This window comes from Dipodomys merriami, unplaced genomic scaffold, assembly GCF_024711535.1.
Source record: "Dipodomys merriami isolate MVZ:Mamm:240054 unplaced genomic scaffold, mDipMer1.0.p SCAF_73, whole genome shotgun sequence".
NCBI lineage: Eukaryota > Metazoa > Chordata > Mammalia > Rodentia > Heteromyidae > Dipodomys > Dipodomys merriami.
In genome coordinates this window covers 2,029,186-2,095,682 of record NW_027206324.1, presented here as the reverse complement: position 1 = coordinate 2,095,682, position 66,497 = coordinate 2,029,186, and positions in this window count along the sequence as shown.

Here is a 66,497-nt window from a genome sequence, read left to right as displayed (position 1 = left end):
GTTAGGTTGAAAGTTAGGGTTAGGGTTAGGGTGAGGGTTTGGCTTAGGGTTAAGTTTAGGATGAGAGTTAGTTTGAAGGGTATGGTTATGGTTAAGCTGAGCGTTAGGGTTAGCGTTAGGGTTATGGTTAGGGTTAGGGTTAGGGTGAGGTTTAGGGTCAGTGTGAGGGTTGGGGTTAGTGTTAGCTTTATGGTGAGAGTAAGGGTTAGCGTGAGGTTCAGGGTGAGAGATAGGGTTAGAGTTAGCATTAGGCTTAGGGTGAGGTTTAGGGTGAGGGTGAGGTGAAGGTGAGGGTGATTGTTAGGTTTATGGTTAGGGTGAGAGATAGGTTTAGCGTGAGGGTTAGGGTTAGGGTTACAGTGAGTGTGAGCGTGAGGGTGACACTGAGGCTTAGGGTGTGGGTGAGGGTGAGTGTGAGGGTTAGGTTTAGGGTTAGGGTTAGTGTGAGCGTGAACTTGAGGGTTAGTTTTAGGCGTAGCGTTAGGTTTAAATTTAGGCTGCGGGTGGGCGTGAGGGTGAGGGTGACGGTTAGGGTTAGGGTACGGGCTAGGTTGAGGGTTAGGGTTAGTGTGAGGGTTATGATGAGGGTAAGGCTAAAGGTTAAGTTTAGGGTTACAGTGAGGGTTAGGGTTAGGGTTAGGGTTATTGTTAGTGGTAGGTTAGTGTTACATTTGCGGTGAGGGTGAGGCTGAGGGTGAAGTTTATGGTTAGGTTTAGGTTTAGGTTTATTGTTAGGGTTAAGGTTATGGTGAGGTTTAAGGTGAGGTTTAGGGTTAGGGTTAAGATTAGTGTTATGATGCAGGTGAGGGTGAGGGTTATGTTTAGGGTGAGTGTTGGTGTTAGGGTTAGAGTTAGCGTTAGGTTGATGGTTAGGATTAGGCTTACGGTTAGGGTATGGGCTAGGGTGAGGTTGAGGGTTAGGGTGAGGGTTAGGTTTAGGGTTAGTGTTAGGTTTAGGGTTGGTGTGAGGGATAGGCTTAGTGTTAAGCGGTGGGTGAGATTGAAGGTGAGGGTTAGGGTTAGGGTGCGGGTGAGGTTTAGGTTTAGTGTTAGCATTAGGGTGAGGGTTAGTGTAAGGGTTAGGGTTAATGTGAGTGTTACTGTTAGGGTTAGGGTGAGGGTGAGTGTAAGGGTAAGGGTTAGTCTTAGGCTTAAGCTTAGGTTTAAGCTGAGCCTAAGAGTGAGGGTGAAGGTTAAGGTTAGGGTGAGGGTTATGGACAAGGTGAGGGTTAGCGTTAAGGTTAGGGTTATTGGTAAGATTAGGTTTAGGTTTAAAGTTACTGTGACGGTGAGGGTTAGGGATATGGATAGTGTGAGGTTTAGGTTTAGGGATAGGGTTAGAGTTAGGGTTAGGGTAAGGGTGAGGTTTGGGGTTAGATTTAGGGTTAGTGTTAGGGTTAGGGTTAGGGTGAGTGTTAGTGTGAGTTTTAGGGTTAGGCTTAGGCTTAGGCTTAGGCCTAGCATGAGGGAGAGTTTTAGGGTTAGGGTTAGTGTGAGGGTTAGGGTTAGGGTGAAATTGAGTGTGAGGGTTAGGGTTAGTCTTAGGCTTAGGCTTAGGCCGAGCCTATGGGTGAGGGTGAGGGTTAGGGTTAGGGTCAGGGTTAGGGTTAGGGTGAGGTTTAGTGTGAGGGTTAGGTTTAAGGTTAGTGTTAGGGTTAAGGTTGGGGTTAGGGATAGTCTTAGTGTTAAGCAGAGGGTGAGGGTGAGGGTGATAGTTAGGGTTAGGGTTAGGGTTTGGGTGTTAGGATTTGGGTGAGGGTTAGGATGAGGTTCAGGGTTAGGATTAGGGTTCGGGTGAGGGCTAGTGTAAGAATGAGGATTAGGGTTAGCATTAGGGTGAAGTTAGGGTTAGGGTTACATTGAGGATGAGTTTTAGGGTTAGGGTGAGGGTTAGGGTTAGGGTTAGGGTGATGGTGAGGGTTAGAATTAGGGATATGGTTAGGTTTATTGTTAGTGTTATGGTTAGGGTTAAGCTTATGTTGAGGGTGAGGCTGAGGGTGAGCGTTAGGGTTAGGGTTAGGGTGACGTTTAGGGTTAGGGTTAGTGTTAGGGTTAGGAAGAGGGTTTGGTTTATGGTGAGGGTGAGGGTGAGGGTTAGGGTTAGGGTTAGTGTTATCGTTAGGGTTAGGGTTAGAATAACAGTGAGGGTGAGGATTAGGGTTAGGGTTAGGATGAAGTTAAGGGTTAGTGTTAGTGTTAAGGTTAGGGTTAGGGTTAGGGTGAGAGTTAGGAGGAGGGTTAGGGTTAGGATTAGGGATAGGGTGAGGGTGAGGGTGTGGTTTAGGGTTAGGATTGGGGTTAGGCTTAGGGTTAGGCTGAGGGTGAGGTTGAGGGTGACGGTTAGGGTTAGGGTGAGGCTGAGGGTGAGGGTTAGGGTTAGGCTTAGTGTTAGAGTTAGAGTTAGGGTGAGGGTGAGGGTTAAGATTAGGGTTAGGATTAGGGTTAGTGTGAGTTGAGGTTTAGGGTTAGTGTTAGGGTTAGGCTTAAGTTTAGGCTGAGGGTGAGGGTTAGGGTGAGGGTTAGGATTAGGTTTAGGGTTAAGGTATGGGCTAGGGTGAGGGTGAGGGTTAGGGTCAGGTTTAGGGTGAGGATAAGTGTGAGGCTTAGGTTTAGGGTTAGTGTTAGGGTTAGGGTTGGGATTAGGGATAGTCTTAGTGTTAGGCAGAGGGTGAGGTTGAGGGTGAGGGTTAGGGTTAGGGTGAGGTTTAGGGTTAATGTGAGGGTTCCTGTTAGGTTTAGCCTTAGAGATAGGGTGAGGGTAAGGGTTAGGTTGAGGGTTAGGTTAGGGTGAGGTTTAGGGTTAGTATGAGGGTTAGGGCTAGGTTGAGGGTAAGGGTGAGGGTTATGGTTATGGTGATGTTTAGGGTGAGGGTGAGGGTTAGGGTGATGGTGAGGGTGAGGGTTCAGTTCAGGGATTGGGTTAGGGTTAGGTTTAGCTTGAGACTTAGGGTTAGGTTTAGGGTGAGGTTGAGGTTTAGGGTTAGGGTTAGGGTGAGGGTTCAGTTGTGGGTTTGGGTTAGGGTTAGGGTGAGGTTGAGACTTAGCGTTAGGGTTAGGGTGAGGGTGAGGGTTAGGGTAAAGGTTAGGGTTAGTGTTATCGTTAGTTTTAGGTTTAGAATAACGGTGAATGTGAGGATTAGGGTTAGGGTTAGGGTGAGGTTCACGGTTAAGGTTAGTGATAGTGTTAGGGTTAGGTTTAGGGTGAGAGTTAGGAGAAGGGTTAGGGTTAGGGTTACGATTAGGGTTAGGGTGAGGGTGAGTGTGAGGTTTAGGGATAGGATTAGGATTAGGTTTAGGGTTAGGCTGAGGGTGACTGTGAGCTTGAGTGTTAGGGTTATGTTGAGCATTAAGTTTGGGGTTAGGGTGAGGGTAAGAGTTGGGGTGAGTGTTAGGGTTTGGGTGAGTATTAGCTTTAGGTTTAACGTTAAGTTTAGGTAGGAGGTTAGTGTTAGGGTGCTGGTTAGCGTTAGGGGTATGGTTAAGTTGAGGGTGAGGTTGAGGATTAGGGTTAGGATTAGGTTTAAGGTGAGCCTGAGGGTGAAGGTGAGGGTGAGGGTTAGGTTTAGGAGGTGGGTTAGGCTAAGGGTTAGGGTGAGTGTTAGGTATAGGGTGATGTTTAGGTTGAGGGTGAGGGTTAGGGTTAGGGTGAGGGTGAAGGTTCGGTTGAGGGTTTGGGTTAGGTTTAGGTTGAGGTTGAGGTTGCGTGAGAGGGTTAGGTTTAGGGTTAGGATTAGGTTTAGGGTGAGGGTGAGTGTGAGGGTTAGGGTTAGGTTTATTGTTAGGCTTAGGTTTAAGCTGAGGTTGAGGGTGAGTGTGAGGTTTAGGGTTATGTTGAGTGTGAGCATTAGGGTTAGTTTTAGGGTGAGGGTGTGGTTGAGGGTTAGGGTGAGGGTTAGGGTGAGGGTTATATGAGGGTGATAGTTAGGCTTAGGGTGAGTGTTAGGGTTAGGGTTAAGGTGAGGGTTAGGGAGAGTGTGAGGGTGAGGGTTTGGCTGAGGTTTAGGGTTACTGTGAGGGTTCATGTTATGTTTAGCCTTAGTGTTAGGGTGAGGGTAAGCGTTAGGTTGAGGATTAGGTTAGGGTGAGGTTTAGGGTTAGTATGAGGGTTAGAGCTAGGGTGAGGGTAAGGGTGAGGGTTAGGGTTAGGGTGATGTTTAGTGTGAGGGTGAGCATTAGGGTGACGGTGAGTGTGAGGGTTCAGTTGAGGGTTTGGGTTAGGGTTAGGGTGAGCTTGAGACTTAGGGATAGGTTTAGGGTGAGGGTGAGGTTTAGGGTTAGGGTGAGGGTTAGTGTTATCGTTAGGGTTAGAGTTAGAATCAGGGTGAGGGTGAGGATTAGGTTAGGGTTAGGGTGAGTTTTAGGATAATGTTAGTGATAGTATTAGGGTTAGAGTTAGGGTGAGAGTTAGGAGGAGGGTTAGGGTTAGGGTTAGGGTTACGATTAGGGTTAGGGTGAGGGTGAGTGTGAAGTTTAGGGATAGGGTTAGGATTAGGTTTAGGGTTAGGCTGAGGGTGACTGTGAGCTTGAGTGTTAGGGTTATGGTGAGCATTAAGTTTGGGGTTAGGGTGAGCGTAAGGGTTGGGGTGAGTGTTAGGGTTTGGGTGAGGGTTAGCGTTAGGTTTAGGGTTAGGTTTAGGTAGGAGGTTAGTGTTAGGGTGCTGGTTAGCGTTAGGGGTATGGTTAGTTTGAGGGTCAGGTTGAGGGTTAGGGTTAGGAGTAGGTTTAAGGTGAGCCTGAGTGTGAGGGTGAGGGTGAGGGTTAGGTTTAGTGGGTGGGTTAGGCTAAGGGTTAGGGTGAGTGTTAGGTATAGGGTGATGTTTAGGTTGAGGGTGAGGGTTAGGGTTAGGGTGAGGGTGAAGGTTCGGTTGAGGGTTTGGGTTAGGTTTAGGTTGAGGGTGAGGGTGCGTGAGAGGGTTAGGTTTAGGGTTAGGATTAGGTTTAGGGTGAGGGTGAGTGTGAGGGTTAGGGTTAGGTTTATTGTTAGGCTTAGGTTTAAGCTGAGGGTGAGGGTGAGTGTGAGGTTTAGGGTTATGTTGAGTGTGAGCATTAGGGTTAGGTTTAGGGTGAGGGTGTGGTTGAGGTTTAGGGTGAGGGTTAGGGTGAGGGTGAGAGTTAGGGTTAGGGTGAGTGTTAGGGTTAGGGTGAAGGTTAGGGAGAGTGTGAGGGTTAGGGTTAGGCTGAGGTTTAGGGTTACTGTGAGGATTCATGTTATGTTTAGCCCTAGTGTTATGGTGAGGGTAAGAGTTAGGTTGAGGATTAGGTTAGGGTGAGGTTTAGGGTTACTATGAGGGTTAGGGCTAGGGTGAGGGTAAGGGTGAGGGTTAGGGTTAGGGTGATGTTTAGTGGGAGGGTGAGCGTTAGGGTGACGGTGAGTGTGAGGGTTCAGTTGAGGGTTTGGGTTAGGGTTAGGGTGAGCTTGAGACTTAGGGATAGGTTTAGGGTGAGGGTGAGGTTTAGGGTTAGGATGAGTGTTAGTGTTATCGTTAGGGTTAGAGTTAGAATCAGGGTGAGGGTGAGGATTAGGTTAGGGTTAGGGTGAGTTTTAGGATAATGTTAGTGATAGTATTAGGGTTAGAGTTAGGGTGAGAGTTAGGAGGAGGGTTAGGGTTAGGGATAGGTTTATGATTAGGGTTAGGGTGAAGGTGAGTGTGAGGTTTAGGGATAGGGTTAGGCTTAGGTTTAGGGTTAGGCTGAGGGTGACTGTGAGCTTGAGGGTTAGGGTTATGTTGAGCATTAAGTTTGGGGTTAGGGTGAGCGTAAGGGTTGGGGTGAGTGTTAGGGTTTGGGTCAGGGTTAGGTTTCGGTTTAGGGTTAGGGTTAGTTTGGAGGTTAATGTTAGGGTGAGGGTTAGCGTTAGGGGTAGGGTTAAGTTGAGGGTGAGGGTGAGGGTTAGGGTTAGGATTAGGATTAAGTTGAGCCTGAGAGTGAGGGTGAGGGTGAGGGTTAGGTTTAGGGTGAGGGTTAAGCTAAGGGTTAGGGTGAGTGTTAGGTTTAGGGTGATGTTTAGGTTGAGGGTGAGGGTTAGGGTTAGTGTGAGGGTGAATTTTCGGTTCACGGTTTGGGTTAGGGTTAGGTTGAGGGTGAGGGTGAGTGAGAGTGTTAGGTTTAGGGTTACTATTAGGTTTAGGGTGAGGTTGAGTGTGAGGGTTAGGGTTAGGTTTATTGTTAGGCTTAGATTTAAGCTGAGGGTGGGGGTGAGTGAGAGGTTTAGGCTTATGTTGAGTGTGAGCATTAGGGTTAGGTTTAGGGTGAGGGTGTGGTTGACGGTTAGGGTGAGGGTTAGGGTTTGGTTTAGGGTGAGGGTTAGATGAGGGTTAGGGTTAGGATTAGGGTGAGGGTTAGGGTTAGGGTGAGGGTGAGGGTTAGCGTTAGGGTGAGGTTGAGGGTTATGGTGCAGATTAGGGTGAGTGTTAGGGTTACGGTGATGTTTATGGTGAGGGTAAGGGTTAGTTTGAGTGTTTGTGTTAGGTTTAGGGTGAGGTTGAGGGTGAGGGTGAGGCTTAGGGTTAGGGTGAGGGTGAGGGTGACTCTGAGGGTTAGGGTTAGGGTTAGGCTTTAGGCTGAGGTTTAGGCTGAGGGTGAGGGTGAGGGTTAGGGTTACGGTGAGTTTTAGGGTTAGGGTTAATGATAGGGTGATATTTAGGGTGAGGGTTGGTGTGAGAGGTATTGTTTGGGTTAGGCTTAGTGTTAGAGTGAGTGTAAGGGTTAGCTTGAGGGTTAGGGTTAGGGATAGTGTGAGGGTTGGGATGAGGTTTAGGGTGAGGGTAAGTTTTAGGATGAGGGTTATGGTGAGTGTGAGTGTTAGGGTTAGGGTTAGGTTTAGGGTGTGGGTGAGATTTAGGGTTATGGTAAGGGTTAGGTTTAGGGTAAGGATGAGGGTTTGGGAGAGGGTTAGGTTTGAGTGTTAGGGTTCGGGTTCGGGTTAGGGTTCGGGTTAGGTTTCGGATGAGGGTGGGGGTGAGGTTTAGAGTGAAGGTTAGGGTTATGATGAGGGTGAGAATTAGTTTAAGATTAGGGTTAGGGTTAGGTTTAGGCTGAGGATGAGTCTGAGGATTTGGGTGAGGATTAGGGTTAGGTTGAGTTTTATGGTTAGGGTTAGGGTGAGAGTTTTTGTTAGGGTTAACTTTAGGATGAGAGTTAGTTTGAGGGGTACGGTTATGGTTAAGATGAGCGTTAGGGTTAACGTTAGGGATAGGGATAGGATTAGGTTAGGGTGAGGTTTAGGATGAGGGTTAGGTTTAGGGTTAGGGTTAGGGTCAGGGTTCGGGTGAAGGTTATGTTTAGGGTTAGGGTTAGGGTGAGGTTTAGGGTCAGGGTGAGGGTTAGGGTTAGTGTTAGATTTATGGTGAGAGTAAGGTTTAACATGAGGCTTAAGATGAGTGTGAGGTTTACAGTTAGCATTAGGGTTAGGGTGAGGATTAGTGTGAGGGTTAGGGTTAGGTTTATGGTTAGGGTGAGGTGAGGGTGAGGGTGATTGTGAGGTTTATGGTTAGGGTGAGAGATAGGTTTGAGGTGAGGGTGAGGGTTAGGGTTAGGGTGAGGGTGAGCATGAGGATGACAGTGAGGCTTAGGGTGTGGGTGAGGGTGAGTGTGAGGGTTAGGGTTAGGGTTAGGTTTAGGGTTAGTGTGAGGGTGAAGTTGAGGGTTAGTGTTTGGAGTAGCGTTAGGTTTAAATTTAGACTGAGGGTGAGCATGAGGGTGAGGGTGACGGTTAGGGTTAGGGTTAGGTTGAGGGTTAGGGTTATTGTGAGGGTTATGGTGAGGGTAAGTCTAAAGGTTAAGTTTAGGGTTACAGTGAGGGTTAGGTTTAGGGTTAGGGTTATTGTTAGTGTTAGGTTAGTGTTAATTTTATGGTGAGGATGAGGCTTAGGGTGAGGTTTATGGTTAGGTTTAGGGTTAGGGTTAGGGTTAGGATTAGGCTTAGGGTTAAGTTATGGGCTATGGTGAAGGTGAGGGTTAGGGTGAGGGTTAGGTTTCGGGTTAGTGTTAAGTTTAGGGTTGGGGTTAGGGATAGGCTTAGTGTTAGGCGGAGGGTGAAGGTGAGGGTGAGGGTTAGGGTTAGGGACAGTGTTACTGTTAGGGTTAGGGTGAGGGTGAGTGTGAGGGTAAGGTTTAGTCTTAGGCTTAGGCTTAGGTTTAGGCTGAGCCTAAGGGTGAGGGTGAGGGTTAGGGTTAGGGTGAGGGTTATGGACAGGGTGAGGGTTAGCGTTAGTGTTAGGGTTATTGGTAGGATTAGGGTTAGGTTGAAAGTTACTGTGAGGGTGAGGGTTAGGGTTAGGGTTAGGGTGAAGTTTAGGTTTAGGGATAGGGTTAGAGTTAGGGTTAGGGTAAGGGTGAGGTTTAGGGTTAGAGTTAGGTTTAGTGTTAGGGTTAGGGTTAGGGTGAGGATGAGTGTGACGGTGACAGTGAGGCTTAGGGTGTGGGTGAGGGTGAGTGTGAGGGTTAGGCTTAGGGTTAGGGTTAGGGTTAGTGTGAGGGTGAAGTTGAAGGTTAGTGTTAGGAGTAGCGTTAGGTTTAAAGTTAGGCTGAGGGTGAGCGTGAGGGTGAGAGTTACGCATAGGGTTAGGGTTAGGTTGAGGGTTATGGTTATTGTGAGGGTTATGGTGAGGGTAAGACTAAAGGTTAAGATTAGGGTTACAGTGAGGGTTAGGGTTAGGGTTAAGGTTATTGTTAGTGTTAGGTTAGTGTTAAGTTTACAATGAGGGTGAGACTGAGGGTGAGGTTTATGGTTAGGTTTAGGGTTAGGTTTAGTGTTAGGGTTAGGGTTAGGGTTAGGATTAGGCTTAGGGTTAGGGTATGGGCTAGGGTGAGGTTGAGGTTTAGGATGAGGGTTAGGTTCCGGGTTAGTGTTAAGTTTAGGGTTGGGGTTAGGGATAGGATTAGTGTTAGGCGGAGGGTGAGGGTGAGGGTTAGGGTTAGGGTTAGTGTGCGGGTGAGGGTTATTGTTAGGGTGCGGGTGAGGTTTAGGGTTAGTGTTAGAATTAGGGTGAGGGTTAGTGTGAGGGTTAGGGTTAGGGTGAGTGTTACTCTTATGGTTAGGGTGAGGGTGAGTGTGAGGGTAAGGGTTAGTCTTAGGCTTAGGCTTAAGTTTAGGCTGAGCCTAAGTGTGAGGTTTAGGGTTAGGGTTAGGTTTAGGGTTATGGACAGGGTGAAGGTTAGCGTTAGGGTTAGGGTTAAGGATTAGGGTTAGGTTGAAAGTTACTGTGAGGGTGAGGGTTAGGGTTAGGGATAGGGTGAGGCTTAGCTTTAGGAATAGGGTTAGAGTTAGTATTAGGGTAATGGTGAGGTTTAGGGTTAGAGTTAGTGTTAGTGTTAGGGTTAGGGTGAGGGTTAGGGTGAGGGTTAGGGTTAGACTTAGTCTTAGGCTTAGGCTTAGGCCGAGCATGAGGGTGAGTTTTACAGTTAGGGTTAGTGTGAGGGATAGGGTTAGGGTTAGTGTTAGGGTTAGGGTTAGGCTGAAGGTGAGTGTGAGGGTTAGGGTTAGTCTTAGGCTTAGGCTTAGGCTTAGGCCGAGCTTAAGGGTGAGGGTGAGGGTTAGGGTAAGGGTGAGGGTTAGGGTGATAGGGTTTGGGTGAGGGTTAGGATGAGGTTTATGGTTAAGATTAGGGTTACGGTGAGGGCTAGAGTGAGGGTGAGGGTTAGGGTTAGCATTAGGGTGAAGTTAGGGTTAGGGTTAGGGTTACATTGAGGGTGAGGTTGAGGGTTAGGGTTAGGGTGATGGTGAGGGTTAGGATTAGGGATATGGTTAGGTTTATTGTTAGTGTTATGTTTAGCATTAATCTTATGTTGAGGGTGAGGCTGAGGGTGAGGGTTAGGCTTATTGTTAGGGTGACGTTTAGGGTTAAGGTTAGGTTTAGGGTTAGGAGGAGGGTTTGGGTTATGGTGAAGGTGAGGGTTAGGGTTAGTGTTAGGGTTAGTGTTATGGTTAGGGTTAGGGTTAGAATAATCGTGAGGGTGAGTATTAGTGTTAGGGTTAGGGTTAGGGTTAGGGTTAGAGTTAGGGTTAGGGTTAGTGCTAGGGTGAGAGTCAGCAGGAGGGTTAGGGTTAGGGTTAGGGTTAGGATTAGGGTTAGGGTGAGTGTGAGGGTGTGGTTTAGGGTTAGGGTTGAGGTTAGGCTTAGGGTTAGGCTGAGGGTGAGTTTGAGTGTGAGGGTTAGGGTTAGGGTGAAACTGAGGGTGAGGGTTAGGGTTAGTGTTATCATTAGGTTTAGGGTTAGAATAATGGTGAGGGTGAGGAGTATGGTTAGGTTTAGGATGAGGTTAAGGGTTAGTGTTCCTATTAGTGTTAGGGTTAGGGTTATGGTGAGACATAGGAGGAGTGTTAGGGCTAGGGTTAGGTTTAGGTTTAGGGTTAGGTTGAGGGTGAGGGCGTGGTTTAGGGTTAGGTTTGGATTTAGGCTTAGAGTTAGGCTGAGGGTGAGGTTGAGGGTGAGGGTTAGGGTTAGGGTGAGGCTGAGTGTGAGGGTTAGGGTTAGGCTTAGTGTTAGAGATAGGGTTAGGGTGAGGGTGAGTGTTAAGTTTAGGGTTAGGATTAGGGTTAGGGTGAGTGTGATGTTTAGGGTTAGGGTTAGGGTTAGGCTTAGGTTAAGGTTGAGGGTGAGGGTCAGGGTGAGGGTTAGGGTTAGGGTGAGGGTTGGGGTTAGGGTTAGAGAGGGTCAGGGTGAGGGTTAGGATTAGGCTTAGGGTTAAGTTATGGGCTAGGTTGAGGGTGAGGTTTAGGGTCATGGTTAGGGTGAGGGTTAGTGTGAGGGATAGGTTTAGGGTTAGTGTTAGGGTTAGGTTTGGGTTTAGGGATAATCTTAGTGTTAGGTGGAGGTTGAGGGTGAGGGTGAGGGTTAGGGTTAGGGTGAGGATGAGGTTTAGGGTTAGAGTTAGCATTAGGGCGAGGGTTAGTTTTAGGGTTAGGGTTACTGTTACAGTTAGGGTTAGGGTGAGGGTGAGTGTGAGGGTTAGGGTTATGTTTAGACTTAGGGTGAGGGTGAGGGTTAGGGTGAGGGTTAGGCTTAGACTTAAGGTTAGATTATAGACTAGGGTGAGGGTGAGGGTTAGTGTTAGGGTTAGGGTGAGGGTTAAGGTGAGTGTGAGGTTTACGGTTAGACTTAGTCTTAGGCTTACGCTTAGGCCGACCATGAGTGTGAGGGAGAGGGTTAGGGTTAGGATGAGGATTAGGGTTTTAGGTTTAGGGTGTAGGTTAGGATGAGGGTGAGTGTTAGGGTTAGCGTTAGTTTGAGGTTTAGGGTTAGGGTTAGGATTACTTTGAGGGTGAGGGTTACGATTAGTGTGAGGGTTAGTTTTAGGGTTAGGGTGAGGGTGAGGGTTAGGATTAGGTTTAGGGTTAGGTTTATTGTTAGTTTTATGGTTAGGGTTAAGTTTACAGTGAGGGTGAGGCTGAGGGTGAGGGTTAGGATTAGGGTTAGATTTAGGGTGTGGGTTAGGCTGAGGGTTAGAGTTAGGCTGAGGGTGAGTTTGGGGATGAGGATTAGCTTTTGAGTGATGGTTAGGGTTATGGTTAGGTTGAGGGTTAGGATGAGGGTTAGGGTTGGGATTAGGGTTAGGGTGAGGGCTAGGATGAGGGTGAGTGTTAGGGTTAGGGTGAGGGTTAGGGTTAGGGTAAGGGTGAGGGTTAGGGATAGTGTGAGGGTTAGGGTTAGGGTGAGGTTTAGGGTTACTGTGAGGTTTCATGTTAGGTTTAGGCTTAGTGTGATGGTGAGGGTAAGGGTTAGGTTGAGGGTTAGGTTAGGGTGAGGTTTAGGGTTAGTTTGAGGGTTAGGGCTAGTGTGAGTGTTAGGGTTAGGGTGATGTTTAGGGTGAGGTTGAGTGTTATGGTGAGTGTGAGGGTGAGGGTTCAGTTGAGGGTTTGCGTTAGGGTTAGGGTGAGGTTGAGTCTTAGTGTTAGGTTGAGGGTTAGGATGAGGGTTAGGGTTAGGATTAGGGTTAGGGTGAGGGCTAGGATGAGGATGATGTTTAGGGTTAAGGTTAGGCTTAAGCTTAGGGTTAGGCTGAGGCTGAAGGTGAGGGTGAGGGTTAGGGTTAGGGTGATGGTTAGGGTTACAGTTAGGGTGAGGGTAAGGGTGAGGGGGACAGTAAGGGTTAAGGTGAGGGTTAGGCTGAGGTTGAGTGTTATGGTAATGTTGAACGTTAGGGTTAGGGTGACGGTTAGGGTGAGGGTTAGGTTTAGGTTTAGGGTTAGGGTTAGGGTTAGCGTTAGGGTGCGGGTTAGTGTGAGGTTTAAGGTTAGAGTTAGTGTTAGTGTGAGGGTTAGTGTGAGAGTGAGTGTTAGGGTTAGGTTGTGGGTAAGGGTTAGCATTAGGTTGATGCTAAGGTTTATGGTCAGGGTGAGGGTTAGGATGAGGGTTAGGGATAGTGTGAGGATTAGGGTGAAGGTGACAGTAAGGGTAAAGGTGAGGGTTAGGCTGAGAGTGAGGATTACTGTAAGGGTGAGGGTTAGGGCTAGGGTGAGGGTTAGGTTTAGGGTTAGGGTTAGGGTGTGGTTTAGATTGAGGATTCGTTTTTGGGGTTAGTGTGAGATTTAGGGTGAGGATGATGGTTAGGGTTAGGGTTAGGTGTTAGGTTTTGGGTGATCGTTAGGGTTAAAGTGAGGGTTAGTGTTAGGGTTAGGGTTAGTGTTGGGTTGAGGATTATGGTTAGGGTTAGGGTTAAGTGTTAGGTTTAGGGTTATTTTTAGGGTTAGGGTTAGGGTTAAGGTTACGGTGAGGGTGAGGGTGAAGGTAAGGTTTAGGTTTAGGTTGAGGTTTAGGTATAGGGTTAGGGTTAGAGTTTGAGTTGGGGTGAGGGTGAGGTTTAGGCTTAGAGTTAGTGTTGGGGGAGGGTTAGGGTGAGGGTTAGGGTTAGGGTTAGTGTTAGGATTAGGGTTAGGGTGAGGTTGAGTGTGAGGGTTAGGGTTAGGGTTAGTCTGAGGGTGAGGGTAAGGGTTAGGTTTAGGATTAGGGTGAGGATTAGGATGAGGTTAAGGTTAGGATTAGGGTTAGGATGAGGGCAAGTGTGAGGGTGAGGGTTAGGGTTAGCATTATGGTGAGGTTTAGGATTAGGGTTAGGGTTATGGTTAGGGTGAGGGTTAGGGTTAGGGTTACAGTGAGGGTGAGGTTTAGGGTTAGGGTGAGGGTTAGTGTTAGGGTTAGGGTGAGGGTGAGGTTTAGGGTTAGAGTTAGGGTTAGTGTTAGGGTTAGGTTTAGGGTGAGTGTTAGGGTGAGGGTTAGGGTGAGGTTTAGAGTTCGGGTTAGGCTTAGGCTTAGGCTTAGGCCGAGCGTGGGAGTGATGGTTAGGGTTAGGGTTAGAGTGAGGGTTAGGGTTAGGTTTAGAGTGACTGTTAGGATGATGTTTGTTGTTATGGTTAGGGTTAGGTTTAGTTTTAGGGTTACGATTAGGGTTAGGTTTAGGGTTAGGTTTAGGGTTAGGGTTTGGTTTAGGGTTAGGGTTAAGTTTAGGATTAGGGTTAGGGTTAGGGTTATTGTTAGTGTTATGGTTAGTGTTAAGTTTGCGGTGAGGGTGAGGCTCAGGGTGAGGGTTATGGTTAGTGTTAGGGTTTGGGTTAGGGTTAGTATTATTGTTAGGGTTAGGGTTAGAGTTACGGTCATGGTGAGAGTGAGGGTGAGGGTTAGGGTGAGGTTTAGGGTGAGGTTTAGAGTTAGGGTTAAGGTTAGGTTTAGGGTGCTGGTGAGGTTTAGTGTTAGAGTTAGGGTGAGGGGGAGGGTTACGGTGAGGGTTAGGGTTAGGTTTAGTGTTACCATTAGGGTGAGGGTGAGGGTTAGTTTGAGGTTTAGGGATAGGGTTAGGGTTAGGATTAGGGTGAGGGTGAAGGTGAAGGTTAGGGTTAGGCTTAGGCTTAGGGTTAGGCTGAGGGTGGGGCTGGGGGTGAGTATTAGGGTTAAGGTGATGGTTAGGGTTAGGGTTAGTGTTATTGCTAGGGTTAGGGTTACAGTTAAGGTGAGGGTGAGGGTGCACGTAGGGTTAGGGTTAGGGTTAAGCTGAGGTTTAGGGTTAGGTTTAGAGATAGGGTTAGGGTGAGTGTGAGGTTTAGGGTTAAAGTTAGGGTTAATGTTAGGGTTAGGCTTAGGGTTAGAATGAGGCTGAGCTTGGGCGTGAGGATTAGGTTTAGGGTTAGGGTTAGAGTTAGGGTTAGGTTTAGGGTTAGGGTTAGGCTAAGGGTTAATGTTAGTGTTATGGTTAGTGTTAGGTTTAAGTTTGCAGTGAGGGTGAGGCTGAGGGTGAGATTTATGGTTAGGGTTAGGGTTATGGTTAGGGTTATTGTTAGGGTTAGGGTTAGAGTTACGGTGAGGGTGAGGGTGAGGGTGAGGGTAAGGCTTAGGTGAGATGGGTGAGGTTTAGGGTTAGGGTTAGGTTGAGGGTAAGGATTATGTTTAGAGTTAGGGTTAGTGGGAGGTTAGGGTGAGGGTTAGGGTTAGGTTGATTTTTAGGGATAGGGTTAGGGTTAGGATTAGGGTTAGGGTTAGGGTGAGGGTGAGGGTGAGGATTAGTGTTAGGTTTAGGATTAGGCTTAGGGTTAGGCTGAGGGTGAGGGTGGGAGTGAGCGTTTGTGTTACAGTGAGGGTGAGGATTAGAGTTAGGGTGAGGGTTAGAAGGGGGGTTAGGGTTACAGTGAGGGTGAGGGTTAGGGTTAGGGTGAGGGTAACGTTTAGGATTAGGGTTAGGGTGAAGGTGAGGGTTAGGGTTAGGGTTAGGTTTAGGGTTAGGGTTAGGGTTAGGTTTAGGGTTAGGGTTAGGGTTAGGGTTAGGGTTAGAGTTAGGTTTATTGTTAGTGTTATGGTTAAGGTTACTTTTGGAGTGAGGGTGAGGCTGAGTGTGAGGGTTAGGGTTAGGATTAGGGTTAGGGTTAGGATTAGGGTTAGGGTGAGGGTGAGATTGAGGATGAGGTTGAGGGTTAGGGTTAGGTTTAGGGTGAGATTTAGGTTTAGGATTAGGGTTAGAGTTACGTTAGGGTTAGGGTGAGGGTAAGTGTTAGGGTGAGGTTTAGGTTTAGGTTTAGGTTTACAGATAGGTTGAGGGTTAGGTTTCCTGCTAGTGTTCATTTTAATTTTAAGAATATTGTTACGTTGAGGGTGAGGGTGAGGGTGAAGGTTAGGGTTAGGGTTAGGGTGAGGTTTAAAGTTAGGATTATAGTTAGAGTTAGTGTTAGGTTTAGGTTGAGGTTTAGGGTTAGAGTTAGGCTTAGGGTGAGGGTTAGTGTGAGGTTTAGGGTTAGGGTTAGTGTTAGGTTAGGGTTAGGGTGAGGGTTAGTGTGAGGGTTAGGGTTAGGTTTAGGTTGAGGTTTAGGTATAGGGTTAGGGTTAGAGTTAGGGTTAAGTTGATCGTGAGGTTTAGGGTTAGAGTTAGAGTTAGTGTTAAGATTAGGTTTAGGGTGAGGGTTAGGGTCAGTGTTAGATTTCGGGTTAGGCTTAGGCGGATTGTGAGTGTGAGGGTTAGGGTTAGGGTGAGGGTTAGCGTTAGGTTTAGGGTGAGGGTTTGGTTGAGGTTTTTGGTTATGGTTAGGGTTAGTGTTACTTTTAGGGTTAGGGTTATGGTTACGTTTAGGTTTATGGTTAGGGTTAAGGTGAGGGTTAGGTTTAGGGTTACGCTTAGGTTTAAGGTTATGGTTATTGTTAGTGTTATGGTCAGTGTTAAGTTTGCAGTGAGGGTGAAGCTCAGGTTGAGGGTTATGGTTAGTGTGAGGGTTAGGGTTAGGGTTAAGGTTAGTGTTATTGTTAGGGTTAGGGTTAGAGTTATGTTCACGGTGAGAGTGAGGGAGAGGGTGAGGGTGAGGGTTAGGGTTAGGGTTAGTGTTACTGTTAGGGTTAGGATGAGGGTGAGTGTGAGGTTTAGGGTTAGTCTTAGACTGAGGCGGAGGCTTAGGCAGAGCGTGAGGGTGAGGGTGAGGGTTAGGGTTTTAGGGTTACGGTGAGTGTTAGGATGAAGTTTAGGTTTAGCATTAGAGTTAGGGTGAGGGCTAGAGTTAGAGTGAGGGTTAGGGTTAGCGTTAGGGTGAGATTTAGGGTTAGGGTTAGGGTAAGGGTTAAGTTGAGGCTGAGGGTTAGGATTAGGGTTAGAGATATGATGAGGGTCAGGGTTTGGGTTAGGTTTAGCGTTAGGGTGAGAGTTAGGGTTCAGGTTTAGTTTAGGGTTGGATGAGGTTTAGGTTTCAGGTTACAGTGAGGGTGAGGGTTAGGGTTAGGTTGAGGGTTAGGGTTTGGATTAGGGTTAGGGTGAGGTTTAGGGTTAGGGTTAGGGTGAGGTTTAGGATGAGGATTAGGGTTAGGATTAGGTTTAGGGTGAGGGCTAGGGTGAGGTTGAAGGTTAGGGTTATTGTTATGGTGAGGTTTAGGTTTAGGTTTAGGGTTAGAGTTAGGGTTAGGATGAGGGTTAGGGTTATGGTGAGGGTGAGGGTTAGGGTTAGGGTGAGGGTTAGGGTGAGGATGAGGGTTAGGGTGAGTGTGAGGGTTATGGTGAGGGTTAGGGTTAGGGTTAGAGTGAGGGTTAGGGTTAGGATTAGGGTTAGGGTGAAGGCTAGGGTGAGGGTGAGGGTTAGGGTTATTGTTAGGGTGAGGGTTAGGGCTACGGTGAGGTTAGGGTTAGGGTTAGAGTGAGGATTAGGGTTAGGTTTAGGGTTAGGGTGAGGGTGATTGTTAGGATAAGGGTTAGGTTTAGGAGTATTAGTGTTATGGTTCTGGAGACTTTTGCAGTGATGGTGAGGCTGAGGGTGATGGTTATGGATAGGATTAGGGTTAGGTTTAGGTTTCGAGTTAAGATTATTGTTATTGTTAAGGTTAGGGTTACAGTTACGGAGAGAGTGAGGGTGAGGGTAAGGGTGAGGGTTAGGGTTAGGGTTAGGGTGAGATTTAGTGTCAGTTTTAGGATTAGGGTTAGGGTGAGTGTGAGGTTTAGGGTTAGAGTTAGAGTTAGGGGGAGGGTTAGTGTGAAGGTTAGGGTTAGGGTTAGTGTTATGGTTAGGGTTTGGTTGAGGGTGTGTGAGGGTCAGGGTTAGTCTTAGGCTGAGGCGGAGGCTTAGGCGGAGCATGAGGGTGAGGGTGAGTGTTAGTGTTAGGGTTTTAGAGTTAGGGTGAGTGTTAGGATGATGTTTAGGGTTAGCATTAGGATTAGGGGGAGGGCTAGAGTTAGCGTGAGTGTTAGGGTTAGCGTTAGGGTGATGTTTAGGGTTAAGGTTAGGGTTATGGTGAGGGTGAGTGTTAGGGTTAGGGTGAGGGTTAGGGTTAAGGTGAGGCTGAGGGTTAGGATTAGGATTAGGGTGAGGGTTTGTGTTAGGGTTAAAGTTACGATGAGGTTCAGGGTTTGGGTTAGGTTTAGGATTAGTGTTATAGTTAAGGTTAGGGTTAGAGTTACAGTAAGGGTGAGGGAGAGGGTGAGGGTTAGGATCAGGGTTAGGGTGAGGTTTAGTTTTAGGATTATGTTTATGGTGAGGGTGAGGTTTAGGGTTAGAGTTAGGTTTAGGGGGAGGGTTAGGTTGAGTGTTAGGGTTACTGTTAGGGTTAGGGTGAGGGTTAGGTTGAGTTTTAATGTTAGGGTTAGGGTTAGGGTTAGGATTACGTTGACGGTAGGGTGAGTGTGAGGGTTAGGGTTAGGGTTTGGCTTAGGCTTACGGTTAGGCTGAGGGTTTGGGTGTGGATGAGGATTAGGTTTAGAATGATGGTTAGGGTTATGGTAGGTTAAGGGTTAGGATGAGGGTTAGGGATAGGATTAGGGTGAGGGTGAGGGTTAGGGTTAGGGTTAGGCTTAGGCTTAGGCTTAGGGTTAGGCTGAGGCTGAGGGTGAAGGTAAGGGTTAGGATTAGGGTGACTGTAAGTGTAAAGGTGAGGGTTAGGCTGAGGGTGAGGGTTATGGTAAGGTGAGGGTTAGGGTTAGGGTGAGGTTGAGGGTTAGATTCAGGATTAGTGTTATGGTTAGTGTGAGGTTAAGGGTGAGGATGAGGGTTATGGTTAGGTTGAGGGAAAGGTTGAGGGTGAGAGTTAGGGTTAGGGTGAGGTTTAGGGTTAGTGTGAGGGTTAGTGTAATGGTTAGGGTTATTGTTAGGGTGAGGATAAGTGTTAGAGTGAGGGTTAGGGTTAGGGTGAAGGCTATGGTTATGATGAGGGTTAGGGTTAGGTTTAACGTTATTGTTAGAGTTAGGGTTAGGGTTATGTTGAGGGTGAGGGTGAACGTTTGGATTAGGGTAGGTTTAGGTTTCAGGTTAGGGTTAGAGTTAGGGTTAGGGTGAGGGTGAGGTTTAGGGTTAGAGTTAGGGTTAGTTTTAGTGTTAGGGTTAGGTTATGTTTAGAATTAGGGTTAGGGTTAGGATTAGGGTTAGGGTTAGGGTGAGGGTTACGGTGAGGGTTAGGGTTACGTTTAGGGTTAAGGTGAGGGGGAGGGTTAGGGTTAGGGTTAGGTTGAGGGTGAGGGTTAGATTGAGGGTTAGGGTTATGTTGAGGTTTATGGTTAGGGTGAGGGTTAGGTTTAGTGTTAGGGTTATTGTTAGGGTTAGGGTTAGGTTTACGGTGAGGTTGAGGATGAGGGTTAGGTTTAGGGTTAGGGTGAGGATTAGTTTTAGTGTTAGGGTTAGAGTTAGGGTTAGGGTGATGGTGAGGTTTAGGTTTAGAGTTAGGGTTAGTGTTAGGGTTAGGTTAAGGTGATGGTTAGGGTGAGGTTTAGAGTTCGGGTTAGGCTTAAGATTAGGCTTAGGCTTAGGCCGAGAGTGAGGGTTAGGGTTAGGGTTAGGTTTAGGATGAGTCCTAGGATGAGGTTTATGGTTAGTGTTAAGGTTAGGTTTATGTTTAGTGTTAGTGTTAGGGTTAGGGATAGGGTGTGGGTTAGGGTTAGGGTTAGGTTTAGGGTGAGGGTTAGGGTTAGGGTTAGGCTTAGGCTTAGGGTGAGGGTTAGGGTTAGGGTTAGGCTTAGGCTTAGGCTTAGGCTTAGGCTTAATGTTATGTTTAGGGTTATTGTTAGTGTTATGTTTAGTGTTACGTTTGCAGTGAGGTGAGGCACAGGGTGAGGTTTATGGTTATTGTTAGGGTTAGGGTTAGGTTTACTGTTATTGTTAGGGTTAGGGTTAGAGTTACGGTCACTGTGAGAGTGAGGGTGAGGGTGAGGATTAGGTTGAGGTTTACGGTGAGGTTTAGGTTTAGGGTTAGTGTTTGGGTGAGAGTGAGGGTGAGGGTTAGTGTTAGGGTTAGGCTTAGGCTGAGGGTGAGGGTGGGGGTGAGGGTTAGGGTTAGGGAGATCCTTAGGTTTAGGGTTAGTGTTATTGTTAGGGTTAGGGTTAGAGTTACAGTGAGGCGGAGTGTGGGGGTGAGGGTTAGGATTAGGATCAGGGTGAGGTTTCGGGTTAGGTTTAGAGATAGGGTTAGGGTGAGGGTGAGGTTTAGGGTTAGAGTTAGGGTTAATGTTAGGGATAGGCTTAGGGTTAGGCTGAGGGTGAGGTTGGGGTTGAGGATTAGGGTTAGGGTTAGGGTTCGGGTTAGGGTTAGAGTTAGGGTTAGGGTAAGGGTTAGGGTTAGGATTAGGATTAAGGTTAAGTTGAGGGTGAGTGTGAGGGTTAGAGTTAGGGTTAGGGTTAGGATTAGGGTTAGGGTATGTGCTAGCATGAGTGTTATGGTTAGGTTTAAGGTTAGGGTGACGTTTAGCGTTAGTTTTAGTGTCAGAGTTAGGGTTAGGGTGAGGGTTTGGGTTTTGGTTAGAGTTACGGTGAGGGTGAGGTTTAGGGTTAGGTTTAGGGTTAGGGTTATTCTTAGGGTTAGGGTTAGGGTTAAGGTTAAGGTAAGGGTGAGGTTGAGGGTGATGTTGAGTGTTAGGGTTAGGGTTAGGATGAGATTTTCAGTTAGGGTTAGGGTTAGGGTTAGGGTCAGGGTGAGGTTTAGGGTTGAGGATTAGGGTTAGGGTTAGGGTTCGGGTTAGGGTTAGAGTTAGGGTTAGGGTAAGGGTTAGGGTTAGGATTAGGATTAAGGTTAAGTTGAGGGTGAGTGTGAGGGTTAGAGTTAGGGTTAGGGTTAGGATTAGGGTTAGGGTATGTGCTAGCATGAGTGTTATGGTTAGGTTTAAGGTTAGGGTGACGTTTAGCGTTAGTTTTAGTGTCAGAGTTAGGGTTAGGGTGAGGGTTTGGGTTTTGGTTAGAGTTACGGTGAGGGTGAGGTTTAGGGTTAGGTTTAGGGTTAGGGTTATTCTTAGGGTTAGGGTTAGGGTTAAGGTTAAGTTAAGGGTGAGGTTGAGGGTGATGTTGAGTGTTAGGGTTAGGGTTAGGATGAGATTTTCAGTTAGGGTTAGGGTTAGGGTTAGGGTCAGGGTGAGGTTTAGGGTTAGAGTTAGGGTTAGGGTTAGGGTTAGTGTGAGTGTTAGTGTTAGGGTTAGTGTTACAGTTAGGGTTATGGTGAGGGCTAGTGTTTGGGTGAGGGTTAAGGTTAGCATTAGGCTTTGGCTTTGGGTTAAGATGAGGGTGAGGGTGAGGGTGAGGGATAGGGTGAGGGTGAGGGTGAGATTTAGGGTTAGAGTTAGTGTTAGGGTGATAGTTAGAGTTAGGGTTAGGGTGAGGGTCATGGTTATGGTAAGGGTGAGGCTTAGGTTTAGGGTGAGGGTTAGGGTTAGGATGAAGGTTAGGGTGAGGGTGAGGGTTAGAATTAGGGTTAGAGTTAGGATTATTTTAAGTGTTATTGTTCTGGCTACCTTTGCAGAGACGGTGAGACTGAGGGTGAGGGTTAGGTATAGGATTAGGGTTAGGGTTTGGTTTAGGGTTAGGATTAGCGTTATTGTGAGGTTTAAGGTTAGAGTTACGGTGAGGGTGAGGGTGAGGGTAAGGGTTAGGGTTAGGATTAGGGTTAGGGTGAGGTTTAGGGTCAGGGTTAGGATTTGGGTTAGGGTGAGTGTGAGGTTTAGGGTTAGAGTTAGGGTTAGGGGGAGGGTTCGCGTGAGGGTTAGGGTTAGGGTTAGTTTTAGGGTTAGGGTTAGGGTGAGGGTTAGGGTTAGGATTAGGGTTAGGGTGAGGGTGAATGTGAGGGTTAGGGTTAGGGTTTGGGTTAGGCTTAGTGTTAGGCTGAGGGTGAGATTGAGGTGAGGGTTATGGTTAGGGTGAGGGTCGGGGTTAGGGTTAGGGTGAGGGTGAGGTTTTGGTTGAGGATTAGTGTTTGGGTTAGTGTGAGGTTTAGGGTGAGGATGAGTGTTAGGGTTAGGTTGAGGGCTAGGGTGAAGGTGAGGGTTAGCTTTAGGGATAGGCTGAGATTTAGGTTTAGGGTGATTGTTAGCGTTAGTGTGAGGGTTAGTGTTAAGGTTAGTGTTAATGTTAGGGTGAGGGTAAGTGTTAGGGTAAGGTTTAGGTTTAGGGTGAGGGTTAGGATTAGGGTTAGGGTTAGGGTTAGGGTGAGTGTGAGGGTTAGGATAAGGATTAGGGTTAGGGTTAGAGTTAGGGTGAGGTTGAGGGTGAGAGTTACGGTTAGGGTGAGTGATGGGGTTAGGGTTAGAGTGAGGGTTAGTGTGATGGTTAGGCTTATGCTTAGGGTTTGTGTATGGGCTAGGGTGAGTGTGAGGGTTAGGGTTAGGTTTAGGGTGAGGTGTAGGGTGAGGATTAGGTTTAGTGTTAGGGTTAGAGTTGGGGTTAGGGTTAGGCTTAATGTTAGGCAGAGGGTGAGGGTCAGGGTGAGATTTAGAGTTAGGGTGAGGGTGAGGTTTATGGTTATAGTTAGGGTGAGGGTTAGTGTGAGGGTTAGGGTTAGGGTTAGTGTTAGGGTTAGGGTTAGGGTGAGGGTGAGTGTGAGGGTCAGGGTTTGTCTTAGCCTGAGGCAGAGGCTTAGGCAGAGCATGAGGGTGAGGGTGAGTGTTAGTGTTAGTGTTTTAAGGTTAGGGTGAGTGTTAGGATGAGGTTTAGGGTTAGCATTAGGGTTAGGGGCAGGACTAGAGTTAGGGTGAGGGTTAGGTTTAGGTTTAGTGTGAGGTTTAGTGTTAAGGTTAAGGTGAGGCTGAGGGTTAGGATTATTATTAGGGTGAGGGTTTATGTTAAGTTTAGAGTTAGGGTGAGGTTCAGGGTTTGGGTTAGGTTTAGGGTTAGTGTTATAGTTAAGGTTAGGGTTAGAGTTACAGTAAGAGTGAGGGTGAGGGTGAGGGTTAGGATCAGGGTTTGGGTGAGGTTTAAGGTTAGGATTATGGTTAGGGTGAGGATGAGGTTTAGGGTTAAAGTTAAGGTGAGGGGGAGGGTTAGGTTGAGTGTTATTGTTAGGGTTAGTGATAGGGTTAGGGTGAGGGTTAGGTTGAGGTTTAATGTTAGGGTTAGGTTTAGGTTTAGGATTACGTTGAAGGTGAGGGTGAATGTGAGGGTTAGGGTTAGGGTTTGGCTTAGGCTTACGGTTAGGCTGAGGGTATGGGTGGGGATGAGGATTAGGTTTAGTATGATGGTTAGGGCTATGGTTAGTTTAAGGGTTAGGATGAGGGTTAGGTTTAGGGTCAGGGTGAGGTTTAGGGTTAGGTTTAGAGATAGGGTTAGGGTGAGGGTGAGGTTTAGGGTTAGAGTTAGGGTTAGTGATAGGGACAGGCTTAGGGTTAGGCTGAGGGTGAGGGTGGGGTTGAGGATTAGGTTTAGTGTTAGTGTTAGGGTTAGGGTTATAGTTAGGGTTACAGTTAGGTTTAGGGTTAGGATTAGTTTTAAGTTTAAGGTGAGGGTGAGTGTGAGGGTTAATGTTATTGTTAGGGTTAGGATTAGGGTTAGGGTGAGGGTGAGTTTTAGGGTTAGGGTTAGGTTTAGAGTGAGGTTTAGGGTGAGGGTTAGGGTTAGGGTTAGTTTTAGGGTTAGGTTTGGGGTTAGTGTTAGGTTTAAGGTTACTGTGACTGTGAGTGTGAGGCTTAGGGTTAGGGTTAGTGTTAGGCTGAGGCTGAGGGTGAAGTTGAGGGTTAGATTTAGGGTTAGGGTATGGTTTATGTTTAGAGTGAGGGTTAGAGTGAGGGTTAGGGTTAAGATTAGGGTTAGGGTATGTGCTAGGGTTAGGTATAGGGTTAGGGTTTGGGTTAGGGTGACTTTTAGTGTTAGGTTTAGTGTCAGAGTTTGGGTTGGTGTGAGGGTTTGGGTTAGGGATAGAGTTACCGTGAGGGTGAGGTTTAGGGTTAGGTTTAGGGTTAGGGTTATTCTTAGGGTTAGGGTTATATTTAAGGTTAAGGTAAGGGTAAGGGTGAGGGTGATGTTGAGGGTTAGGGTTAGGGTTAGGATGAGGTTTAGAGTTAGGGTTAGGGTTAGGGTCAGGGTGAGGTTTAGGGTTAGAGTTAGGGTTAGGGTTAGGGTTAGTGTGAGTGTTAGTGTTAGGGTTAGTGTTACAGTTAGGGTTATGGTGAGGGCTAGTGTGAGGGTGAGGGTTAGGATTAGTGTTAGGCTTTGGCTTTGGGTTCAGCTGAGGGTGAGGGTGAGGGTTAGGGTGAGGGTTACTGTTAGTGTTAGGGTTAGTGTTAGTGTTAGGGTTAGGGTGTGGGTTAGGATGAGGGTAAGGGTTAGGGTTAGGGTTAGGATTAGGATTAGGGTTAGTGTTAGTGTGAGTTCTTGTGTTAGGCTTAGGGTTAGGGTTAGGCTTAGCATTAAGCTGAGGGTGAGGGTGAGGGGTTAGGGTTAGGGTGACGTTTAGGTTTAGGTTTAGGGTTAGCGTAAGGGTGAGGTTGAGGTTTAAGGTTAGAGATAGGGTTAGGGTGAGGCTGAGGGTGAAGGTTAGGGTTAGTGTTAGTGTTAGATTTAGGTTTTCGGTGAGGGTTAGGGTGAGGGTGAGTGTTAGCCTTGGTGTTAGGAATAGGATTAGGGTAAGGGTTAGGGTGAGTGTAAGGGTTAGTGTCACGGTGAGCATGAGTGTTAGGGTTAGGTTGAGGGTTAGGTTTAGGCTTACGATTAGGGTGAGGTTGAGAGTGAGGATTAAGGTTAGGGTAAGGGTTAGGGGTAGGGTTAGAGTGAGAGTTAGGGTTCGAGTTTAGGGTTAGGGTGTGATTTAGGGTTAGGATTACGTTGAGTTTGAAGGTTAGGCTTAGTTTGAGGGTTAGGGTTAGGCTTAGGATTAGGGTGAGGGTTAGGGTTAGGGTTAGGCTGAGGTTTAGGGTGAGGTTTTGGATTACGGTTAGGGTTAGTGTTAGGGTGAGGGTGAGGTTTTGGGTTAGAGTTAGGTTTAGGGGCAGGCTTAGGGAGAGTTTTTGGGTTAGTGTTAGTGTTATGGTTAGGGTGAGGGTTAGGGTTTGGGTTAGGGTTATTTTTAGTGTTATGGTTAGGGTTAAGTTTGTAGTGAGGGCGAGGCTGAGGGTGGGAGTTATGTTTAGTGTTAGGTTTAGGGTGAGGTTTAGGGTTAGGGTTAGGGTAAGGTTTAGGGTGAGTGTGAGTTTTAGGTTTAGATTTAGGGTTAGGGTTAGGATTAGGGTTAGGGTGAGGGTTAGGGTGAAGGCTAGGGTGACGTTGAGGGTTATGGTAAGTGTTAGGGTTAAGTTTAGGGTGAGGGTTAGCTTGAGGTTTAGGGTTAGGGTTAGGATTAGGGTTAGGGTGAGGATTAGGGTGAGTGTGAGGTTTAGGTTTAGAGTTAAGCTTAGGTGTAGGCTGAGGGTTAGTTTGAGCGTGAGGTTAGGGGTAGGGGTTAGGGTTAGGGTGAGGGTTAGGGGTAGTGTTAGGGTGAAAGATAGGGTTCAAGTTAAGTTTTGGGTTAGCGTTAGGTTTACGGTGATGGTTAGGATGAGGATTAGGGTTAGGATTAGGTTTAGGGTGAGGGCTAGGGTGAACGTGAGGGTTAGGATTAGTGCTTTGGTGAGGTTTAGGGTTAGGGTTAGTGTTAGGATGAGGGTTAGGGTTACGGTGAGGGTGAGGGTTAGGGTTAGGGTAAGGGTTAGGGTAAGCATTTGGGTTAGTGTTAGGGTGAGTTTTAGGGTTACATTTAGGGTTAAGTCGAGGGGTAGGGTTAAGTTTAGTGTTAGGGTTAAGGTTAGGGTGAGTGTTAGCTTGAGGTTTAGGGTTATTTTTAGGGTTAGGGTTAGGATTAAAGTTAGGGTGAGGGTGAGTGTGAGGGTTAAGTTTAGGGTGAGTGTTAGCTTGAGGTTTTGGGTTAGGCTGAGGGTGAGGGTGGGGTCAAGATTAGGGGTAGGGTGAGGGTGAGTGTGAGGGTTACGGTTAGGGTTAGGCTTAGGCTTAGGGTTAGGCTGAGGGTGAGGGTGGGGGTGAGGATTAGGGTTAGGGTAATGGTTATAGTTAGGGTTAGGGTGAGGGCTGGGATAAGGATTAGGTTTAGCATTAGGGTTAGGGAGAGGACTAGGGTGAGGGTTAGGGTAAGGGTTAGACTTAGGCTTACGGTTAAGCTGAGGGTGAGGTTGAGGGTAAGATTTAGGTTTAGGGTGATGGTTAGGTTTACGGTTAGGGTGAGGGTTAGGATGAGGTTTAGGGTTAGGGTGAGGATGATGGTAAGTGTAAAGGTGAGGTTTAGGCTGAGGGTGAGGGTTAAGATAAAGGTGAGTGTTAGGGTTAGGGTTAGGGTTAGGGTGAGTGTTAGATTGAGGTTTAGGTTTAGGGTTAGGGTTAGTGTGAGGTTTAGGGTGAGGATGAGGGTTAGGGTTAGGGTGAGGGTGAGGATTAGACATCGGTTTAGGGTGAGGGCTTGGATGAGAGTTAGGGTTAGAGTTAGGGTTAGGGTTAGGGTGAGGTTTAGGATTAGGGTGAGGATTAGGGTTAGTGTGAAGGTTAGTGTTAGGGTTAGGGTTAGTGTTACGGTGAGGGTAACTGTTAGGATGAGGGTTAGGGTTAGGGTGAGGCTTATGGTTAGGGTGAGGGTTAGGGTTAGGGTTAGAGTAATTTTTAGGTTTAGGATTACGGTTACAGTGAGGGTGAGAGTTAGGGTTAGTGTTAGGGTGAAGTTTAGTGTTAGGGTTAGTGTTAGAGTTAGGGTTAGGGTGAAGTTGCGGTTTAGTGGTAGGATTAGGGTTAAGGTGAGGGTTAGGGTGAGGGTTAGGGTTAGGGTGGGGGTGACGGTAGGGGTAAAGATGAGGGTTAGGCTGAGGGTGAGCGTTACGGTAAAGGTGAGGGTTAGGTTTAGGGTGAGGGTTAGGTTTAGAGTTAGGGTGAGGCTGAGGGTTAGATTGAGATTTAGTGTTAGGGTTAGTGTGAGGTTTATGGTGAGGATGAGTGTTAGGGTTAGGGTGAGTGCTAGGGTGAGGTTCAGGGTTAAGTTTAGTGTTAGGATGGGGTTTAGGGTTACGGTGATTGTTAGGGTTAGTGTGAGCATTAGTGTTAGCATTAGGTTTAGTGTTAGTGTGAGTGTAAGTATTAGGATGAGGGTTAGAGTTAGGGTGAGGGTTATGATTAGGGTGAGAGTTAGGGTAAGGGTTAGGGTTATTGTTAGGGTTAGGTTTATGGTTATATGGTTACGGTGAGGGTGATGGTGTGGGTTATTTTTATGGTTAGGATGAGGTTTAGGTTTCAGGTAAGGGTTAGATTTAGGGTTAGGGTGAGGGTGAGGTTTAGGGTTAGAGTTAGCGTTAGTGTTAGGGTTAGGGATAGGGTGAGGGTTAGGGTTAGGCTTAGGCTTAGGCTTGGGCCGAGCATGAGGAGGAGGGTTAGGGTTCGGGTTAGGGTGAGGTTTAGGGTTAGGGTTAGGCTGAGGGTTAGGTTTAGGTTTAGGGTTAGGATTAGGTTTGGGGTGAGGGCTAGGGTGAGGGTTAGGGTGAGGGTTAGGTTTAGGATAGGGTTAGGTTTAGGATTTGGGTTAGGGTGAGTGTGAGTGTGAAGGTTAGGTTTGGGTTAGGCTTAGGGTTAGTGTGAAGGTTAGGGTCAGGGTTTGGCTTAGGGTGAGGGTGAGGCTGAGGATTAGTGTTAGGTTCAAGGTTTGGTTTAGGGTTAGGGTTTCTGTTAGGTTTAGGGTTAGGGTTAGGGTTACAGTGAGGGTTAGGTTTAGGGTTAGGGTTAAGTTAGGGTTAGGCTGAGGTTGAGGGTGGGGGTGAGGAATAGGGTTATGGTTAGTGTTAAGGTTATTGTTAGTGTTGTGGTTAGGGTTAAGTTTGCAGTGAGGGTGAGGCTGAGGGTGAGCTTTATGGTTAGGGTTACGTTTAGGGTTAGGGTTACTGTTATTGTTAGTGTTGGGGTAAGAATGACTGTGAGGTTGAGAGTGAGGGTGAGGGTTAGGGTTAGGGTGAGGTTAAGGATTAGGGTTAGGTTTAGGGTTAGGGTGAGGGTGAGGTTTAGGGTTAGAGTTAGTGTTTGGGGGAGGGTTAGGGTGAGATTTAGGGATAGGGTTAGTGTTAGGGTTAGGCTGAGGGTGAGGTTTAGGTTGGGGATTAGGGATAGGGTTAAGTTTAGTTTTAGCATTAGGTTGAGCGTGAATGTGAGGGTTAGGTTGAGGGTTAGGCTTAAGCTTAGGGTTAGGCTGAGGGTGAGGGTGGGTGTGAGGATTAGGGTTATGGTGATTGTTAGGTTTATGTTTAGTGTTATTGTTAGGGTAATGGTTAGAGTTAAGGTGAGGGTGAGGGTGTGGGTGAGACTTAGATTTAGGGTTAGGGTGTGTTTTAGGGTTAGGATTAGGGTTAGGGTAATGGTGAGGCTTAAGGTTAGTGTGAGGGTTAGGGTTAGGTTTTGGGTTAGGGTTAGAGTTACTGTGAGGGTTAGGGTATGTGTGAATGTGAGGGTTAGGGTTAAGTTTAGGGTTAGGGTCAGGGTTAGGGTGAGGGCTGGGGTGAGGGTGAGTTTTAGGGTTAGGGTTAGGGTTTGGTTTAGGGTTAGGTTTACGGTTAGGTTTAGGGTGAGTGTGAGGTTTAGTGTTAAAGTTAGGGTTAGGGTGAGGCTGAGGGTCAGGGTTAGGGTGAGGGTTAGCATTAGGGTTAGGGTGAGAGTTAGGTTTCAGTTTAGTTTAGGGTTAGGGTGAGGATTAGGGTTAGGATTAGGGTTAGGCTGAGGGCTAGGGTGAGGATGAGGATTAGGGTTAGTGTTAGGGTAAGGTTTAGGTTTAGGGTTCGGGTTCGGGATAGGATGAGGGTTAGGGTTTCGGTCAGCGTGAGTGTTAGGATTAGGTTGAGGGTTAGGTTTAGGATTAGTTTTAGGGTGAGGGTGACTGTTACGATTAGGGTTAGGATTAGGAGTAGGGTTAGGTTTATGGTTAGGATTAGTGTTATTTTTAGGGTTTGGTTTATAGTTATGGTGAGGGTGAGGGGAGGGTGAGGATTAGGGTTAGGATTATTGTCAGGTTCAGGATTAGGCTTAGGATTAGTGTTAGGGTGAGGGTGAGGTTTAGTTTTAGATTTAGGGTTAGTTGGAGGTTTAGATGGGGGTTAATGTTAGGGTTAGTTTTATGGTTAAGGTTAGGGTGAGGGTTAGGTTGAGGTTAAGGGTTAGGGTTAGGGTTAGTGTTAGGATTAGGGTTAGGGTGAGGGTTAGTGTGAGGGTTAGGCTTAGGATTAGGCTTAGGCTTAGGGTAAGGCTGAGAGTGAGTGTGGGGGTGTGGATTAGGTTTCGGGTGATTGTTAGGTTTAGGCTTAGGGTGAGGGTTAGGATGAGAGTTAGGGTTAGGATTAGGGTTAAGGTGAGGGCTTGGGTGAGGGTGAGGGTTAGGGTAAGTGTTAGGCTTAGGCTTAGGGTTAGGCTGAGAATGAGGTTGAGGGTGAGGATTAGGGTTAAGGTGAGATTTAGTGTTAGGGTTACGGTTAGAGTTAGGATTCGGGTGAGGGTGAGGTTTAGGGGTAGAGTTAGGGTTAGGGCGAGTGTTAGGTTTAGGGTGACGGTTAAGGTGGGAGTGATGGTAAGGTAAAGGTGAGGGTTAGGCTGAGTGTGAGGGTTATTGAATGGGTTAGCGTTAGTGTTAGGGGGAGGGATAGGAGGGATAGGGGGAGGGTTAGATTGAGGATTAGTGTTAGGGTTCGTGTGAGGTTTAGGGTGAGGATGAGGGTTAGGGTTAGGGTACGGACTAAGGTGAGGATGAGGGTTAGGGTTACTGTTAGGGTGAAGTTTATGGTTAGGGTTAGGGTTAGGATTAATGTTAGAGTTAGGCTTAAGGTGAGGGTTAGGGTGAGGGTGAGGTTTAGGGTTAGGGTTAGGATTAGGATGAGGTTTAGGGTTAGGGTAAGTGTGACTTTTAGGGTTAGGGTTAGGGTTAGGCTTAGGTTTAGTCTGAGGGTGATGGTGAGGGTGAGGGTTATTGTTAGGGTGAGGGTTAGGCTTAGTCTTAGGGTAAGAGATAGAGTTCCGGTTATGTTTAGGTTTAGAATGAGTATTGGGTAAGGGTCACAGTGAGGGTGAGGGTTAGGGTTAGGTTGAGGTTTCGGGTTAGGGTTTGGTTTAGGGTGAGGGTGAGGGTGAGGGTAAGGGTTAGGGTTAGTGTTACGGTAAGGGTTAGGATGAGGGTTAGGGTTAGGATTAGGGTTAGGGTTAGGGTTAGGGTTAGAGTTAAGGTTAAGTTGAGGGTGAGGGTGAGGGTTAGGGTTAGGGTGGAGGTTAGGGTTAAAGTTATTGTTAGGGTTAGGGTTAGAGTTAAGGTTAGGTTGAGGATGAGGGTGAGGGTTAGGTTTAGGGTGAGGTTTAGGGTTAGGGTTAGGGTTAGAGTTAGCGTGAGGGTGAGGTTTAGGGGTAGAGTTAGGGTTAGGGGGAGGGTTAGAGTCAGGTTTAGGTTTAGGGTTTGGGTGAGGATGAAGGTTAGGTTGAGTTTTAGGGATATGTTTAGGTTTAGGATTAGGTATCGTGTGAGGGTGAGTGTGAGGGTTAGGGTGATGGTTAGGCTTAGGGTGAGGGTTAGGCTGAGGGTGAGTCTGGGGGTGACGATTAGGGTTAGGGGGATAGTAAGGGTTAGGGTTAGTGTTATTGTTAGGGTTAGAATTCGAGTTACTGTGAGGGTGAGGTTGGCGGTGAGGGTTATGGTTAGGGTTAGGGTGGGGTTTAGGTTTAGGGTTAGTGTTAGGGTTAGTGTGATGTTGAGGTTTAGGTTGAGGTTTAGGGTTAGGGTTAGGGTTATTGTGAGGGTTAGGGTTAGGGTTAGAGTTAGGGTTAGGGTTACGGTAAGTGTTAGGGTGAGAGTTTGGGTTAGGTTTAGGGTGAGGGTTAGGATGAGGTTTAGGGTTAGGATTAGGGTTAGGGTTAGGGCTAGGGTAAGGGTTAGGGTTAGGGTTAGGGTTAGGGTTATGGATAGGGTTAGGTTTAGGATTAGGATTAGAGTGAGGGTGAGTGTGAGGGTTAGGGTTAGGTTTAGGGTTAGGATTAGGCTTCAGGTTAGGGTGAGGGTTAGGGTTAGGGTTTGGGTTAGGGTGAGGTTGAGGCTGAGGATTAGGGTTTGGTTTGGTGTTAGGGTTAGGGTTAGTTTTAGGGTTAGGTTTAGGGTTAGGGTTAGGTTTAGCGTTAGGTTTTGGCTGAGGTTGAGGGTGGTGGTGAGGATTAGGGTTAGGTTTATGGTTCTGGTTATTGTTAGTGTTATGGTTAGGGTTAATTTTGCAGTGGGGTTGAGTTTGAGGTTGAGTGTTATGGTTAGACATTGGGTTATGGTTAGGGTTAGTGTTATTGTTAGGGTTAGGTTTAGAGTTACGGTGAGCTTGAGGGTGAGGGTGAGAGGGTTAAGATGAGGTTTAGGGTGAGATTTGGGGTTAGGTTTAGGGTTAGGGTTAGGGTGAGTGTGAGGTTTAGGGTTAGAGTTAGTTTTAGGGGGAGGGTTAGGGTGAAGTTTAGGGTTAGGGTTAGTGTTAGGGTTAGGGTGTGGGTGAGTGTAAGGGTTAGGGTGTAAGGGTTAGGCTTAGGCTTAGGTTTAGGCTGAGAGTGAGGATGAGGGTGAGATTTAGCGTTAAAATTAGGGTGGTGTTTAGGTTTAGGGTTAGGGTTAGGGTTTGGGTGAGGGTGAGGTTTAAGTTTAGATATAGGGTTAGGGGGGTGGTTAGGGTGAGTTTTATGGTTAGGGTTAGTTTTAGGGTTAGGGTGAGGGTGAGGGTGAGGGTTAGGTTTAGGGTTAGGATTAGGTTTAGGGTGAGGGTGAACGTGTGTATTAGGGTTAGGTTTAGGGTTAGGCTTAGGATTAGGCTGAGGGTGAGTTTGAGGTTGAGGGTTAGGTTTAGGGTGAGGGTTAGGGTTCGGGTTAAGTTTAGGGTTAGGGTGAGGGTTGGGGTAAGGGTTATGGTGAGGGCGAGGGTTAGCGTTAAGTTGAGTGTTAGGGTTAGGGTTAGGGTGCGTGTGCGGGTGAGGGTTAGGGTTAGGGTGAGATGTAGGATGAGTGTTAGGGTTAGAGTTAGATTTAGGGTGAGTCTGAGGGTGAGGGTTAGGGTGAGGGTTAGTGTTAGATTTAGGGTTAGGGTGAGGGTGAAGGTGAGGGTGAGTGTTAGTGTTAGGGTTAGGGCAAGGTTTAGGGTTAGTGTTATGATTAGGGTTAGGATGAGGTTGAGGTTTAGGGGTAGAGTTAGGGTTAGGTTGTGGGTTAGGGTGAGGGTTAGGGTTTGTGTGAGGGTTAGGGAGGGGGTGATGTTGAGGGTAAATGTGAGGTTTAGGCTGAGGTGTGAGTTTTACCATAAGGGTGATGGTTAGGGTGAGGATGAGTGTTAAGGTTAGCGTGAGTCTTAGGGTGAGGGTGAAGGTTAGGGTTAGTTGGAGGGTTAGGTCGAGGGTTAGGGTTAGGGTTAGTTTTAGGGTTAAGGTTAGAGTGAGGGTTAGGTTGAGGTTTAGGGTTCGTGTTACAGTTAGGATTAGGATTAGGGTAAGGGTTTGGCTGAGTGTGAGTTTTAGGGTTAGGGTTAGGGTTAGATTTAGGTTTAGGCTGAGGGTGAGGGTGAGGGTGATGGTTAGGGTTAGGGTGAGGGTTAGGGTTAGGTTTAGGGAGAAAGATAGGGTTTGGGTTAAGTTTAGGGTTAGGGTTAGTTTGAGATTTAGAGTTAGGTTTAGGGTGAGGGTGAGGGTTAGGGTTAGGATGAGGGTTAGGATGAGGATTAGGGTTATGATTAGTGTTAGGGTGTGGGCTAGGGTGATGGTGATTTTTAGGGTTAGGGTTTGGGTGAGGTTTAGTGTTAGGGTTAGGGTTAGAGTGAGTGTTAGGATGAGAGTTAGTGTTACCATGAAGTTAGGGTTAGGGTTATGGTGAGGTTGAGGGTTAGAATTAGGTGTAGTGTGAGGGTGAGTGTTACGATTAGGGTTAGTGTTAATTTAGGTTTAGGATTAGTGTTATTGTTAGGGGTAGGGTTAGACTTATAGTGAGGGTGAGGGTGAGGGTGAGGGTTAGGGTTAGGGTGAGTGTTAGGATTGGGGTTATGGGGAGGGTTATGATGAGGGTTAGGTTTAGGATTAGGTTTAGGGTGAGGGTTACACTTACGGAAGGGTGAGGCTTAGGGTTAGGGTTAGGATTAGGGTTAGGGTTAGGGTTATTGTTAGGGTTAGGGTTAGGGTTATGGTTACGCTGAGGGTGAGGGTTAGGGTTAAGTTTAGGGTGAGGTTTTTAGTGTTAGGGTTAGTGTTAGAGTTAGGGTTAGGGTGAGGGTGATGTTTAGGGGTAGAGTTAGGGTTACGGTGAGGGTCAACATGAGGGTTAGGGTTATGGTGAGGGTTAAGGTGGGGGTGATGGTAAGGGTAAAGATGAGGATTAGGCCTAGGGTGAGGGTTATGGTAAGGTGAGGGTTACGGTTAGGGTGAGGATGAGAGTTAGGTTTAGGGTGAGTGCTAGGGTGAGGGTGAGGACTAGGTTTAGTGTTAGGGTGAGGTTAGGGTTAGTGAGGGGTATGGTTAGGGTTAAGGATAGGGTTAGGTTTAGGTTTATTGTTAGGGTTAGGTTTAGGGTTAGGGTATGGTTAAGGTTAGGGTTAGGGTTATTGTTAGGGTTAGGGTTATGATGAGGTTTAGGTTTAGGGTTCGGGTTAGAGTTAGGCTTAGGGTAAGGGTGAGGTTTAGGGTTAGAGTTAGGGTTAGTGTTAGGGTTAGGGTTAGCATGAGGGTTCGGTTTAGGGTTAGGCTTAGGCTTTGGTTTAGGCTTAGGCCCCGCATGTGGGTGAGGGTTAGGGTTAGGGTTAGGGTGAGGGTAATCGATACGGAAGGGTGAGGGTTTGGGTTAGGGTGAGGGTTAGGGTTAGAATTAGGGTTAGGGTGAGGGTGAGGGTTAGGATTAAGGTTAGGGTTAGGGTTATTGTTAGGGTTAGGGTTAGCGTTACGGTGAGGGTGACGGTTAGGGTTAAGTTTATGGTGAGGTTTTTAGTGTTAGTGTTAGGGTTAGGGTCAGGGTTAGGGTGAGGTTTAGGGGTAGAGTTAGGGTTAGGGTTATGGTTAGGGTGAGGGTTAGGGTTAGGGTGAGGGTTAAGGTGGGGTGACGGTAAGGGTAAAGATGAGGGTTAGGCCTAGGGTGAGGGTTATGGTAAGGGTGAGGGTTAGGGTTAGGGTTAGGATTAGGGTGAGAGTCCGTGTTCAGGTTAAGTTTAGTGTTAGGGTGCGGTTTAGGGTGAGGATGAGGGTTAGGGTTAGGGTGAGGACTAGGGTGAGAGGGAGGATTAGGATTAGTGTTAGGGTGAGGTTAGGGTTAGGGTGAGGGTTATGGTTAGGGTTAGTGTTAGGGTTAGGTTTAGGTTTAGTGTTAGGGTTAGGGATAGGATTAGGGTAGGATTAAGGTTAGGGTTAGGGTTATTGTTAGGGTTAGGGTTAGGATGAGGTTTAGGTTTAGAGTTTAGGGTTAGTGTTAGGGTTAGGTTAAGGGTGAGGTTTAGGGTTACAGTTAGGTTTAGTGTTAGGGTTAGGGTTAGGGTGAAGTTTAGGGTCAGGGTTAGGCTTCAGCTTTGGTTTAGGCTTAGGCCCAGCATGTGTGTGAGGTTAGGGTGAGGTTTAGGGTGAGGGTTAAGGTTAGGGTTCGGGTGAGGTTTAGGATGATTTTTAGGGTTAGGATTAGAGTTAGGGTGAGGGCAAGTTTTAGGGTTAGGATGATTATTCGGGTTAGGGATAGGGTTAGATTTAGGATTAGGGTTAGGGTGAGGGTTAGTGTGAGGGTTAGGGTTAGCATTAGGGTTAGGCTTAGGGTTAAGGTGAGGGTTAGGGTTAGGGTTTGGTTAGGGTGAGGGTGAGGCTGAGGAGTAGGGTTAGGTTGAGGTTTAGGTTTAGGGTTAGGTTTAGGGTTAGTTTTAGTGTTATATTTAGTGTTAAGGTTAAGTTTAGGGTTAGGATTAGTGTTATTGTTAGGGTTAGGGTTACAGTTAAGGTGAGGTTGAGGGTGAGGGTGAGGTTTAGGTTTAGGGTGAAGTTTAGGGTTAGGGTTATGGTTAGGGTTAGGGTGAGGTTTAGGGTTAGAGTTAGATTGAGGGGGGAGGGTTAGGGTGAAATTGAGTGCTTGGTTTAGTGTTAGGGTTAGGGTGAGGGTGAGGTATAGGTTGAGGTTTAAGGATAGGGGTAGGTTTAGGATTAGTGTTAGGGCGATGGTGAGTGTGAGGGTTAGGGTGAGGGTTAGGCTTAGGCTTAGGTTTAGGCTGAGGGTGAGGGTGGGGGTAAGGATTAAAGTTAGGGTGATGATTATTGTTAGGGTTAGTGCTGTTGTTAGGTTTAGGGTTAGAGTTACAGTGAGTTTGAGGGTGCGGGTGAGGGTTAGCATTAGGGTTAGGGTGGGGTTTAGGGTTAGGCTTAGTGTTAGGGTTAGGGTGAGGTTTAGGGTTAGATATAGGGTTAGGGGGAGGGTTACGGTGATGGCTAGGGTTAGGGTTAGTGTTAGGGTTAGGGTGAGGGTGAGGGTTAGGTTTAGGTTTAGGGTTAGGCTTAGGGTTAGGCTGAGGGTGATGGTGAGGGTGATGGTTAGGGTTAGGGTGAGGGTTAGGGTAAGGGTTATGGGGAGGGTTATGATGAGGGTTAGGGTTAGGATTAGGGTTAGGGTGAGGGTTAGGATTACTTGAGGGGGAGGGTTAGGGTTAGGGTGAGGGTTAGGTTTAGGATTAGGGTTAGGGTGAGGGTTAGGTTTAGGAATAGGGTTAGGGTTAGGGTTATTTTTAGGGTTAGTGTTAGGGTTATGGTTACTGTGAGGGTGAGGTTTAGGGTTAAACTTAAGGTGAGGTTTATAGTTTTAGGGTTAGGGTTAGAGTTAGGGTTAGGGCGAGGGTGAGGTTTAGGGTTAGAGTTAGGGTTAGTGTTAGGGTTAGGGTTAGGGTGAGGGTTAGTGTTAGGTTTAGGCTTAGGCTTTGGTTTAGGCTTAGGCCCAGTATGTGGGTGACGTTAAGGGTTAGGGTTAGGTCGAGGGTTAGTGTTATTGGTAGGTTTAGTTTTAGATTTGCGGTGAGGTTGAGGCTGAGGTTTAGGGTTAAGTTTAGGGTTAGGTTTTTAGTGTTAGGGTTAGTGTTAGAGGTAAGGTTAGGGTGAGGGTGAGGTTTAGGGGTAGAGTTAGGGTTAGGGTGAGTGTTAGGGTTAGGGGTAGGGTGAGAGTGAAGGGTAGATTGAAGATTAGTGTTCGGTTAGTGTGAGGTTTAGGGTGAGGATGAGGGTTAGGTTTAGGGTGAGGGTTAGGTTTAGGATTAGGGTGAGGTTTAGGGTTAGGGTGATGGTTAGTGTTAGACTGATTGTTTGTGTTAGGATTAGGGTTAGTGTTAGGGTGAGTGTAAGTGTTAGGGTTAGGGTTTGTGTGAGGATGAGGGTTATGGTAAGGGTGAGGGTTAGGATTAGTGTTAGGGTTACTGTTAGGGTTAGGGTTAGGATTTGGGTTGCATTGAGGTTGAGTGTGAGGGTTAGTGTTAGTGTTACTGTGAGGTTTAGGGCTTGGGTTAGGGTAGAGTTAGGTTTAGGGTGAGGGTGAAGTTTAGGGTTAGACTTAGGGTTACGGTGAGGGTTAGGATGAGGGTTAGGTTTAGGGTTAGTTTTATGGTTTGGTTAGTGTTAGGCTTAGGCTTAGGACGAGCATGTGGGTGAGGGTTAGGGTTAGGGTTAGGGTGAAAGTTAGGTTTAGGGTTAGGGTGAGTGTTAGGGTGATGTTTATCGTTAGGATTAGGTTTAGGGTGAAGGTTAGGGTGAGGCTTTGGTTGAGGGTTAGGGTTAGGTATAGTGTTAGGTTTAGGATTAGGGTTAGGGTGAGTGTGAGTGTGAGGGTTAGGGTTAGGGTTTGGCTTAGGTTTAGGGTGACCGTTATGGTTATGGTTAGGGTTAGGGTGAGGTTAAGGCTGAAGATTAGGGTTAGGTTTAGGGTTACGGTTAGGGTTAGTGTTATTTTTAGGGTTAGGGTTAGAGTTACGGTGAGGGTGAGGGTGAGCGTTAGGATTACGATTAGATTGGGGTTTTGGGTTAGGGTTAGGGTTAGTGTTAGTGTGAGGGTGAGGTTTAGGGTTAGATATATGGTTAGGAGGAGAGTTAGCGTGAGGGTTATGGTGAGGGTCAGTGTTAGGGTTTGGGTTAGGGGGAGGGGGAGGCTGAGGATTAGTGTTAGGTTTAGGGTTTGGTTTAGGGTTACAGTTTGTGTTAGGTTTAGGGTTAGGTTTAGGGTTACGGTGAGGGTTAGGGTTTGGGTTAGGGTTAAGTTAGGGTCAGGATGAGGGTGAAGGTGGGGGTGCGGATTAGGTTTATGGTTATGGTTAGGGTTAGGGTTATTGTTAGTGTTATGTTTAGGGTTAAGTTTGCAGTGATGGTGAGGCTGAGGGTGAGGGTTTGTTTAGGGTTAGGGTGAGGGTTAGGGTTACTGTTATTTTTAGGGTTACAGTTAGAATTACAGTGTGGTTAAGTTTGAGGGTGAGGGTTAGGGTTAGGGTTAGAATGAGATTTAGGATTAGGGTTAGGGTTAGGGTGAGGGTGAGGGTGAGGTTTAGTGTTAGATTTAGGGTTTGGGGTAGGGTTAGGGTGAGGTTTAGCGTTAGGGTTAAAGTTAGGGTGATGGTGAGGTTTAGGTTGAGGTTTAGGGATAGGGCTACATTTAGGTTTAGGCTATGGGTGAGCGTGAGTGTGTGGGTTAGGTGGAGAATTAGGCTTAGTCTTAGGGTTAGGCTGAGGGTCAGGGTGGGGTTGAGGATTAGGGTTAGGGTGATGTTTAGGGTTAGGGTTAGTGTTATTGTTAGGGTAAGGGTTAGAGTTACAGTGAGGGTGAGGGTGCTGGTGAGAGTTAGGGTTAGGGTGGGGTTTAGGTTTAGGGTTAGAGTTAAGGTGAGGGTGAGGGTTAGGGTTAGTACTAGCGTTAGGGTTAGAGTGAGTTGTAGGCTTAGGTTTTGAGTTAGGGTTAGAGTTACTGTGAGGGTGAGGGTGCGGTTGAGTGTGAGGGTTAGGGTTAGGTTTAGATTTATGGTTAGGGTTAGGGTGAGGGCTATTGAGAGGTTTAGGGTTAGAGTTAGGGTGAGGTTTCGAGGTAGGGTTAGATTTAGGGTTAAGGTGAGTGTGAGGTTTAGGGTTAGATTTAGTGTTAGGGTGAGGATGAGGGTGAGGTTTAGGGTTAGGGTTAGTGTGAGGCTGAGGTTTAGGATTAGTATTAGGGTGAGGTTTAGGGTGAGGGTGAGGTTTAGGGTTAGGGTTAGTCTTAGGGTTAGGTTTAAGGTGAGTGGAGGGTTAGGTTTAGGGTTAGGGTTAGGGTTAGTGTTAGGGTTAGGGTTAGGATTAGGGTTAGGGTTAGGGTGAGTGTGAGGGTTAGGGATAGGGTTAGGGTGAGGGTTAGGGTTAGGGTTAGGGTGAGAGTTATGGTTCAGTTAAGTTTAGGTTTAGGGTGAGGATTAGGGTTAGGATTAGGTTTAGGGTGGGGGCTAGGGGGATGGTGAGGGTTAGGGTTAGTTTTAGGGTAAGGTTTACGGTTAGGATTAGGGTTCGGGTGAGGGTTAGGACGAGGGTTAGGGTTATGGTGAGGGTGAGGGTTAGACTTAGGTTGAGGTTTAGGGTAAGGCTTAGGCTTAGGGTTAGGCTGAGCATGAGGTTGAGAGTGAGGGTTAGTGTTAGGGTGTTGTGTAGGTATTAGGGTGATTGTAAGGATGAGATTTAGGGTTAGGGTGAGGTTTAGGGTAATTATGATGGTAAGAGTAATGGTGAGGTTGAGGCTGAATTTGAGGTTTAAGAGAAGGGTGAGGGTTAGGGTAAAGTTTAGGGTTAGGTTAAGGTTTAGGGTTAGGCTTAGGGTGAGGTTTAGATTGAGGATTCGGTTTAGGGTTAGTTTGAGGTTTAGGGTGAGGATGAGGGTTAGGATTAGGGTGAGGGTGAGCATTAGAATTAAGTTTAGGGTGAGGGCTAAGGTGAGGGTGAGGGTTAGGGTTAGGGTTAGGTTGAGGGCTAGGGTGATTGTTAGGGTGAGTTTTAGGGTTAGTGGTAGGGTTAGGTTTAGGGTTAGGGTTACGGATAGGGTCAGGTTTACGGTGAGGCTTAGTGTTAGGGATAGGGTTAGGCTTAGGGTTAGGCTGAAGGTGAGGGTGGGGGTGAGGATTAGGGTTAGGGTTAGTTTTAGGGTTATCGTTAGTGCTATGGTTAGGGTTAAGTTTGCCGTGAGGTTGAGGCTGAGGGTGAGAGTTATGGTTAGGTTTAGGGTTAGGTTTTAATGTTATTGTTAGGGTTAGCGTTAGAGTTATGTTTAGGTTGAGGATGAGGGTGAGGGTTAGGGTTAAGTTGAGGTTTAGGGTTAGGGTTAGGTTTAGGGTGAGGGTAAGGGTAAGGGTTAGGGTATGGATGAGGTTTAGGTTTGAGTTAGTGTTAGGGGGAGTGTTAGGGTGAGGTTTAAGTTTTGGGGTAGTGTTAAGGTTAGGGTGAGGGTGAGGGTGAGGGTTTAGGTTTAGGGTTAGGTTTAGTGTTAGGGTTAGTGCGAGGGTTAGGGTGAGGGTTAGGCTTAGACTTAGGGTTAGGCTGAGGGTGAGGGTTGGGGTGAGGATAGGGGTTAGGTTGATGGTTAGGGTTAGTGTTAGTGTTATTTTTAGGGTTACTGTTAGGGTTATGATGAAGGTGAGGGTGCAGGTGAGGTTTCGGGTTAGGGTTAATGTGGGCTTTAATGTTAGTGTTAGGGTGAGGGTGAGGGTTAGATTGAGGATTAGTGTTAGGGTTAGTTTGAGTTTTACCGTGAGGATTAGTGTTGGGGTTAGGGTTAGTGCTAGGGTTAGGTTGAGGTTTAGGGTTAGTGTTAGGGTGAGGTCTAGGTTTAGGGTGATGGTTAGTGTTAGTGTGAGGCTTAGTGTTCAGGTTACGGTTAGTGTTAAGGTGAGGGTAAGTGTTAGGGTGAGGGTTAGGTTTAGGGTGAGGGTAATGGTTAGGGTGAGGGTTAGGATTAGGGTTTTTGTTAGGATTATGGTTAGGGTTACGGTTACTGTGAGGGTGAGTGTTAGGGATAGCGTTAGGATTACTATTAGGGTTAGTGTTAGGGTAAGGGTAAGTGTTAGGGTGAGGGTTAGGGTTAGGGTGACGTTTATGATTAGGGTGAGGGTCAGGGTTAGGGTTAGGGTTACATTGAGCGTTAGGATTATGGTTAAGTTGAGGGTTAGTGTTAGGGTTAAGGTTAGGGTGAGTTTAGGGTTAAGGTTAGTGTGAGGGTTATTGTTAGGGTCAGGGTTACTGGTAGGGTGAGGGTAAGTGTTAGTGTGAGGTTTAGGTTTAGGCTGAGGTTTATGGTTAGGGTGAGAGTTAGGGTTATTGTTAGGGGTAGGTTTAGGGTTAGAGTTAGGGTTAGGGTGAGGGTGATATTAAGTGTTAGAGTTAGGGTGAGTGTTAGGGTTAGGGTGAGGTTTAGGGTTAGGGTTAGGCTTAGGCTTAGGCTTAGGCCGAGCATGAGGGTGAGGGTTAGGGTGCGGGTTAGGGTTAGGGTTAGGCGTATGGTTTGTGTCAGGTTTAGGATGAGGTTTAGGGTTAGGGTTAGGGTTAGGGTGAGGGCTAGGGTGAGGGTTAGGGTGAGGGTTAAGGTTAGGGAAAGGGTTAGGTTTAGGATTAGGGTTAGGGTGAGGGTGATTTTGAGGCATAGGGTTAGGGTTATGATTAGGCTTAGAGTTAGGGTGAGGGTTAGGGTTAGATTTTGGGTTAGGGTGCAGGTGAGGCTGAGGATTAGGTTTAGCTTTATGGTTAGATTTAGGGTTAGGTTTAGTGTTAGGTTTATGGTTACGGTGAGGGTTAGGGTAAGGGTTAAGGTTAGGCTTAGGGTTAGGCTGAGGGTGTCTGTGGGGGAGAGAATTAGAGCTAGGGTTAGGGTTAGGCTTAGGGTTAGGTTTATTGTTAGTGATATGGTTAGGGTTAAGTTTGCAGTGAGGGTGAGGCTGAGGGAAACGGTGAGGGTTAGGGTTAGGGTTAGGATTAGTGTTATTGTTAGGGTTAGGGCTAGAGTTACGTTGAGGTTGAGGGTGAGGGTGAATGTTAGGGTTAGGGTGAGTTTTAGGGTTACGGTTAGGGTTAGGGCAAGGGTGAGTTTTAGGGTGAGGGGAAGGTTTAATGTTAGGGTTAGGGTGAGATTTAGGGTAGGGTTAGGGTGAGAGAAGGATTCAAGTTAAGTTTAGGGTTAGAGTGTGGGTTAAGGTAAGGGTTACGGTGAGGTTGAGGGTTAGGGTTAGGTTGAGATTTAGGGTTAAGATTAGATTTAGTGTTAGGGTGAGGGTTAGGGTAAGGTTTAAGGTGAGGGTGAGGGTTAGGGTTAGGGTTAGAGTTAGGATTTGTGTTAGGGTGAGGGCTAGGGTGAGGCTGAGGGTTAGGGTAAAGGTTTGGCTTAGGCTTAGGTTTAAGCTGAGCGTGAGGTTGAGGGTGGGGGTTAGGGTTAGGGTTAGTGTGAGGTTTAGTGTTAGGGTTAGGGTTAGAGTTAGCATTAGGGTGAGGTTTAGGGGTAGAGTTAGTGTTAGGGTGAGGTTAGGGTTAGGGTGAGGGTTGGGTTGTGGGTGACTGTAAGGGTAAGGTGAGGGTTAGGCTGAGGGTGAGGGTCATGGTAAGGGTGAGAGTTAGGGTTAGGGTGAGGGTTAGGGTTAGGGTTAGGGTTAGGGTGAGGGTTAGATTGAGGATTAGTGTTAGCTTTAGTGTGAGGTTTACCGTGAGGATGAGTATTAGGTTTAGGGCTAGGGTTAGGTTGAGGTTTAGGGTTAGTGTTAGCGTGAGGTTTAGGGTTAGGGTGATTGTTGGATTTAGTGTGAGGCTTAGTGTTCGGGTTAAGGTTAGTGTTAAGGTGAGAGTAAGTGTTAGGGTGAGGGTTAGGTTTAGGGTGAGGGTAATGATTAGGGTGAGGTTTAGGGTTGGGTTTAGCGTTTTTGTTAGGTTTAGGGTTAGGGTTGTTGTTAGTGTTATGGTTAGGGTTCCGGTTAAGGTGAGGGTGAGGTTTAGGGTTAGGGTTAGGATTAGGGTTAGTGTTAGGGTGAAGGTAAGTGTTAGGGTGAGTGATAGGGTTAGGGTGAGGGTTATGGTTAGGGTGAGGATCAAGGTAAGGTTTAAGGTTATTTTGAGCGTGAGGGTTAGGGTTATGTTGAGGGTTAGGGTTAGGGTTAGCGTTAGGGTGAGTTTAGGGTTAGGGTTATTGTGAGGGTTAGTGTTAGATTTAAGGTTAGGGGTAGGGTGAGGGAAAGTGTTAGGGTGAGGTTTAGGGTTAGGGTGAGGATTATGGTTAGGGTGAGGGTTAGGGTTATTGTTAGGGTTAGGGTTAGGTTTAGATTTAGGGTTAGGGTGAGGGTGAGATTTAGGGTTAGAGTGAGGTTTATTTTAGGGTTATTGTTAAGGTGAGGGTTAGGGTTAGGTTTAGGCTTAGGCTTAGGCTTAGGCCGAGCATGAGGGTGAGGGTTAGCGTTCGGGTTAGGGTTCGGGTTAGGGTTATGGTTAGTGTCAGGTTTAGGATGAGGTTTAGGGTTAAGGTTAGGGTTAGGGTGAGGGCTAGGCTGAGGGTTAGGGTTAGGGATTGGGTTAGTTTTAGGATTACGGTTAGGGTGAGGGTGAGTGTGAGGCTTAGGGTTAGGGTTAGGGTTAGGCTTAGAGTTAGGGTGAGGGTTTTGGTTAGGGTTTGGGTTAGGGTTAGGGTTAGGGTTACCGTGAGGGTCAGGGTTCGGTTAGGGTTAGTCTTAGGTTAGGCTTATTGTTAGTGTTATGGTTAGGGTTAAGTTTGCAGTGAGGGTGAGGCTGAGGGTGAGGGTGAGGTTTAGGGTTAGGGTTAGGGTTAGTGTTATTGTTAGTGTTAGGGCTAGCGTTACGGTGAGGTTGAGGGTGAGGTTGAAGGTTAGGGTTAGGGTGAGTTTTAGGGTTAGGGTTAGTGTTAGGGTGAGAGTGAGGTTTAGGGTTAGAGTTAGGCTTAGGGTTAGGGTTAGGGTGAGGTTTAGGGTTAGGGTTAGGTTTGGGGTTATGGTAAAGTTGAGGTTTAGGGTTAGAATTAGGGTTAGGGTGAGGCTGAGTGTGAGGGTTAGGGTTAGGGTTAGTGTTAGCTTTAGGGTTAGGGTTAGGGTGAGGGTTAGGGTGAGGGTGAGGGTTAGAGTTAAGGTTAGGATTAGGATTAGTGTAAGGGTTAGGGTGAGTGTGAGGTCTAGGGTTAGTGTTAGGATTAGGGTTAGGCTTAGGGTTAGCCTGAGGGTTAGGGTGAGTGTGAGGGTTAAGGTTAGGGTGAGCGTTAGGGTTAGGATTATGGGGAGGGTTAGGATGACTGTTAGGGTTAGAATTAGGGTTCGCATGAGGGGTAGGGTGAGGGTGAGGTTCAGGGATAGGGTTAGGGTTAAGGTAAGTATGAGGGTGAGGGTGAGGGTTAGGGTGAGGATTAGGATTAGGGTAAGGGTTAGGGTGAGTGTGAGTGTTAGGGTTAGGGTAGGATTAGGTTTATGGTTACTCTGAGTTTGAGGGTGAGGGTGAGGGTAAGGGTTAGGATTAGGGTTAGGGTGAGCGTGACTGTGTGTGTTTGGGTTAGTTTTAGGTTTAGGCTTAGGGTTAGGGTGACGGTGAGGTTCAGGGTGAGGGTTACGGTTAGGGTGAGGTTTAGGCTAAGGGTTAGGGGTAGGGTAGGATGAGGGTTAGGGTTAGGATTAGGGTTAGAGTGAGGGCTAGGGTGAGGTTGAGAGTTAGGGTGAGGGTTAGGGTTAGGGTTAGGGCGAGAGTTAGGATTTGGGTTAAGTTTATGTTTAGGGTGAGGGTTAGGATAAGGGTTACGGTGAGGTTGAGGATTAGGGTTAGGTTGGGGGTTAGGGTTAGGATTAGGGTTAGGGTGAGGGTGAGGTATAGGGTTAGTGTTAGGATGAGGGTTAAGATGAGGTTTCGGATTAGGGTTAGTGTGAGGGTAGGCTGAGGTTGAGGTTTAGGATTAGGGATTTTTGAAGTTTAGGGTTAGGGTTATGGTTAGGGGTAGGGTGAGTGTGAGGTTTAGGGTTAGAGTTAGGGTAAATGTGAGGCTGAGGTTGAGGGTTAGGTTTAGGGTTAGTGTTAGAGTAAGAGTTAGGTTGAGGATTAAGGTGAGGGTGAGGGTTAGGCTTAGGGTTATAATTAGGATTAGGGTAATGGTTAGGGTGAGTGTGAGGGTTAGGTTTAGGCTTAGGCTTAGGGTTAGGCTGAGGGAGAGGGTGAGTGTGAGGGTTAGCTTTAGGTTGAGGGTTAGGGTTAGGGTTAGCTTGAGAGTTAGGGTTCAAGTTATGTTTAGGGTTAGGGTTAGGGTTACAGTGAGGGTTATATTTAGGGTTAGGTTGAGGGTTAAGGTTAGGGTTAGGGTGAGGGTTAGGATTAGAGTTAGGGTGAGGGTTAGGATTAGGATTAGGGTTACAATTAGGGTTAGGATGAGGGCTAGGGTGAGGGTGAGGATTAGGGTTAGTGTTAGGGTAAGGTTTAAGGTTAAGTTTAGGTTTACAGTGAGGGTTAGTATAAGGGTTAAGTTTACGGTGAGGGTGAAGGTTAGGGTTAGGGTGAGGGTTAGGGTTAGGATTAGGGTTATGGTGAGGGTGAGTTTTAGCATTAGGGTTAGGGTTAGGGTTAGGTTTAGTGTTAGGATTAGTGTTAGTGTTAGGGTTAGGGTTAGAGTTAAGGTGAGGGTGAGGGTGGGGGTGAGGGTGAGGGTTAGGTTTAGGGTTAGGGTGAGGTTTAAGTTTAGGGTTTGGATTAGGGTTAGGGTGAGTGTGAGATTTAGGGTTAGGTTTCGTGTTAGTTGGAGCGTTAGGTAGAGGGTTAGGTTTACTTTTAGGGTTAAGGTTAGGGTGAGGCTTAGGTTGAGTTTTAGGGTTAATTTTAGATTTAGGGTTAAGATTAGGGTTAGGCTGAGCGTGAGTGTTAGGGTTAGGGTTAGGCTTAGGCTTAGGCTTAGGGTTAGGCTGAGGGTGAGGGTGGGGGTGAGGATTAGAGTTAGGGTGATGGTTAGGGCTAGGGTTAGGGTGAGGGTTAGGATGACGTTTAGCGTTAGGATTAGGGTTAGGGTGAGGGCTAGGGTGAGGGTGTGGGTAAGGTAAGTGTTTGGCTTAGGCTTAGGCTTAGTTTTAGGCTGAGGGTGAGGGTGGGGGTGAGGATTAGAGTTAGGCTGATTGTTAGGGTTAGGGTTTGGGTGAGGGTTAGGATGAGGGTTAGGGTTAGGATTAGGGTTAGGGTGAGGGTTAGGGTGAGGGTGTGGGTAGGGTAAGTGTCAGGCTTAGGCTTAGGGTTATGCTTAGCTTTGGATTGAGGATAAGGAATGGGGTTAGGGATAGGGTGTGTTTTAATGTTAGGGTTAGGGTTAGAGTTAGGGTTAGGGTGATGGTGAGGTTTAGGGGTAGAGTTAGTGTTAGGGTGAGTGTTAGGGTTAGGGTGAGGGTTAGGTTGTGGTTGACGGTAAGGGTAAAGGAGAGCGTTAGGTGAGGTTGAGGTTGAGGGTGATGGTAAGGGTGAGGGTGAAGGTTAGGGTGAGGGTTATGGTTAGGGTTAGGGTTAGAGTCATGGTGAGGGTTAGATTGAGGATAAGTGTTCGGGTTAGTGTGAGGTTTAGGGTGAGGATGAGGGTTAGGGTTAGGTTGAGGGCTAAGGTGAGGGTGAGGATTAGGGTTAGTGTTAGGGTGAGATTTAAGGTTTGGTGATGTTTAGGTTTAGTGTGAGTGTTAGTGTTAGGGTTAGGGTTAGTGTTAGGGTGAGGGTAATTGCTAGGGTGAGCTTAGGTTTAGGGTGAGGATTATGGTTAGGGTGAGGGTTAGGGTTAAGTTTAGCGTTATTGTTAGTGTTAGGGTTAGGGTTACGGTTATGGTGAGGGTGAGGGTGAGGGTTAGGGTTAGGGTTAAGATTAGGATTAGGGTTAGTGTTAGGGTGAGGGTAAGTGTTAGGATAAGGGTTAGGGTAAGGGTGAGGGTTATGGTTAGGGTTAGGGTTACGTTGAGCGTAAGGGTTACTGTTTGGTTGAGGGTTAGGGTTACGGTTAGGGTTAGGGTGAGGTTAGGGTTAGGTTTAGTGTGAGGTTTCGTGTTTGGGTTAGGGTTAGTGTTAATGTGATGGTAAGTGTTAGGTTCAGGATTTGAGTTAGGGTGAGTGTTATGGTTACATTGAGGTTAAGGATTAGGTTTAGGGTTATTGTTAGGGTTATGTTTAGGGTTAAAGTTACGGTGTGGGTGAGGGTAAGGGTTAGGTTTAGGGTTAGGGTGAGGGTTAGGGTTAGGGATAGGGTGAGAGTTAGTGTTCGGTTTAAGTTTAGTGTTAGGTTGAGGTTTAGGGTGAGGGTTATGTTGAGGGTGAGGGTTAGGGTTAGGTTGAGGGTTAGGGTTACGATTAGGGTTAGGGTGAGGGTGAGGGTGAGGGTTAGGGTTAGTGTTAGGGTGAGGATTAGGATGAGGGTTAGGGTTAGGATTAGGGTTAGGGTTAGGGTTAGCGTGAGTGTGAGGTTTAGGAATAGGGTTTGGGTTAGCCTTAGGTTTAGGCTGATGGTGAGGGTGAGGGTGTGGGTTAGGGTTAGGGTGAGGGTTAGGGGTGGGCTTAGGGTGAAAGTTAGGGTTCAGTTTAAGTTTAGGGTTAGGGTAAGTGTTAGGGTTAGGATTACGGTGAGCATGATGATTAGGGTTAGGTTGAGGGTTAGGTTTAGGCTTAGGATTAGGGTGAGGGTTAGGGTTAGGGTGAGGGTTAGGATGAGGATTAGGGTTAGGGTTAGGATTATGTTTAGGGTGGGGGCTAGGTTCAGGGTGAAGTTTAGGGATAGAGTTTGGTTTAGGATGAGGGTTTGGGTTACTGTGAGGGTGAGGTTTAGGGTTAGGGTGAGGGTTAGGGTTAGGATTTGGGTTAGGGTTAGGATGAGTTTAGGGTAACATTTAGGGTTAGGGGGAGGTTTAGGTTGAGGGTTAGGGTTAGGATTATTGTTACGGATAAGGTTAGGGTGAGGTTTAGCTTGAGGTTTAGGGTTAGGTTTAGGATTAAGGTTAGGGTGATGGTGAGCGTGAGGTTTAGGGTTAGGGTTAGGCTTAGGCTTAGGGTTATGCTGAGGATGAGGGTGTGGATGAGGATTAGGGTTAGGGTGATGGTTAGGGTTAGGGTTAGTGTGAGGGTTAGGATGATGGTTAGGTTTAGGATTAGGGTTAGAGGGAGGGCTAGGGTGAGGGTTAGGGTAAGGTTTAGGCTTAGGCTGAGTGTTAGGCTGAGGGTGAGATTGAGGGTGAGGGTTAGGTTTAGGGTGATGGTTAGGTTTAAGGTTAAGGTGAGGGTTAGGATGATGTTTCGGGTCAGGATGAGGATGATAGTAAGGGTAAAGGTGTGGTTTAGGCTGAGGGTGAGGGTTAAGATAAGTGTGAGGGTTAGGGTTAGGTTTAGGGCTAGGGTAAGGGTTAGCGTTAGGCTGAGGCTTAAATTGAGTATTAGGGTTAGGGTTAGTGTGAGTGTTAGTGTTAGGGTTAGGGTTAGTGTTAGGGGGAGGGTTATTGTTAGGGTGAGGTTTAGGGTTAGGTTTATTTTTATGGTTATGGTTACGGTTACGGTTATGGTGACGTTGAGCGTGAGGGTTAGGGTTAGGGTTAGGGTAAGGTTTAGTGTTAGGGTTAGGGTGAGGATTAGGTTTAGGTTTAGGGTTACGGATACGGTGAGGTTGAGGTTTAGGGTTAGAGTTAGGGTTAGGTTGAGGCTGAGGGTGAGGGTTAGGGTTAGTGTTAGAGTTAGGTTTACGGTGAGGGTTAGGGTGAGAGTGAGGGTTAGGCTTAGTGTTAGGATTAGGATTAGGGTAAGGGTTAGCATGAGGGTGAGGTTGAGGGTGAGGGTGAGGGTTAGGGATAGGGTAAGTTTTAGGTGTAGGGTTAGTTTGAGATTTAGGGTTCGGGTTAAGTTTAGTGTTAGGGTGAGGGTTATTGTTAGGGTTAGGGTTACGTTTAAGGTGAAGGAGAGGGTGAGGTTTACATTTAGGGTTAGGATGAGGTTTAGGTTTAGGGTTAGGGATAGAATTAGGGTTAGGGTGACAGTGAGGTTTAGGGTTAGAGTTAGGGTTTGTGATAGGGTTAGGGTTAGGGTGAGGGTTAGGGTTTGTCTTACGCTTAGGCTTAGGCTTAGGCTGAGCATGAGGGTGAGGGTTAGGGTTAGGGTTAGGAGTAGGATTAGGGTTAGGGTTAGGGTGAATGTGAAGGTTAGGTTTAGGGATAGGCTTAGGGTTAGGCTGAGGTTGAGGGTTAGGGTTAGGGTTAGTGTGAGGTATATCGTTAGGGTTAGGGTGAGTGTTAGTGTTAGGTTTAGGGTTAGGCTGAGGATTAGGCTGAGGATGAGGGTGTGGGTTAGGGTTAGGATGAGGGTTAGGGGAGCGTCAGTGTTAGTGTTAGGGTTAGGGATAGGATTAGGTTTAGGCTTAGGGTGAGGGTCAGTGTGTTTGTTAGGGTTATGTCTAGAGTTAGGTTTACGTTTAGGCTGACGGTGAGGGTGATGGTTAGTGTTAGGGTTAGGGTTATTGTTAGGGTTAGGGTAAGTGTTAGGGTGAGGGTTAGTTTTAGGGTGAGGGTTATGGTTAGGGTGAGGTTTAGGGTTATGGTTAAGGTTATTGTTAGGGTTAGGGTTACGGTTAAGTTGAGGGTGAGGGTGAGGGTTATGGTTAGGGTTAGGGTGAGTGTTAGGGTTAGGCTTAGGCTGTTTAGGCTTAGGCCGAGCATGAGGGTGACTTTTAGGGTTAGGGTGATGGTTCTGTTTAGAATTAGTGTTATTGTTAATGTTAGGCTTAGAGTTACTGTGAGGTTTAGCGTTAGGTTGCCATTTAGGGTTAGGGTTAGTGTTAGGGTTAGGGTGAGGGTGAGGTTTACTATTAGAGTTAGGGTTAGGGTGAGGCTGAAATTGAGGGTTAATTTTAGGGTTAGTGTTAGAGATAGGGTTAGTGTGAAGGTTATGTTGAGGGTGAGGGTTAGGCTTAAGGTTAGGATTAGGATTAGCATAAGGGTTAGGGTGAGTGTGAGCGTTAGGGTTAGGGTTACGCTTATGGTTAGGCTTAGGGTGAGGTTGAGAGTGAGGGTTAGGGTTAGGTTTACGGTGAGAGTTAGGGTTCGGTTAAATTTAGTTTTAGGGTGAGGGTTAGGGTTATATTTATGGTGAGCTTGAGTTTTAGGGTAAGGTGGAGGCTTAAGGTTAGGATTAGGTTTAGGGTAAGGGTTAAGGTTAGGGTTAGGGTGAGGTTAAGAATGAAGATTGAGGATAGGGTGAGGGCTAGGTTGAGGGTGAGGTTTAGGGTTAGTGTTAGATTAAGGTTGAGGGTTAGAGTTAGGATTAGGGTGAGGGTTAGGTTGAGGGTTAGGGTTACGGTGAGGGTGAGGGTTAGGGTTAGGGTGAGGGTTGGGGTGAGGATGATGGTAAGGGTAAAGGTGAGGTTTAGGCTGAGGTTGAGGGTTAGGGTGAGGGTTAGTGTTTGGTTTAGGGTTAAGGTAAGGGTGAGGGTTAGGGTCAGGCTGGTTGTTAGATTGAGGATTAGGGTTAGGGTTAGTGTGAGGTGTAGGGTGAGGATGTGGGTTAGGGTTAGGGCGACGGTGAGGGTTAAATTAGGGTTAAGGTGAAAGCTAGGGTTAGGTTGAGTGTTAGGGTTAGGGTTAGGGTTAGGGTGAGGGTTGGGATTATGGGGAGGGTTAGGATGAGGGTAGGGTTAGGATTAGGGTTAGGGTGAGGGTGAGTGTGTGTGTTAGGGTTAGGTTTAGGGTTAGGCTTAGGGTTCGGCTTAGGCCGAGCATGAGGGTTCGGGTATGGGTTCGGGTTCGGGTTCGGGTTCGGGGTAGGTTGAGGTTTAGGGTTAGGATAAGTTTAAGGGTCAGGGCTAGGCTGAGGGTTAGGTTGAGGGTTAGGGTTAGGGATAGTGTTAGGTTTAGGATAAGGGTTAAGGTGAGTGTGAGGGTTAGGATTAGGGTTAGGGTTAGGCTTAGAGTTAGAATGAGGTTTAGGGTTAGGGTTTGGGTTAGGATGAGGTTTAGGCTGAGGATTAGCCTTAGGTTTAGGGTTAGGTTTAGGGGTAGTGTTAGTGTTAGGGTGAGGGTTAGGGTTAGGGTTAGGGTGAGGTTTAGATATTGGGTCAGGGGTAGGGTTAGGGTGAGGGTTAGGGTTAGGGGTAGTGTTAGATTTAGGTTGAGGGTGAGGGTTAGGTTGACGTTTAGGGTTAGGGTTAGGGTTAGGGTCAGTTTGAGGGTTAGTGTTAGTGTTAGGGTTAATGTTAAGGTGAGGGTAAGTGTTAGGGTGAGGTTATGGGTTATGGTGACTGTTATGGTTAGGGTGAGGGTTAGGGTTAGGGTTAGGGTTATTGTTAGGTTTAGGTTTAGGGTTATGGTTACGGTGAGGGTGAGGATGAGGGTTTGGGTTAGGGTTAGGTTGAGGTTTAGAGTTTGGGTTAGGGTTAGGGTTAGGGTGAGGGTGAGGATTAGGGTTAGAGTTAGGGTTAGGGTGACGCCTCGGGTTAGGGTTAGGGATAGAGTTAGGGGGAGGGTAAGTGTTAGTGTTAGGGTTAGGGATAGGATTAGGTTTAGGGTTAAGGTGATGGTCAGTGTGTTTGTTAGGTTTAGGTCTAGGTTTAGGCTTAGGTTTAGGCTGAGGGTGAAGGTGATGGTTAGGTTTAGGGTTAGGGTTAAGGATAGGGGGAGGGTTAAGATTAGGGTTAGGGTTAGGATTAGGGTTAGGGCAAGGGCTAGGGTGAGGGTGAGGTTTAGGGTTAGAGTTAGGGTGAGGTTTATGGTTAGGGTTAGGGTTAGGGTGAGGGTGAGGTTTAGGGTTAGAGATAGGATTAGGCTGAAGCTAAGGGTGAGGGTTAGGGTTAGGGTTAGTGTTAGCTTTAGGGTTAGGATTAGGGTGAGGATTAGGGTGAGGGTTACGGTTAGGTTTAGCTTTAGGGTTAGGCTGAGGGTGAGCGTGAGGGTGAGGCTTAGGGTGAGGATGAGGGTTAGGGTTAGGGTGAGGGCTAGGTTTGTGTGAGCATTAGGGAATGGGTTAGCGTGAGCTTTAAGGTTAGGGTGATGGTTATTGTTAGTGTGAGGGTTAGTGTTAGGGTTAGGGTTATTGTTAGGGTTAGGGTAAGTGTTAGGGTGAGGGTAAGGGTTAGGGTGAGGGTTATGTTTAGGGTGAGGATTAGGGTTATGGTTAAGGTTATTGTTAGTGTTAGGTTTAGGTTTATGGTGAGGGTGAGGGTGAGTGTTACATTTAGGGTTAGGATGAGGTTTAGGTTTAGGTTTAGGGATAGAATTAGGGTTAGGGTGACAGTGAGGTTTAGGGTTAGAGTTAGGGTTTGTGATAGGGTGAGGGTTAGCGTTAGGGTTAGGCTTAGGCTTTGGCAGAGCATGAGGGTGAGGGTTAGGGTTAGGGTGATGGTTCTCGTTAGGATTAGTGTTATTATGAGTGTTAGGGTTAGAGTTACGGTGAGGATGAGGGTGCAGGTGAGGGTTAGGGTTAGGGTTAGGCTGGGGTTTACGGTTAGGGTTAGGGTTAGGGTTAGGGTGAGGCTGAGGGTGAGGGATAGGGTTAGGATTAATTTTAGGGTTAGGCTTAAGGTGAGGGTTAGGTTGAGGTTTAGGGTAAGGTTTAGGGTTAGGAGTAGGGTTAGGGTGAATGTGAGGGTTAGGATTAGGGTTAGGGTTAGGCTTAGAGTTAGGATGAGGTTTAGGGTTTGGGTTTGGGTTAGGGTGAGGTTGAGGCTGAGGATTAGGGTTAGGTTTAGGGTTAGGTTTAGGGGTATTGTTAGTGTTAGGGTTAGGGTTAAGGTTAGGGTGAGGGTTAGGTTTAGATATAGGGTTAAGGGGAGGGATAGGGTGAGGGTTAGGGTTAGGGGTAGTGTTAGGTTTAGGTTGAGGGTAAGGGTTAGGTTGAGGTTTAAGATTAGGGTTAGGTTTAGGGTCAGTGTGAGGGATAGTGTTAATGTTAGGGTTAATGTTAGGGTGAGGGTAATTGTTAGGGTGAGGTTATGGGTTGGGGTGACGGTTATGGTTAGGGTGAGGGTTAGGGTTAGGGTTAGGGTTATTGTTAGGTTTAGGTTTAGGTTTACGGTTACAGTGAGGGTGAGGGTGAGGGTTAGGGTTAGGGTTAGGTTGAAGTTTAGGGTTTGGGTTAGGGTTAGATTTAGGGTTAGGGTGAGGGTGAGGTTTAGGGTTAGGGTGACGCTTAGGGTTAGGTTAGGATCAGACTTTTGGAGGGTAAGTGTTAGTTTTTGGGTTAGGGATAGGATTAGGTTTAGGGTTATGGTGAGGGTCAGTGTGTGTGTTAGGGTTAGGTCTAGATTTAGGCTTAGTTTTAGACTGAGGGTGAGGGTGATGGTTAGGGTTAGGGTTAGGGTTAAGGTTAGGGTGAGGGTTAGGATTAGGGTTAGGGTTAGGATTAGGGTTTCGGCAAGCGCTAGGGTGAGGGTGAGGCTTAGGGTTAGAGTTAGGGTGAGGTTTATGATTAGGGTTAGGATTAGGGTGAGGGTGAGTTTAACGGTTAGAGTTAGGGTTAGCGTGAGGCTGAGGGTGAGGGTTAGGGTTAGGGTTAGTGTTAGGTTTAGGATGAGGGTTAGGGTGAGTGTTAGGGTGAGGGTTAGGTTTAGGGTTAGGGTTAGGCTGAGGGTGAGGATGAGGGTGAGGGTTAGTGTGAGGATTAGGTTTAGGGTTAGGGTGAGGGCTAGGGTTGGGTGAGGGTTAGGGATAGGGTTAGCGTGAGGTTTAGGGTTACGGTGATGGTTAGGGTTAGTGTGAGGGTTAGTGTTAGGGTTAGGTTTATTGTTAGGTTTAGGGTAAGTGTTAGGGTGAGGTTTAGGTTTAGGGTGAGGGTTATGGTTAGGGTGAGGGTTAGGATTATGGTTAAGGTTATTGTTATGGTTAGGGTTACAGTTAAGGTGAGGGTTAGGGTAAGGGTTACGGTTAGGGTTAGGATAAGGTTTAGGTTTAGGGTTAAGTATTGAATTAGGGTTAGAGTGAAAGTGAGGTTTAGGGTTAGAGTTAGGGTTTGTGATAGGGTTAGGTTTAGGGTGAGGGTTAGGCTTAGGCTTAGGCTTAGGCTTAGGCTTAGGCTTAGGCTGAGCATGAGGGTGAGGGTTAGGGTTAGGGCGATGGTTCTGTTTAGGATTAGTGTTATTGTTAGTGTTAGGTTTAGAGTTACGGTGAGGGTGAGGGTGCAGGTGAGGGTTAGGGTTAGGGTAAGGGTGGGGTTTACTGTTAGGGTTAGGGTTAGGGTTAGGTTGAGGGTGAGGTTTAGGGTTAGATTTAGGGTTAGTGTTAGGATAAGTTTTAGTGTTAGAGTTTGGGTTAGGGTGAAGCGGAGGGTGCGGGTTAGGGTTAGGATTAATATTAGGGTTAGGGTTATGGTGAGGGTTAGTTTGAGGGTGAGGGTTAGGATTAGGGTTAGGAGTAGGATTAGGGTTAGGATTAGGGTGAGTGTGATGGTTAGGGTTAGGGTTAGGGTTAGGCTTAGGATTAGGCTGAGATTGAGGGTTAGGGTTAGGGTTAGGCTTAGGGTTAGGTTTAGGCGTAGTGTTAGTGTTATTGTTAGGTTTATTGTTAGGGTGAGGATGAGGTTTAGATATAGGATTATGGGGAGGGATAGGGTGAGGGTTAGTGTTAGGGGTAGTGTTAGGTTTAGGTTGAGAGTGAGGGTTAGGTTGAGGTTTAAGTTTAGGGTTAGGGTTAGGGTCAGTGTGAGGGATAGTGTTAGTTTTATGGTTAGTGTTAGGGTGAGGGTAAGTATTAGGGTGAGGTTTTGGGTTAGGGTGAGTGTTAGGGTTAGGGTTAGGGTAATTGTTAGGTTTAGGTTTAGGGTTACATTTACGGTGAGGGTGAGGGTGAGGGTTAGGGTTAGGGTTATGTTGAGGTTTAGGGTTTGGGTTAGGGTTAGATTTAGGGTTAGGGTGAGGGTGAGGTTTAGGGTTAGGTTGACGCTTAGGGTTAGGGTTAGGGTGAGAGTTAGTCGAGGGTAAGTTTTAGTATTAGGTTTAGGGATAGGATTAGGTTGAGGTTTAGGATGAGGGTCAGTGTGTTTGTTAGGGTTAGGTCTAGAGTTAGGCTTAGGTTTAGGCTGAGGGTGAGAGTGATGGTTAGGGTTAGGGTTAGGGTTAGGGGGAGGGTTAGGATTAGGGTTAGGGTTAGGATTAGGGTTAGGGCAAGCGCTAGGGTGAGGGTGAGGCTTAGGGTTAGATTTATGGTGAGGTTTATGGTTAGGGTTAGGCTTAGGGTGAGGGTGAGGTTTAGGGTTAGATTTAGGGTTAGGGTGAGGCTGAGGGTGAAGGTTAGTTTTAGGGTTAGTTTGAGGTTTAGCGTTTGGGTTAGGGTTAGAGTTAGGGTTAGGGTGAGGGTGATGTTTAGCTTTAGAATTACGTTTAGGGTGACGCTTAGGGTTAGGGTTAGCGTGAGAGTTAAGGGGAGGGTAAGGTTTAGTGTTAGGTTTTGGGATAGGATTAGGGTTAGGTTTACGGTGAGGGTCAGTGTGTTTGTTAGGATTAGGTCTGGGGTTAGCCTTAGGTTTAGGCTGATGGTTAGGGTGATGGTTAGGGTTAGGTTTAGGGTTAGGGTTTGGGGGAGGATTAAGATTAGGGTTAGGGTTAGGATTAGGGATAACGCCATGGCTAGTCTGAGGGTGAGGTTTAGGGTTAGAGTTAGGGTGAGGTTTATGGTTAGGGTTAGAGTTAGGCTGAGGTTGAGGTTTAGGTTTAGAAATAGGGTTAGGGTGAGGCTGAGGGTGAGGGTTAGGATTAGGGTTAGTGTTAGGTTTAGGTTTAGGGTTAGGGTGAGGGTTAGGGTTAGAGTTAGGCTGAGTGTGAGGGTGAGGGTTATGGTGAGGATGAGGGTTAGGGTTAGGGTGAGGGCTAGGGTTGGTTGAGGGTTAGCTATAGGGTTAGTGTGAGGTTTACGTTTAGGGTGATGGTTAGGTTTAGTGTGAGGGTTAGTGTTAGGTTTAGGGTTATTGTTAGGGTTAGGGTAAGTGTTAGGGTGAGGGTTAGCTTTAGGGTGAGTGTTATGGTTACGGTGAGGTTTAGAGTTATGGTTAAGGTTGTTGTTAGGTTTAGGGTTAGGCTTACGGTTATGGTGGGGGTGAGGGTGTGTGTTACAATTTGGGTTAGGATGAGGTTTAGGTTTAGGGTTAGGGTTAGATATATGGTTAGGGTGAGGGTTAGGGTTAGGGTTAGGCTTAGCCTTAGGCTGAGCATGAGTGTGAGGGCGAGGGTTCCGGTGATGTTTAGGGTTAGGTTTAGGGTCATGTTTAGAGTTAGGTTGAGGTTTAGGGTTAGGATAAGTTTAAGGGTGAGGGCTAAGCTGAGGCTTAGGGTGACGGTTAGGGTTATGGATAGGGTTAGGTTTAGGATTAGGGTTAGGGTTAGGGTGAGTGTGAAGATTAGGATTAGGGTTAGGGTTAGGCTTAGAGTTAGGATGAGGCTTACGGTTTGGGTTAGGGTGAGGTTGAGGCTGAGGCTTAGGGTTAGGTTTAGGGTTAGGTTTAGGGTTAGTGTTAGGGTTAGTTTTAGGGTTAGGTTAGGGTGAGAGTAAGGTTGAGGTTTTGATATAGGGATAGTGGGAGGGTTAAGGTGAGGATTAGGGTTAGGGGTAGTGTTAGGTTTAGGTTGAGGGTGAGGGTTCGGTTGATTTTGAGGGTTTGGTTTGAGTTAGGGTCAGTGTGAGGGTTACTGTTAGTGTTAGATTTAGTGTTAGGGTGAGGGTAAGTGTTAAGGTAAGGTTATGGGTTAGGGTGACGGTTATGGTTAGGGTGAAGGTTAGGGTTAGGGTTTTGGTTATTGTTAGGTTTAGGTTTAGGGTTACGGTTAAGGTGAGGGTAAGGGTGATGGTGAGGGTTAGGGTTAGGTTGAGGTTTAGGGTTTGGCTTAGGTGTAGAGTTAGGGTTAGGGTGAGGGTGAGGTTTAGGGTTAGAGTTAGAGTTAGGGTGATGGTTAGGGTTAGGGTTAGGGTTAGAGTTAGGGGGAGAGTAAAGGTTAGTGTTAGGGTTAGCGTTAGGGTGAGGGTGAGTTTGTTTGTTAGTGTTAGGTCTTAGGTTAGGCTTAGATTTAGGCTGAGGGTGAGACTGATGGTTAGGGTTAGGGTTAGGGTTAGTGTTAGGGGGAGGGATAGGTTTAGGATTAGTGTTAGGGCAAGGGCCCTGGTGAGGGTGAGGTTTAGGGTTAGAGTTAGGGTGAGGTTTATGGTTAGGGTTAGGATTAGGGTGAGGGTGAGGCTTAGGGTTAGAGTTAGGGTTAGGTTGAGGCTGAGGGTGAGGGATAGGTTTAGGATTAGTGTTAGGTTTAGGGTTAGGGTTAGGGTGAGGGTTAGGGTTAGGGTGAGGTTTAGGGTTAGGGTTAGAGTTAGGCTGAGGGTGAGGCTGGGGGTGAGGGATAGGGTGAGGATGAGGGTTAGGGTTAGGGTGAGGGCTAGGGTTGGGTGAGGGTTAGTGAATGGGTTAGCGTGAGGTTTAGGGTTAGGGTGATGGTTAGGGTTAGTGTGAGGGTTAGTGTTAGGGTTAGGATTATTGTTAGGGTTAGGCTAAGTGTTAGGGTGAGGGTTAGGGTTAGGTTGAGGGTTATGGTTAGGGTGAGGGTTAGGGTTATGGTTAAGGTTATTGTTAGGGATAGGGTTAGGGTTACGGTTTCGGTGAGGGTGAGGGTGAGGGTTACAGTTAGGGTTACGATGAGGTTTCGGTTTAGGTTTATGGTTAGAATTAGGGTTAGGGTGACAGTGAGTTTTAGGGTTAGAGTTAAGGTTTGTGATAGCATTAGGGTTAGGGTGAGGGTTAGGGTTAGGCTTAGGCTTAGGCATAGACCAAGCATGAGGGTGAGGGTTAGGGTTGGGGTGATGGTTCTGGTTTGGATTAGTGTTACTGTTAGGGCTAGGTTTAGATTTACGGTGAAGGAGATGGTACAGGTGAGGGTTAGGTTTAGGGTTACTGTGGGGTTTATAGTTAGGTTTAGGGTTATTGTTAGGGTTAAGGTTAGGATTAGGGTTAGGCTGAGGGTGAGTGTGTGTGTTAGGTTTAGGTTAGGGTTAGGGTTAGGGTTAGGGTTAGAAATAGGATTAGGTTTAGGGTGAGTGTGAGTGTGAGGTTTAGGTATAGGGTTAGGCTTAGGCTTAGGGTTAGGCTGAGGGTGAGGGTGGAGGTGAGGATTAGGGTTAGGGTGATGGTTAGGGTTAGGGTTAGGGTGAGTGTTAGTGTTAGGGTTAGGGTTAGAGTTAGGGTTAGGGTGAGCGTGAGGTTTCAGGGTAGAGTTAGGGTTAGGGTGAGCGTTAGGGTTAGAGTGAGGGTAAGGGTGGGGGTGACGGTAAGTGTAAAGGTGAGGGTTAGGCTGAGGTTGAGGGTTACAGTAAGGGTGAGTGTTAGCGTTATGTTGAGGGTTAGGGTTAGGGTTAGGGTGAGGGTAAGGGTTAGATTGAGGATTAGTGTTAGGGTTAGTGTGAAATTTAGGGTGAGGTTGAGGATTAGGGTTAGGGCGAGGTCTATGGAGAGGTTGAGGTTTAGTGTTAGTGTTAGTGTTAGTGTTAGGGTTAGGGTTAGGGTTATGGTGAGGGTTATGTTTACGGTGAAGGTTAGGGTTAGGTTTAGGGTTATTGTTAGTGTTAGGGTTAGGGTTAAGGTTATGGTGATGGTAAGGTTGAGTGTTAGGTTTAGGTCTAGGATGAGGTTTAGGGATAGGGCTAGTGTTAGGGTTAGGGTCAGGGTGAGCTTTAGTGTTAGGGTTAGGGTGAGGCTAAGGGTCAGGGTTAGGTTTAGGATTAATGTTAGGGTCAGGTTTAAGGTGAGGGTTAGTTTGAGTGTGAGGGTTAAGGTTAGGATTAGGGGCAGGCTTAGGGTTAAGCTGAGGTTGAGGGTGAGGCTTAGTGTTAGGGTGAGGTTTAGGTTTAGTGTCAGGGTTAGTGTAAGTGTTAGGGTTATTGTTAGGCTTAGGATTAGGCTGAGGGTGAGGGTGTGGATTAGGGTTAGGGTTAGTGTTAGGGTGAGGTTTAGGGTTTGGGTTAGGGTTAGAGTTAGGTTTAGGGTGAGGGTGAGGTTTAAGGTTAGAGTTAGGGTTAGGGTGAGGTTTAGGTTGAGGGTTATGGTAAGGGTTAATTTTAGGGTTAGGTTTAGGGTGAGAGTTAGGGGAAGTGTTAGGGTTAGGGTTAGGGTTAGGGATAGGATTAGGGTTATAGTAAGGGGGAATGTGTGTGTTAGGTTTAGGTTTAGGGGTAGGCTTAGGCTTAGGCTGAGGGTGAGTTCAGTGTGAGGGTGAGTGTTAAGCTTAGGCTTAGGGTTAGGCTGTGGGTGACGGTGGGGGTGAATATTAGGTTTAGGGTGATGGTTAGGGTTGGGGTTATGGTGAGTGTTAGGATGAGTGTTAGGTTTAGGATTAGGGTTAGGGTGAGGGCTAGGGTGAGGGTATGGGTAAGTGTAAGGGTTAGGCTTAGGTTTAGGGTAAGGCTGAGCATGAGGTTGAGGGTGAGGGTTAGGGTTAGGGTGATGGTTAGGTTAACGGTTAGGGTGAGGATTATTATGAAGTTTAGGGTTAGGATGAGTGTTAGGGAGGATGATGGTAAGGGTAAAGGGGAGGTTTAGGCTGAGGGTGAGGTTTAAGATAAGGGTGAGGGTTAGCAATAGGGTTAGTGTAAGTGTTAGGGTTAGAGTTAGAGTGAGGGTGAGGGTTAGATTGATTATTAGGGTGAGGGTTAGTGTGAGGTTTAGGGTGAGGATGAGGGTTAGATTGATTATTAGGGTGAGGGTTAGTGTGAGGTTTAGGGTGAGGATGAGGGTTAGGGTTAGGGTGAGGTTGAGGGTTAGAATTAGGGTTAGGGTGAGGGCTAGTGTGAGGATGAGGATTAGGGTTAGGCTTAGATTTAGGGTGAGGTTTAGGATTAGGTTGAGGGTTAGGATGAGGGGTAGGGTTAGGATTAGGTTTAGGGTGAGGGCTAGGGTGAGGGTGAGGTTTAGGTTTAGGGTTAGGATTAGGGTTAGGGTGAGGGAGAGGTTAATGGTTAGATTTAGGTTTAGTTAGAAGGTTAGGTAGAGGGTTAGGGTTAAGTTAAGTGTTAGGGTTAAGGTTAGGTTGAGGATTAGGATGAGGTTTAGGGTTAGGTTTAGGGTTTGGATTAGGGTTAGGGTGAAGGTGAGTGTGAGGTTTAGGGTTAGGGTGAGGCTTAGGATTAGGTTAAGGCTGACGGTGAGGGTGGGGTGAGGATTAGGGTTAGGGTGATGGTTAGGGTTAGGGTTAGGGTGAGGTTAGTTTGAGGGTTACGATTAGGATTAGGGTTAGGGTGAGGGCTCCGTTAAGGGTGATGGTTAGGGTTAGGGTGATGGTTAGGTTTACGGTTTGCGTGAGGTTTAGGATGAGGTTTAGGGTTAGGGTGAGGGTTAGAGTGAGGGTGATGGTAAGGGTAATGTTGAGGTTTAGGCTGACGGTGATGTTTAAGATAAGGGTGAGTGTTAGGGTTAGGTTTAGGGTTAGGGTAAGGGTTAGGGTTAGGATTAGGGTGAGGGTTAGATTGAGGATTAAAGTTAGGGTTAGTGTGAGGTTTAAGGTGAGGATGAGGGTTAGGATTAGGTTGAGGTTGAGGGTTAGATTTAGGGTTAGGGTGAGGGCTAAGATGAGGGTGAGGATTAGGGTTAGGGATAGGGTTAGGGTGAGGTTTAGGATTAGGGTGAGGTTTAGGGTTAGTGTGAGGGTTAGTGTTAGGTTTAGGGTTAGTGTTAGGGTGAGGGTAAGTGTTAGCGTGAGGGTTAGGTTTAGGGTGCGGGTTATATTTAGGGTGAGGGTTAGGGTTAGGTTTAGGGTTATTGTTAGGTTTTGGGTTAGGGTTAAGGTTACAGTGAGGGTGAGGGTTAGGGTTAGGGTTACAGTGAAGTTTAGTATTAGGGTTAGGGTTAGAGTAAGGGTTAGGTTAAGGGTGAGGTTTAGGGGTACAGTTTTGTTTAGGGTGAGTTTTAGGTTTAGGGTGCGGGTTAGCGTGGGGGTGACGGTAATGGTAAAGCTGAGGGTTAGGCTGAGGGTGAGGTTTACGGTAAGGGTGAGGGTTAGGGTTAGGGTGACGTTTAGTGTTAGCGTTAGGGTGAGGTTGTGGGTTAGATTGAGGATTAGGGTTAGGGTTTGTGTGAGGTTTAGGATGAGGATGAGCATTAGGGTTAGGGTGAGGGTGAGGGTAAGAATTAGGGTTAGGGTGAGGTTTAGGATTAGGGTGAGGTTTAGGGTTAGTGTGATGGTTAGTGTTAGGGTCAGGGTAAGTGTTAGGGTGAGGGGTAGAGTTAGGTTGAGTGTTATGTTCAGGGTTAGGTTTTGGGATAGGTTTAGTGTTATTGTTAGTTTTAGGGTTAGGGTTACGGTTACGGTGATGGTGAGGGTTAGAATTAGGGTTACAGTGAGGTTTAGTGTTAGGGTTAGGGTTAGAGTAAAGGTTAGGGTGAGTGTGAGGTTTAGGGGTACAGTTTTAATTAGGGTGAGGGTTAGGGTTAGGGTGCGGTATAGTCTGGGGGTGACGGTAAGGGTTAGGTGAGTGTGAGGCTGAGGGTGAGGGTTACGGTTAGGGTGAGGGTTAGGGTTAGGGTGAGGGTTAGTGTTAGCGGTAGGGTGAGGTTGAGGGTTAGATTGAGGATTAGTGTTAGGGTTAGTGTGAGGTTTATGGTGAGGATGAGGGTTAGGGTTATTCTGAAGCCTAGTGTGAGGTTGAGGGTTAGAGTTAGTGTTAGGGTGAGTTTTAGGGTTAGGGTGATGTTTAGCGTTAGTGTGAGGGTTAGTGTTAGGTTTAGTGTTAGGGTGAGGGTAAGTGTTAGGGTGAGGGTTAGGGTTAGGGTGAGGGTTATGGTTAGGGTGAGGGTTAGGGTTAGGATAAGTGTAAGGGTTAGGGCTAGGCTGAGGGTTAGGGTGAGGGTTAGGGTTAGGGATAGGGTGAGGTTTAGGATTAGGTTTATGGTGAGGTTGAGTGTGAGGGTTAGGATTCGGGATAACATTAGCCTTAGAGTTAGGATGAGGGTTAGGGTTAGGGTTTGGGTTAGGGTGAGGGTGAGGCTGAGGATTATTGTTACGTTTAGGGTTAGTGTTAGTGTTAGGTTTAGTTTTAGCATTACAGTGATGGTTGGGGTTAGGGTTAGGGTTAGGGTTAGGCTTAGAGTTAGGGTGAGACTTAGGATGAGGATTAGGTTTACGATTAGGTTTAGGGTGAGGGCTAGGGTGAAGGTGAGGATTAGGGTTAGTGTTAGGGTAAGGTTTAGGGTTAGGTTTAGGGTTAGGGTGAGGGTTAGGATGAGGGTTAATGTTAGAGTGAGGGTGATGGTTAGGGTTAGGGTGAGGGTTAGGGTTAGGATTAGGGTTAGGGTGAGGTTAAGTGTTAGCTTTACAGTTAGGGTTAGGGTTATGGTTAGGATTACTGTCATTGTTAGGGTTAGGATTAGAGTTATGGTGAGGGTGAGGATGAGGGTGAGTGTTAGTGTTGGGTGAGGTTTAGTGTTAGGGTTAGGTTTAGGGTTAGGATGAGGGTGAGTTTTATGGTTAGATTTAGCTTATTTGGAGGGTTAGTTCGAGATTTAGGGTTAGGGTAAGTGTTAGGGTTAAGGTTAGGTTGAGGGTTAGGTTGAGGCTTAGTGTTAGGTTTAGGGTTAGGGTTAGGATTAGGGTTAGGTTGAGGGTGAGGGTAAGGTTTAGGGTTAGGCTTAGGCTTAGGCTTAGGGTTAGGCTGAGGGTGAGGGTGGGGGTGAGGATTAGGGTTAGGGTGATGGTTACGGTTAGCGTTAGGGTGAGGGTTAGTGTTAGGGTTAGGGTTAGAGTTAAGGTTACGCTGAGGGTGAGGTTTCAGGGTAGAGTTAGGTTTATGGTGAGGGTTAGGGTTAGAGTGAGGGTTATCGTGGGGGTGACGGCAAGGGTAAATTTGAGGTTTAGACTGACGTTGAGAGTTACGATAAGGGTGAGAGTAAGGGTTAGGATCAGGGTTAGTGTTAGTGTTAGGGTGAAGTTGAGGGTTAGATTGAGGATTAGTGTTAGGGTTAGTGTGAGGTTTATGGTGAGGATGAGAATTAGGGTTAGGGTAAAGGCTAGGGTGAGGGTGAGGATTAGGTTTAGTGTTAGGGTGAGGTTTAGGGTTAGGGTGATGTTTAGGGTTAGTGTGAGTGTTAGGGTCTGTGTTGGGTTGAGGGTAAGCGTTAGGGTGAGGGTTAGTGTTAGGGAAAGGTTTATGGTTAGGGTGAGGGTTAGGGTTAGGATAAGTGTATGGGTGAGGGCTAGACTGAGGGTTAGGGTGAGTGTTAGGGTTACGGAAAGGCTTAAGTTTAGGATTAGGTTTAGGGTGAGGGTGAGTGTGAAGGTTAGGATTAGGGTTAGAGTTAGGCTTAGAGTTAGGAGGAGGGTTAGGGTTAGGGTTTGTGTTAGCGTGAGGGTGAGGCTGAGGATTAGGGTTAGGTTTAGGGTTAGGTTTAGGTTTAGTGTTAGTGTTAGGGTTAGTGTTAGTGTTACAGTGCGGGTTGGGCTTAGGATTATCGTTAGGGTTAGGCTTAGAGTTAGGGTGAGGGTTAGGATGATTATTAGGTTAAAATTAGGGTTAGGGATAGGGCTAGGGTGAAGGGTTTAGGGTTAGTGTTAGGGTAAGGTTTAGGTTTAGGGTTAGGGTGAGGGTGAAGGTTAGGATGAAGGTTAGGGTTACAGTGAGGGTGATGGTTAGGGTTAGGATTAGCATGAGGGTTAGGATTGGGGTTAGGGTGAGGTTGAGTGTTAGCATTAGGGTTAGGGTTAGGGTTAGGGTTAGGATTACTGTTATTGTTAGGGTTAAGGTTAGAGTTATGGTGAGGGTGAGGTTGAGGGTGAGTGTTAGTGTTAGGGTGAGTTTGAGGGTTAGGGTTAGGGTTAGGAGTAGGATTAGGGTTAGTGTAAGGGTGAATGTGAGGGTTAGGGTTAGGGATAGGCTTAGGGTTAGGCTGAGGTTGAGGGTGAGGGTTAGGTTTAGGGTGAGGTTTAGGGTTAGGGATTGGGTGAGTGTGAGGGTTAGGTTTAGGGTTAGGCTTAGGATTAGGCTGAGGGTGAAGGAGTGGGTTAGGTTTAGGGTTAGTGTTAGGGTGAGGTTTAGGTTTTTGTTTAGGGTTAGAGTTAGGGTTAGGGTGAGTTTGAGCTTTGGGGTTATAGTTAGGGTTAGGGTGAGGTTTAGGTTGAGGGTTATGGTAAGGGTTAGTTTTAGGGTTAGGGTTGGGGTGAGACTTAGGGGGAGGGTTAGTTTTAGGGTTATGTTTAGGGATAGGATTAGGGTTAGAGTGAGGGGGAGTGTGTGTGTTAGGTTTAGGTTTAGGGTTAGTGTGAGCTTTAGGCTGAGGGTGAGATTGAGGGTGAGGGTTAGGTTTAGGGGGAGTGTTAGGGTAAGGGTTAGGGTTAGGGTAAGGGCTAGGGTGAGTGTGAGGGTGAAGTTTAAGGTTCGGCTTAGGTGTAGGGTTAGGGTGAGGGTGAGGTTTAGGGTTAGAGTTAGGGTTAGGGTGAGTGTGAGGGTTAGGGTTAGGGTTAGGCTTAGGATTAGGCTGAGAGTGAGGGTGAGGGTTAGGCTTAGGTTGAGGGTTAGGGTTATGGGGAGGTTTAGGATGAGGGATAGGTGTAGGATTAGGGTTAGGGTGAGGGTGAGTGTGTGTGTTAGCGTTAGGTTTACGGTTAGGCTTAGGGTTAGTCTGAGGGTGAGTTTGAGGGTTAGGGTTAGGGTGAGGTGAGGGTTAGGGTAAGAGTTAGGGGGACCTTTAGGAAGAGGGTTAGGGTTATGATTAGGGTTCGGTGAGGGCTAGGGTGAGGGTGAGGTTTAGGTTTAGGTTTGGGGTGAGGGTTAGGGTTAGGTTATATATGATAGTTAGGGTTCGGTTTAAGTTTAGGGTTACGTTGAGCGTTAGGGTAAGGGTTATGGTGAAGGTGAGGGTTAGCGTTCGGTTGACGGTTAGGGTTCAGATTAGGGGTTGAGTGAGGGTGATGGTGAGGCTTAGGTTTAGTGTTAGGGTGAGGGTTAGGATGAGGTTTACGGTTAGGATTAGTGTGAGGGTGAGGACTAGGCTGAGGGTGAGGTTTAGGGTTAGGGTTAGGGTTAGGGTGAGGTTTAGGGTTAGGGTTAGTTTTAGATTTAGGGTGAGGGTGATGTTTAGGGTTAGAGTTAGGGTTAGGGTGAGGCTGAGTTTGAGGGTTAGTTTTAGTGTTAGTGTTAGATTTAGGGTTAGGGTGAGGGTTAGGTTGAGTGTGAGGGTTAGGCTTAGGGTTAGGATTAGGTTTAGGGTAAGGGTTAGGGTGAGTGTGAGCGATATGGTTAGGGTTCGGTTTAGGCTTAGGGTAAGATTGAGGGTGAGGGTGGCGGTGAGCGTTAGGTTTAGGGTGAGTGTGAGGGTTAGGGTTAGGTTGAGGGTTAGGGTTAGGGTTACGGTGAGCGTGAGGGTTAGGGTTAGGTTGAGAGTTAGGGTTAGAGTTAGGGTTAGGGTGAGGGTTAAGGTTAGGGTTAGGGTGAGGGTAAGGATGAGGATTAGGGTTATGATTAGGGTTAGCGTGAGGGCTAGGGTGAGGTTGAGGGTCAGGGTTAGTGTTAGATTAAGGTTTATGGTTAGGGTTAGGGTTAGGGTGAGTATTAGGTTGAGGGTTAGGGTTACAGTGAAGGTGAAGATTAGGGTTAGGGTGAGGGTTAGGGTTAGGGTTAGGCTTAGGTTTAGGCTTAGGCTTAGGCCGAGCATGAGGGTGAAGGTTCGGGTTCAGGTCCGGGTAAGGGTTAGAGTTAGGTTGAGAGTTAGGTTGAGGTTTAGGTTTAGGATAAGTTTAAGGGTCAGGGCTAGGCTGAGGATTAGGGTGAGGTTTAGGGTTAGGGATAGGTTTAGGTTTAGGGTTAGGGTTAAGGTCAGTGTGAGGGTTAGGATTAGGTTTAGGGTTAGGCTTAGAGTTAGGATGAGGTTTAGGGTTAGGGTTTGGTTTAGGGTGAGGTTGAGGCTGGGGATTAGGGTTAGGTTTAGGGTTAGGTTTAGGGGGAGTGTTAGTGTTAGTGTTAGGGTTAGGGTTAGGGTGAGGGTGAGGTTTAGATATAGGGTTAGGGGGAAGGATAGGGAGAGGGTTAGGGATAGGGGTAGTGTTAGGTTTAGGTTGAGGGTGAGGGTTAGTTTGAGGTTTAAGGTTAGTGTTAGGGTTAGGGTCAGTGTGAGGGATAGTGTTAGTGTTAGGGTTAGTGTTAGGGTGTGGGTAAGTGTTAGGGTGAGGTTATGGGTTAGGGTGATGGTTAGGGTTAGGGTTAGGTTTATTGTTATGTTTAGGTTTAGGGTTACGGTTATGGTGAGGGTGAGGTTGAGGGTTAGGTTTAGGATTATGTTGAGGTTTAGGGTTTGGGTTAGGGTTAGATTTAGGGTTAGGGTGAGGGTGAGGTTTAGGGTTAGGGTGACGCTTAGGGCTAGGTTTAGGGTGAGTGTTATGGGGAGGGTAAGGGTTAGTGTTAGGGTTAGGGATAGGATTAGGTTTAAGTTTAGGGTGAAGGTCAGTGTGTTTGTTAGGGTTAGGTCTGGGGTTAGGCTTAGGTTTAGGCTGAGGGTGAGGGTGATGGTTAGGGTTAGGGTTAGGGTTAGGGTGAGGATTAAGATTAGGTTTAGGGTTAGGATTAGGGTTAGGGAAAGGTCTAGGGTGAGGGTGAGGTTTAGGGTTCGAGTTAGAGTGAGATTTATGTTTAGGGTTAGGGTTAGGGTGAGGGTGAGGTTTAGGGTTAGATTTAGGGTTAAGGTGAGGCTGAGGGTGAGGGTTAGGTTTTGGGTTAGTTTGAGGTTTAGGGTTTGGGTTAGGGTTAGAGTTAGGGTTAGGGTGAACTTGAGGTTTAGGTTTAGATTTAGTGTTAGGGTGATGCTTAGGGTTAGGTTTAGGGTGAGAGTTAGGGGGCGGGTAAGCGTTAGTGTTTGGGTTAGGTATAGGATTAAGATTAGGGTGAGGTTGAGGGTCAGTGTGTTTGTTAGGGTTAGGTATGGGGTTAGGCTTAGGTTTAGGCTGAGGTTGAGGGTGATGGTTAGGGTTAGGGTTAGGGTTAGGGGAAGGATTAAGTTTAGGGTTTGTGTTAGGATTAGGGATAGGGCCAGGGCTAGGATGAGGGTGAGGTTTAGGGTTAGAGTTAGGGTGAGGTTTATGGTTAGGTTTAGGGTTAGGGTGAGGGTGAGGTTTAGGGTTAGATTTAGGGTTAGGGTGAGGCTGAGGGTGAGGGTTAGGGTTAGGGTTAGTGTTAGTTTTAGGTTTAAGTTTAGGCTAAGGGTGAGGGTGAGGGTTAGGGTGAGGATGAGGGTTAGGGTTAGCGTGAGGGCTAGGGTTGGGTGAGGGTTAGGGATAGGGTTAGTGTGAGTTTTAGGGTTAGGGTGATGGTTAGGGTCATTGGGAGGGTTAGTGTTAGGTTTAGGGTTATTGTTAGGGTTAGGGTAAGTGTTAGGGTGAGGGTTAGCTTTAGGATGAGTGTTATGGTTAGGATGAGGGTTAGGGTTATGGTTAAGGTTGTTGTTAGGGTTAGGGTTAGGGTTACGGTTACGGTGTTGGTGAGGGTGCAGGTTACGGTTAGGGTTAGGTTGAGGTTTAAGTTTAGGGTTAGGAATAGAATTAGGGTTAGGGTGACAGTGAGGTTTAGGGTCAGAGTTAGGGTTTGTGATAGGGTTAGGGTTAAGGTGAGGGGCAGGGTTAGTCTTAGTTTTAGGCTTAGGCTTAGGCCTAGCATGAGGGTGAGGGTTAGGGTTAGGGTGATGGTTCTGTTTCGGATTAGTGTTATTGTTAGTGTTAGGGTTAGAGTTACGGTGAGAGTGAGCGTGCAGGTGAGGGTTAGGGTTAGGGTGGGGTTTACGGTTAGGGTTAGGGTTAGGGTTAGGTTGAGGGTGAGGTTTAGGGTTAGATTTAGGGTTAGTGTTAGGAAAAGTTTTAGTGTTAGAGTTAGGGTTAGGGTGAGGCTCAGGGTGAGGGTTAGGGTTAGGATTAATGTTAGGGTTAGGCTTATGGTTAGGGATAGTTTGAGGGTGAGGATTAGGGTTAGGTTTAGGAGTAGGATTAGGTTTAGGATTAGGGTGAGTGTGAGGGTTACGGTTAGGGTTAGGGATAGGCTTAGTGTTAGGCTGAGGTTGAGGGTTAGGGTTAGTGTTGGCATGAGGTATAGGGTAAGTGTTAGGGTGAGTGTGAGGGTTAGGGTTAGGGTTAGGCTTAGGATTAGGCTGAGGTTGAGGGTGTGGGTTAGGGTTAGGATGAGGGTTAGGGTTATGGGGAGGGTTAGGATGAGGGTTAGGGTTAGAATTAGGGGTAGGATGAGGGTGATTGTGTTTGTTAGGGTTAGGTTTAGGGTTAGGCTTAGGGTTATTCTGAGGGTGAGTTTGAGGATTAGGGTTAGGGTTAGGGTGAGAGTTTGGGTAAGGGTTAGGAGGAGGGTTAGTAAAAGTGTTAGGGTAAGGATTAGTGTTTGGTGAGGGCTAGGGTGAGGGTGAGGTTTATGGTTAGGTTTGGAGTGAG